We start from the raw sequence: 72,089 nt of genomic DNA, 5'->3' as shown, positions 1-72,089 counted from the left end.
TGAGCTTGGATCAATCTCACCTGGATCTGATTGGATCTAGGATTCCTCATCAATTGAGTAAATCTCCTTCCTCAGTTTCTTAGGTGGATGAAATTGCAGATGAAGATGAATCTGAGTCTGGATTGAATCATTCTGGATCTAGAGAAGATGAAACCCCAATTCCTGAAGATAATACTAATAAGCCCCCAATTCTGGTCAATGCTCCTTCTGTGGATAGTGATTCAAGCCTTGAAAATTTTCTTCATCCTGAGGATGATAAGAATGAAGCAGAAGCTGTAGCTCAAGATGATGTTGGAATTAAGAGCACTCAGGATTCCAAGAAAACATTTGCTAGCCTTTTTGCAGATAATAGGAAGTCTGGTAATGGTCTATCCTTAAACTTTGTTAAATCTGTTAATTCTAACTCTGTTACATTCTCGGCTGATGAATGGAAAGAGGGAGAGGATTATTGGAAGCATGCTTTAATTGGATATGTCATTGGCCTAAATGTGAAGTTTAAATCTATGGAATCTTATGTTAATAAGATTTGGGGAAAATTTTCCATTCCAAAAATTTCTTTAATCAAGCAGGGGATGTTCCTATTTGATTTCCAATCAGGAAAGCAGATGCAGGAAGTTTTAGATGCAGGTCCTTGGTTCTTTGGAGCTAGACCAATGGTCCTTAAACCTTGGACGATTGATATAGATATGGATAAATTTTAGACTTATAGTTACCCAATGTGGATTCAGTTCCCTAATCTACGTCTTAATCTGTGGACATCAACTGGTTTGAGTAAGATTGTCAGTGTGATTGGTAAGCCTATTGCTTCTGACAAACTCACAGCTGATAGACAAAGGTTGAGTTATGCAAGGGTTCTCTTGGAAATTGATTTGCTCCTTAAAGAAAGTTTACCTGATTTTATTGAAGTTCAGGGACCTGATGGTATTAAATACAATCAAAAGTTGTATATGAACTCAAGCCTCGATGGTGCTCTTTGTGTAATATTGTTGGCCATGAAACTGAGTTTTGTAGGAAAAGGACATCAAAAATGAAATGGATGGCTGTCAATAGGCCCCAAAATCCTGTGCAGGTTAATCAGAAATATGATGTGCATTGTCATACTTCTATACAGGATGGGAATATTGAAAATTTAGCAGCTAGTAAAACTCAGACTGGGAATCTTCAGCAAGGACAACTAAATAAAGATGCTAATATTGACCAACCTGGGCAAATACATGATATACAAAAGAGCAGGAACAACAAAACTGGATCTGATATTGGTCTTGGGAGTGTCTGTATAGGACAATCCAGTAAAAACATTGCAAGTTCCAGGAAATATTCTATCCTGAATTCTAAAGGGAAGCAAGTAATCAATAGTAGTTCTCCTACTATGAATGCATCTGGTTTCACTAATGTGAATAGCCCTATTCCAATGAGAAGTTTTGGGAAAAATATTGGGGTTTCCTGCATCCAAACATCTCAATTTTCTATTCTGGACCAACAAGCTGACTTGGATCCCTATTGTATTGATAGGGGAGGGTCTCAATAATGAATTTGGCTATTTGGAACATTAGAGGATTTAATAAATCCTCTAAGCATTTGATAGTTAAGAATTTTATTCAATTTGGCTATTTGGAACATTAGAGGATTTAATAAATCCTCTAAGCATTTGATAGTTAAGAATTTTATTCATGAATACAATCTTTCATTCTTAGCTCTCTTAGAAACTAAAGTTGATGGAAGGAAAATGCAGGCCATTGCAAAAAAAGTTACTAAATATTGGGAATGGATTTCAAATTCATCTGAAGCAAATAATGGTAGAATATGGTTATTTTGGAACAGTGACATTCTTACAGTCCAGGCTATTTCTTCTTCTAATCAGCAAATGACTTGCTCTCTTGAGTCTAAGGATGGTAAGCTGTCTTGTACCATCACAGTGGTATATGCATCAAATCAAATGGATGAGAGCAATCTTCTATGGAAAGATATGCTGGCTTTCAATCAAAATGGCCCTTAGTTGGTTGGGGGGGATTTTAATACTATACTAAATAGTGAAGAGAAGCTGGGAGGTGCTCAAGTAACTGAAGCAGATACAACTGATTTCCAGAATTTCATCAATCTTAGTCACTTGGCTCATCTTAAGGCAACAGGTTGTTTCTATACTTGGAGTAACAAATAGGAAGCTGAAACAAGAATATGGTCCAGAATGGACAGAATTTTGGTGAATGAAGACTGGATACAACAATACACTTCTAGCCAGGTTGATTTCCTAATGCCTAGCTGTTCTGATTACTCTCCTGCTTTAATAACAATATGTGAGGATAAATTTGAAGGTAAAAGGCCATTTAGATTTTTCAATATGTGGACTAAACACCCTGACTTCATTCCAGCTGTTAAATCTGTTTGGGAACAAAATATTAGAGGATACTGCATGTACAGATTTCATAAGAAGCTTAAAGATCTGAAGCCTATCTTGAAAGAACTAAATAAAAAGCACTTTATGAATATTAGTGAGCAGGTAAAGAGAGCTAAGGATGAACTAGCTGATATCCAGAAACAGATAAGTGATGATCTTCTCAATCAAAGGCTGATCCTGAAGGAGAAGGAGTGTATCTCAAAATATACCAGATTGCTTAACTGTGAGAACTCTTTTTACAAGCAAAAAGCAAATATAAATTGGAGTTTGCAGGGAGACAAATGTACTCAATTTTTCCATTCAATTATGAAAAACAAAAGGCACTACAACAGGGTGTTGTCAATATACACTGAGGGGGGTCTTAGAATCACTGACACTTCTGATATTTCTAAAGAATTTATTGCTTACTACAAGAAGCTACTGGGTACTTCTACAAATGTCTCAGAACCTGACATGAATGTAATTGCCAATGGTCCAGTTCTCACTCCAATTCAAAAGGCCAACCTGATCCTTCCTGTCAGTAGAGATGAAATCAAACAAGTTGTGTTCTCAATGTCTGAAACCAAAGCACCTGGTCCAGATGGATTTAATGCAGCCTTCTTTAAATCAGCATGGGATATTATTAAGGAAGATTTATATCTTGCTGTGGAGGAATTCTTCAACTCAGGGAAGCTTCTTGGCACTTTTAATTCAACTTCTATAACCTTGATTCCTAAAATTCTGAACCCAAAAATGCATCTGATTTCCGTCCCATCTCTTGTTGCAATCTAGTTTATAAAATCATTTCAAAAATTATAACTGGAAGATTACAGAATATCATGGGTTATCTGATAAGTGATGCTCAAAGCGCATTTGTTAAAGGAAGACTCATTACTAATAATATTCTTCTAGCCCATGAATTAGTTAAACACTATGGAAGGAAACATATCTCTCCCAGACCAATCCTAAATGTAGACCTGAGAAAGGCTTTTGATTCTATCAATTGGGGTTTCATCCGATCAATGCTGGAGGGGTTGGGGTTCCCTAGTACTATGTTAAATTGGATTATGGAATGTATCTCTTCCCCAAAATACTCACTGTCTCTAAATGGCTCATTGCATGGCTATTTCAAAGGGGAGAGGGGTCTAAGACAAGGAGATCCTCTTTCTCCTTACTTATTTGTTATAGGGATGGAATACCTCTCTAGGAAGCTGAGTACTCTCAAAAATGATAAATCATTCAAGTTTCATCCTAAATGTGGTCGATTGGGGATTACTCACTTGTCCTTTGCAGATGATCTTCTCCTCCTTGCTAGAGCTGATATTCATTCTATAAGGAAGCTGCACAACTGTCTTAAGGAGTTCAACATGGTATCTGGGATGGAAATCAACCCTACAAAATGTTCAGTCTATGTCAGTGGTGTTGAGGACAGCTTAAAAATCCAGATTTGCAATCTGCTCAATTTTCCTGAGGGAACTTTACCAGTTAGATATTTGGGGTTACCTCTTATGTCAAAAAGGCTATCATTCATTGATTGTTCCCCACTTATTAGCAGGATTTCAGATCAATTTATTCAGTGGAAAAAGAGGAGATTTCTCTCGTATGCAGGGAGATTGCAATTAATAAAATCTGTCATTTTGGGTGTTCAAACATTCTGGACAAGTAATTTTATCTTGCCTATGAAAGTACTTGAAAAAATAGATAGTCTATGTTCATCCTTCCTATGGAACAACAAAATTCATCAGGTTTCTTGGTCTGATGTTTGCAAAAACAAAAAACAGGGAGGCTTGGGGCTCTTCTCAGCAAGGGACTGGAACTATTCTGCTGCACTTAAGCTCATCTGGATGATTCATATGAAAAAAGATCTGCTTTGGATCAAGTGGATTCATGAAAACTATATACACCAATCAGATATATGGCATGTACAAAACGAAGCTTCGGACTCCTGGATGTGGAGACAGCTCCTAAGAGCTAGAGACAAGATGTTGATCAAATTTGGATCTGTCAGCAACCTCACAAACTTCATCAATGGCTGCTGTTTTAATGGTAGGCTTCAAATCTCCTCTATCTATAACATGTTCAATAGCTCTGCTCAAATTTCCTGGTACAACACAGTTTGGGAGGGGTTGAACTACCCAAAACACTCTTTTGTGCTATGGCTTTCTACTCTTTCCAGATTGTCAACAAAGGACAGGCTAATTAGGATGAGGATACTCAATACAAACCGCTGTGTTTTGTGTCCTCCTGATCAGCAAAAAGAGGAAACTTGTCATCATCTCTTATTTGAATGCCTATATTCAGCCCAAGTTTGGAACAGTGTGATGGATTGGTTGCAATTTAAATGGAGGTCTTGCAGTTGGACTTGTCTACTAAACTGGTATGCTTATAATCTAAAGGGCAAGGGGTTCATGAAGAAGATTAAGAGAATGGCTCTAGCTGCAACAATTTATTTTGTGTGGCAAGAAAGGAATTTGAGATTATTCCAAGGAAAAAATCGTAGCCCTGACATTCTCTTTCGAGTAATCAAGATTGCCATACTTTCAAAAGTTTTGAATGAGGAAATACTGATACATTTCAAAGAGGAAATTGGGAGGATGTAACTGTAAATACTTAGAGTGACAGTTTTGTTTCTCCAGGCTGTTTCAATGCCGGAGATTTTGATGTTCTACTGTTTTTTCAATTGGTGAATGAATATAAAGTATTTTTCATTGACCAAAAAAAAACTGTTTGCTCCCGATTGTTTGCTACTCTATATCAGGATGTATTGGTTGAAGTCCATGATTTGGCCCATTCTTATTTGCAACATCATTCCTTTAATATTTGTCTAGCTCGTGCTATGGAGTTAAAACCCATGATCACAATCACCGGAAAGACTTGCGTTCAGTCTATCACTAGTAGAAAAACGAGCAACCTAGACAAAATTTTCCGTCTAGGTTGCTTAAGATTCCATCTAGTTTGATCTATCTAGACGTCATTCCGTCTAGGAAAGTCTGTTTAGAATAATTCTGTCTAGTTTGACTCAAACTAAATGGAATTCCGTCTAGATAGATCAAACTAGACGGAAAGCAACCTAGACGGAATGTGAAAAACCGTCTAGGTTGCAACCTAGACGGAATTCCGTCTAGGTTGACAACCTAGACGGATTTCCGTCTAGGATGGCGCAACCTACACGAAAATTCCATCTAGGTTGATTTTTCCCACCAAAAAATTTGTTTTAAATATCATTTCCCTGTATATTTAATTACAATTACAATATACACATGAATATACAGATCCAACAATTCCAACCATCCAAATATACATCCAACAATTCCAAATATAATCAAATATCATCTTCAATATACAGATCTAACCATCCAATCCAAAATATACATCCAACAATTCTGTCCAATAAATACATCCAACAATCTGTGCCAATCTCCACTTCAGTAAAAACTTTAATTATCTGAATATTTACAATATATACACTAGCAATACCAAGTCCATCCATAACACAAGATGAATAAGATAGAGTACACGACATGAATAAAAGTAGAGTGCTATAACAAATAAAAATTGTTCATTGTAAAAACTTCACTTCTCGTCGTCGTCGGCAGCATCTCTATCCTTCGTACGAGGACGGATGCTGCTCCCTCTGATATCTCCAGTCTGAATGTCCAATTGAATAATAATTTAGAGTTATGTAAAGTTTGATAACATATTAAACATAGAGCATTTTTTAAATATACTAGTACGCTGCTCTGTTTTATTAAACATATTAAACAAAATATTTTAGAACTATGTGGTGTTTGATAATATATTAAACATAAATAATTTTATAAATATAAGGAAAAATAAGATACATGAGCGCTGCCTTGCCCAACGCTGGAATTATCGACACCCGAGCTTATGAGCCGTATGATACCACCAAACATACTAGAGGGAATCACACCGGCCAAATAATTTACAATGTAAGACATGACATCGTCAATCGAGTGGTCCCTCCTCGCAACTCTGCTCATCTCCCTAGTTACCTGAACGTGCAGCTTTGAGTCAATCTTGTCGGACAAATACGTAGAGACACGTAGGACAAATGACATAGCCTGAAAACTGCTTGGGACTGCTCTCATTGTTGTAGATGGCGTGGAGGATGCTGTGGATGATCTTATGTTTATGCGTGGTGAAGCTCCAACACCATGCAGAAGATATCTTTCTCTCCTATTATTAGGGAGAAATGAATATTAGAATTTTCTCTCGAATTCAATAATGTTAAAAAAATATAAATGGGAACATTGTATTCAAATTGATTCAATTTTTTATCATCCCTACCTATTATGTCCCAATAGGTTCTGAGTGAGAGTGATGTTATCCTCTTGAGAAAGTATGTGAGGGTCCGGCTCACCTTGTACTTCCTCCTACGACATGTACAGTGTTGCAACCTCCTTGGTTGTAATTTCAAAACCCTCCTAAAGCACAAATATAATTTTACAAATATCAAATTGGTTACAACTTCGTTTTAATAATTATTCAACGTAAATACCAAATTGACTTACTTGCAAATTTGTTTACTACTAGGTCAATGTGTTAGATTATTCACATGTCATATAGTCCTTTGTAAAGACCATATTATTCATGTTCTCATTTTTTCGTAAAATTAAGAAAAAAATAGAGTTAATAATACTAATTAAGTTATATATAAGTCTCACCACCAACTCGAGATTTGCCTTGATCTTATCCCAATTCTTGTCCTCATCCCTATATCGATAACGAAAAGTACCATATGCCAACTTTGCCTTCAAGTTTATCGGCATTTTTGATTTTCCCTGTCATATTATAAATTTATGAGATTTCACAGTCATACTAAGCATTAAGATCATTTAAAACTTTAAATGACATATACTGTATTCCGACAATAACCATCCTCCAGGTTGGCATAGGAGTGTGCGCCCAAGTGGTGGTCATGCATCTTCTTCCTTCTATTCAGTGATCCCTTCGTTGATTTATTCTTTAAAAAATATATTTCAGTAAATATGCAATGAAGAATATCTCAAGGTTTTAGTGTAGTTTTAGTGTAGTTCAGGCTGTCTCGCAAATGGCCGAGACGGTATAGACTGTCTTGCGTTAGCCCTAGCTCCCATGGGTGTTTCCAAGCTTTCGCCAGCCTCCTTTCCCGCTCCGTCTACTCCTATATCTCCTGTGAAGCCAAATGACAGCGTTGATCTGTCAAAGTTCAAGATTATGATGACGGATCGCCTTGGTCCTTTACGCAAAGATCGAGGCAAAGCTCTTGTTAAAGAACGATTGTGTTCGGTGAACAAATCCCAAGCGACTCTTCAGACTGGGGGTCGTACACGCCCTTTTAACAAATTGATTCCTGTAACCACCCACTTGGGGGTGCGTGTGGAAGACCAAGAGTCCGTTAAGGTCCCACCCTCACAAAGGTGTGGTTCCAAACGTGTGACTCCTGAGAACATCAATAAGGCTCTACATCCCCGAAAGAAGACCTGTTTGTCAAACGACGATGTTACACCTAGGAAGTCGTGCCAACACACGATAGGTTGCTCCGGTCATCATACCAATGAGTTGTACTATCGGGTTGGGGGTACGAATAAGTCTTGAAAGAGAAATTCCCGAGAAACAGACTCTCACTGTCCTTGTGAGAGGCTTATCAGGGCAGTATTATCAGAGTGTAGATGTCCCAAGACCACTCTACGGAGGGTCTCGGTATTTGAAATGATCTCCATTGAAGCTAATATCTATTTTCCCTTCAAGTAGCTAAGGATCTATTTTACCACTTGCCAATGCTCTTTTCTGGGATTTACCATACACTTGCTAACAACATCGACTGCTTGTGAAAGATTAGGTCGAGTACATACCATCACATACATGATGTTTCCAACCAAACTCTCACATCACGCACTTAAGATATATAGTCACGATCTGCATCCATGCTAGGTGATAATATTTCTGATAGCTTCAAATGAGTCGCAAGAGGAGTGGTAATCAGTTTTGATTTATGCATGTTGAAGAAAGCAAGTGCTTTCTCAATGTAGCTTTTCTGTGACAACCATAACTTCCTTTCTTTCCTATCTCTGAAAAGTTCCATACCAAAACTTTTCTTCTGCTCCTGAGTCTTTCATCTCAATTTATGCCCCAAGTAGAATCTTTAACCTATCAGGTTTATCATTAGCTGAGATCAATATATCATTAATATATAATAACAGATGAATGAAAGAATCATTATTCAATCTCCTCAGGTAAACACAAGTGTCATATTTGCTCCTACTGAACCTATGACTAATTATGAAAGAATCAAATTTTCTTTACCATTAACATGGAGACTATTTTAATCCGTATAGAAGTTCATTCAGCAAACAAACATGATCTTCTCTTCCTTCAATTACAAAACCCTGAGGTTGTTGTATGAAAATCTACTCTTCAAATTCCCCATGCAAGAATATTGTTTTGACATCTAACTACTCTGTCTCTAAATCATATACAACAAACTAGTGATAGTAAAATATGAATGGAAGTATGTTTAACAAAAAGCGAGAAAATATCATTATAATCAATACCTTCAACCTGATTATTATTTTCAGGAAAGCCAACTACTGGTTGTTGAATTGAATTATGAGAATCAGTCTCTAACCCCGCTTTCTCTCCAGTACTCTTATGTGTCGTAACTACGTTAGAGGAACAACAACGGTATCTTCTTTTAGAAGGTTTGTAGCGATCATAATTAATATGCATCAACTTGTTTATTAGCACTTGTCACTGACTCACTCTTGGCGTTAACATTTTGAGAAGGATAAATTTGCTAATAATAACGAATTGAGAGACAATAAGTTGTAACAAATAATAGTTTAGAGATGATAAGTATTATTGAAGGTATAGATGAGGGTGGTTGTTTGCAAATACAATTTAAAAATAACACCATTTCCCTTTTATTTTCTATTTCTAATTTATTAATTATCAAATGATAAAATGTTAATTTTGATTAGTAATCAAATAAATGCTTATATAACAATACATATAGTCACAATTGAGTTAATATCATTTTTGTAAGGGTTAATTACGTATAGACCCCCTTAACTATTGTCAAATTGAACTTACTACCCACATAGTTCTATTGTTGCAAATAGACCGCTGAGTGAATATTTTTTGACCCTTCTCACAAAGTCTAAGTACAAAAGCACGGAGCACAGGGTATCAGTGAACTCAGAGAAGCAGATGTTTTTGGTCTTGTTCTTCTTGTATCTTCTGCACTACACAATGATGAGGCCTGTAGAGGAGCTTGTCAGTGAGGGTAATCCTGCTAAATACAATGAGTTCAGCTGGGGCCATTTCTTTAGGTCACGAATGAGCAGCAACTTTCAAAGCTGGGACTAGAAAATCATCAAATATATCATTTTAGGAAGAAAACTTGAAGTTCTATTATGTCTGCTAGTTGTAGTTGCTTGTGTCAGGTTGTACGTTAAATAAAGATTTGGAATGAGGACATATTGTATTTTGCGTTTGTATTTTTCCTTTGGGGTACGAGGGAAGCCTTGGTAAGGTACGAGAATCCGTAGACCGAAGCCCGAGTTCAAACTTGACTCCTACCAAGTAAAACTTAGGTGTGTGGGTCCACCGGTCTATCATTCTCACACTTTAGGTTAGGCAGATGGGATTGAACTAGGGACCTAATGGTGTTGACAGTATTACCACTGCATTTTTGCTGAAAAAAATTATTTTGCTACATCAAGAGAAAAAAAAATTATTTTTTGACTATCCTTTCATATAGCTAATAGCAAAGAATCCTCATCAAACTAAAACTATTCTTTCATATTCATAATTAGAAAATTCTCATAATCAAATATTTGTTAATCCTAGTCAAATTATAACTATCCATAATTTAAAAATCTAATCATCATTTTTTGTTCTCTTTTTCTTTTGTTTCTTACGATCATTTTCTTTTCCTTTATAATTTATTGAATTTTCTGTTTTCTATTAATCTTACATCTTAATCTTAATAACTTGTTATGTAATCCTCCTTAGTTAATTTTTTTTCAAGGATAAATTTCATAAAACCTCCAATAAATTTGAGCACTTAGCACCAAACCCTCAAAATTTTGCCAACTGTCACTAGACGCCAAAAAATTAATGAATTTTAGAAAAAGTCCAAAATATTTTGATTTTTTTGGGCATTTAACCTCCATAATGGTGTTATCCTATAATTTTTCATTAACAAAAGTTAACCCTCAAAGCCTATATATGCCCCTCAAATATTTGCAAGTTATCCCAAAACATTATAAACAACCTTGAAAAATATAAAAATTATAAATACTAAAAATAAAAAATTACAACAACTCATAAAATTTTGAAAGTTACAAACAACCCCTTTTAAATTCTTAAACGTACAGGCAATCCCCTAAAATATTAGGAGATTGCAACCCAAAAAAGTAAGGGGTTAATCTCATAAACCCCCGAACTATAAAGGGTGTAGCACATAACAGGCCTAAACTTTGTTTATCTCACATAATGTCGCTGAACTTTAGATGTCTCACAAAACCCCTTAGATTTTAAACTTTTCTCACTGGACTGACCCCCCCCACCCCCCCACCCCCTAAAAAAAGGATAGATGGTACGTTAAGTCTTGTGAACACCTAAGGGAACATATGTAGACCGTAAAGGTTAGATTGGTATGATTTTCTTTGTTGCTGCCTCCACGTTGTACAACCTCCCTAGCCTCCATCAAGTCCAAGCACCACCCTCTTCATCCCCTCCAAGCTTCAGCAAGGTCTCTCCATCTGTAGTAAATAAATAAATAAATAAAATCTGCCTAGGCTCTACCTTTTTTTTTGAGAGAAAACAAGGGATATACCCTGTCATTTGTATTAATCAAAAGGATAGATACAAAAAAGGATACGAACTGTATCCAAGCATTGGAAGATAGAAAAGATAGTTTCTCAATACTAGTGATATATAACTTTCTTCTATCAAACATCCATGAAGGTGAAGATAGGGCCTTGCCGTCATTCACCGTTGACATAGATATAAGAGAGAACGAAAGCCAGCCATATATATAGTAACAAGAAACTAAACTTTCTATAGCCCAATAGAAAACAAAAAACTAAGACTACAAAAGTATTTTATATACTGTTAAAACCAAAAGAGACATTCACAATCCCATCACTTGTAGATAATTATGTGCTCCTTCGAATCGGCTCTTCTTCTAACTTTGTTTTAACCTTATATGCTGCCGCTTCACTTCCATAGCCTACCCAATCACTTAGACCCGATATTGCCAAGTTAATAATAGATTTGATAGAAAAATGAACTTGATCAAAAATACATTTATTTCTCAAGGACCATAAGCTCCAACAGACAGAGGAAAAAATGCTTCTCCAAAGAAATCCTTCTGTCCCTCTCAGATCTTCTAGTATATACATAAGCTTATACAAAGTATTTGGCCATGAGAAAGGTAAGAAGTAGCACATGAAGTGTTGCCAAACTCTCTTTGATATAGGACATGAAAAGAACAAATGTTCTCTGGATTCCGATTCTATCCCACAAAAAGAACAGATAACATCACCATTCCAGCCTTTTAATAGAAGAATCTTGTATGTTGGAAAAATTGCAATGAAAATAACAAAAGAAAATTGACTTGTATTTCTTTGATTCTGATTACAATTCGATTACAAAAGAGAAGAGAACGAATTTGGTTCTCTCCTTTGTTTAAAACAGGATTCTTCAAGGTAGCGATGGAGTGCCTCCTTCGATTGTTCGCGTCGAATTTGCTCTCCGTTGACGATCCGACCGTCTTTTATCTCGTGGGAACGATGAACTTCTGTGGAAAGTTTGATGGGTAACTCTGAATGAGTTTAAGAACTCTGAACGAGTTAGAACTCTGTGAATAGAGTTGTTAGAACCAAAAATTTGGTTAATGACCAAGCAGATATTCTGTTGTTGAAGAATCCCTTCGGTTTTGATCTTCTGGACTTGATTCAAAAATCCTATCTCCAAGGATTTTTGCCTCTCTCACGCCTCTCTGTGCAGTTGAGATCCTCAAGATCTAACTTGCTGCTTCTCCGTACCCAAAAAGCCAGCCCTTAACTCACTTGAGTTTGTTGAGTTTTTATAGGTGGATAAGAGGTTGTAACTGCCCTCTAAATCCGCTCCTAAGTGGGCGTGATTTCCTCAGATTGTGGGAAAACAGTTCTGAAACCGTTCGGCTCGTATTCGAACGAGTCAAACGCCCAATCTAGCGTTCAGAAGCCAACGTCGCCTCTTAGAATTGAGACGCGAGGTTGGGTGTTGGCTGAACACCAATGAACGCGAGGGTCGCTCACGTTTGGCTTGTTATAGCTTGGAAACGCGGGGGTCGGTGTTGGCTGAACACCAATGAATGCGAGGGTCGCTCACGTTTGGCTTGTTATAGCTTGAAAACGCGGGGGTCGGTGTTGGCTGAACACCAATGAACGTGAGGGTCGCTCACGTTTGGCTTGTTATAGCTTGGAAACGCGAGGGTCGCCTGCTTTTCCAAAATTATGACGCGAGGATGACTTTCGCGCTTTAGAAGAGATTAGTTGATCTGTAACCTCTTCTAAGAGCGTTGCAAGGACCGTTGTTCAGTAATCCTAGCTTTAGCTGTTGTGGAATGTGAAAGTCGTCAGATTGTAACCTTCACTGTAGATTATGAAGACTGCTGAATAGAGTTTTCATCAGTTATCGGAAGTGTCGTTGAATTGTAACTCTTCTCGATCTATGTGAAAAGTCCTCTATTTGCAGCTTTCGATCGATGGCGTGAAACTATTTGATTGTAGTTTCCATTGTTGGAACTTGACGGGAATCAAACATCCATAGTGACTTTTAGACGAATATTTGCTCACAGCTCTCTACCAAGCAACTCATCAACTTAGTCCAACCTTTTATTTCTAAAATCATTACACTGCTCATCAGCATCTCTAATAGTTGCTAATATTAGTCATGCTGTTGTCGCAGCCATCAAGATCAATCATCTCAGAAATGAGGCCGTGTTTGTAGCGGTTGCAGAGTTGCAGATACAGCGATTAGGAAGTCGTTTGATTGTAACTTCCATCTTCGGGGCTTGATAAGGATCAACTATCTATTGTGACTTTTAGACAGCCTACAGAACCCCCTCCAAAGTTTTCGAAAGTTCGCGGTTGACTGAGATGAATTTTCGGAATACTTTGGATCCCAAAATTGAGTGAATTGATTGCTCACTCCGTCTGATCGAGCTAGATGATTCTGATGTTGTTGACTGTAACCTATCTGTGTTTCTCCAATAGACTCCCCAACGGAGTCGCCTGTTTCTCCTCGGCTTTGGTCGCCTTGATGATTGTGATAGCCTTGGTAGTCAAGAAGTTGCTATTATAGCTGTCCAATATAACTTCTGCATTTAAGAATTGGAACGTGTGGGTGAGCTCAGCGTTTTGGAATTTCAACCAACCCAAAACGCGAGGGTCAAGTTTTAGGTGGGATTCTGGCCTCGAATCCCGTCCGTTATGATTTGACAGCTCACAGCTGTCTATAAATAGACCGCTGGAGGTCAAATCAAGAGTCACCCGACTCTTCTTGAAATTCCAACAAAAAATTTTCGTTCTCTCCGGCGAAAACTGTTCATCTCTTCCGACCAGGTTTCATGGCGCCCAAGAAATCAATTGACTTTCGTCCTTCCAAGCCCGACGTCGCACACCGCTGCTCAGGCGAACGTGCCGCCTCAACTCCCTCTGATCGGTGGTGAGTACGGCCTTCGTGGTCATTAAACTTGCTTCGGCAAGTTTTGATCTTTAGATCAACGAGGAGACTCGTTTCAATAACGCGGGGCTGGACTCCGTCGTTTAATCTTTTTGACGAGGGGTTCGACCTCCGTGTCCCAGATTCTTAACGCGAGGGTCAACCTACGCGTCTGAACTCTCTGACGTGAAGCTCGACCTTCGCGTCTAAGATTTTTGACGCTAGGTTTGACATTCGCGTCCTAGCTTATCTGACGCGGGAGTCGACCTTCGTGTCTGGGCTTTTTGACGCTAGGTTTGACATTCGCGTCCTAGCTTATCTGACGCGGGAGTCGACCTTCGTGTCTGGGCTTTGTATTTGCCTTGTCTAAATTTTTCTAAATTTTTCTTTATTTTGCAGTGCGTCATACCAGTCAACCTATTCCTTTTCGCCACCATTTTGGACATGAAGGCGGTGTGGATATGAACATGACATTCAACCTATGCCAAGAACTCCCTGTTTTCCAAATTAAGGAAAAGAGTCGCGTGGAACTAATCACCCAAGCTTCTCCCGAGACCCTTAGATTATTGGTCACGGACGCTCGACTTGAAAACTCGAGCCGTAAGCCAATAGTCAAATCTGGATTCCTCTTTGGGGATTTTGTTGATTTCGAGGCGGATAATGCTTACGATGGGGACTACAAGTGGTTACGAAAAGTTAGGGACCGCAACCTTTTCCTGCCTAATATGGAGAGGATGTACCCACTTTCTTATTTCCAGTGTGCTTCCATTCCATGGCGTATGGATTGGCCCCTAGTTAAGGATCAGGATGGGGTTATTCTCGAAACCCTGACTTTTCACGGGGTCCGCACACTCGGTTACAACAGGCAGGTGACAGCTTTGCGGCCAGGTTTATTTGCTAAGGAGTATCCCCTTGGCGAAGTGGCCAGCCTGGCAAATACCTTTGTTAAGAGGTTTGTGGCGAAGAAAGGAGAGTTTCCCGCGCAAGGATTTAGAACTCCTGGCTAGGTTCATTCTCCAGTGACAGGGTGGTGGACCCGGATGACCAAGTTCGTTTTAGATGAATTGGAAACCCCTCTTGCCCGAGCTGGATTGTAGATTCCCGTGCGGGCTACTAAGTTCGGGATTGTTCAGAGCCACTTTTATTTCTTCTCCATATTGGAGAAGTATAATCCCGAGACTTGTACTTTCTTCACCCCCGTGGGGGAGTTAGGTTTCGTTCTTCACGAGATGCATGAAGTCTCGGGTCTTATTCTTGGAGATTTGCCGTACGAAGAGTTTGTTCCGGGATCAGCGGAACTTAAAATTTTGAAGAAGACCAACCCCGAAATATACTCCACCCTTTGGGAAGTCATGTGTCACTTCCACATTTGCATGCAACTGACGGGGGCTCGAGGAAGCGGCATTAAACAAGTATCTTGGGTGGAATATTTATTCCAGAATTTGACCAATAAAGGAGCCTCAGTGACCAGACTATCTGCAAGCACTTTGGAGGAAGTTCAAGCCCGAATCGACAATGCTACCTCCCACTACACAAATGAGGCCAAGGAAGATGTTTTCCCGACTCATACAGAGTTTGAAAGCTTCCACTATCAAGCTCTGATTCCAATTTCCGACACAGTGCTGTTGGCTGGGTTCTTGATGCTGTGGCTCAAGCGTTGCGTCGTTCCTACTAGGCCGGTCGACGCCCTCGCTGTTGAGGTGATATACCCGGCTGTCCTTTTGGCCCATGGGAAACCTGTGAGCCTCCTTCATGCTATGGTGTGTTGTTTACAGCATGGACTACGGGAGTTGGCCTCGGACTTCGTGGATGTTACAGAGGTGGAGTCTGGGGGTCAGAAGACTTTCAAAACTCCCAATCCCAGGGTGCCACTGCCATACACCTACCTGATGGCTTGGTACGTGCTCTACTGTCCTCCTTTAATGAGTGCAGCCTCTCCCCCAGAAGATTCATTCATCCCATTCATGCAACGACTAGAATCTGCGAAATGGGAAGGGGGGTATATGGTTAAAATTCGCCAAATTTTGGCGCGAGACACCCACTTCCATATCTTCCGCTGTTTCCCTGATTTTGAGGGCGGCGTCTATGGAGCCGAATATCAGGACGTAGCGGGTTCTAACGGATTCACTCAGATGAGTGGGGGTGTTTTCCACTGGCTTCTCTCCATCAGGCCCGGCTACTTGATTTTCTGACAAGGCGTCAATTGTTTCATCGACCCCTACCAACCCAATAGGTTTGCTCGTCAATTTGGGTATGATCAGTTATACGTCGGGAACCCTCATCCTCAACTCTCAATTATAGGCAATTTATATGAAGGAGCCAGGGCTTGGTACTATTCTGTGGCAGGTTGTACAAAAGCCATCTTCAGGCTTCCCCATAAAACACCCAACTCCTACACTTCTATAAGCTTCTGTAATTGGTATTTCGCCGCTTCTCAGACTCCCAATTACAACCTGAATACATCTTGCCTAAAAGACATTAGGCATATGTATGCTTTAAGAAAGGGGTCCAAGACATCCCGCTTGAGAGGGATTGACGAGTTTCTATCCATCGAGAATCAGCCGGCTGGACAGAAAGAGGAACAAAGAGCTGAACCTGTTCCGGTGGAAGAGCAACAAGTGGTTGATCCCCCCATGACCAGAGCAGCTGGGAAGAGAAAACTCTTAGCGGATGAAGCCGGCAAATACGATAAACAGATTCGTCGGAAGTTGCTGGTTGATTCCCCTCCCCCCAAAGGCCGACAAAAATCTAAGTTGATGGCTGATGCCATCAAAGCTGCTGAAGATGAAGAGCAACAGGAATCTTCTGTTGCGGGCCTGCCATGTAAAACTGGGCTTCGTTCTCATGGCCCAACCCTATCGAGCGAAGCTTCTTCTTACCATCTGGCTGCAGATGCAGAATCTGCTCCGGTGATGGACCTTCCTAAGTCTCCTGCATTAGAACCAGGGGGTCTCGAAGAGAATCCATCCCCTTCTCATTCAGCCTTAATGTCACAAGCCCATGATTCAATTCCTAGTCCTACAACGGGACTTATGAGTAAACCAGCTGCGGGCACAGATCTTCCGGAACCTTCAGCTACTCAGGATGATGAGGAGAGAGTTGATTATGATGGCTCCTCAACTGGTGATGCAGCTGACGAAGATAGAGATGATGAGGATGCTGACGCAGCATTGATGAAGATTTCACTTACACCAACAGAGGCGAGGCCCAGCACGTCTCAGGCAAGGGCAATGATGGCTTTGACTTCGAACCCATCACAATTGAATGTTTCTACCGCCTCTGCAGCTTCAGCGTCTGGCTCCCCTATACCAATTTCAATGGCTCTGGGAGCATCTTCAAGTCTCGCGGGTGCACCTGAGTTCCTTCAAATCTCTTTGGTGTACTTGAATAGCCTCGCCAAGAAGGTGATTGAATATGTGGTGGGTGGTCAGGGCACTTTTAATTCTTTTCGACATCTTCTAGAAGCAGGCTTAAACGGAGTCAGAAGTGTAGGAAACACTCCGTGGTTCGAGCGCTGTTCTGAGATTATTCTTCATTTGGAAGAACAATTGCAGCATTTTGAGGCCCTGGGACGCAGAGAGCTTCAGTCCGAGATCGTTTCCACTTTGGCCAGTCTTCAGGTTGCAGAAGTGGCTCGTCGGGAGGCGATAGAACGTGACTTGGCTGAAAGAGAGCGTCAAATCACGGAGCTTCGCGAGCGTAATATTCAGAAACGAGAAGAGTTAGAACGCTCGACTACTTCCATGAATTTGCTTCGTGATAGACTTGTTGAAGCTGAGGCTGAAGTTCTGCGATTAAAGGCTGAACTTGCCCGTGAAGAAAATGTTGTCGATATCCTTAGCACCCAAAATGCTACTGGCACTTTGGAATATCATACGCAGGCTCGAGCTTTGGAACAAGCCAGGAATGAAGCAACGACTATCATCACACCCAGCGAGGAAGAATTCCGGGCAAAGGCTGAGGCTATGGTGCGCACCACTCACGAAGAGGAGCTAAACAAAGTTAGGGCCCAACTCACGTCTTTTGATTTGATGCGTGAATGAAATTTACTCTTGTAATGTTCTTTTGATAAGAACAAGTTTGTTTTGTATCACTTTCTTTTGGTTATTGAATAAAAAGTGATATTGACTTCTCATTGTTTCTTGCGTTTATCATGTTTTGATTTTAAGTAACAAATCACGAAAAATGCCTGAGACGTATTCCTGACTTAGAATAGATCTCCACAATGATTCTGATGCAGAAAACTCTCTTTTATTATCGTTTAAGATAACTCCAGAAAATTTTAAACTGCTAAGGATTAATATTTTCCCGTAATGGGGCTGACTGGTAGAATTCTTCCTGTGTCATTTCTGCTTTGAACACTGAAAAGAAGTCTATAGGTGCTAGAGGTATAGCTTTTTAACTTGGCAGGGGGAATATTGTGATCAGGGCAATTTTGAGGACTTATCGTTCCGTTGATGAGAATCGATAAGTTGATTTTTTCAGAGGTGTGATATTAACGTGACAGAAGAAATATTACGATCGGAGCAATTTTGAGGACTTATCGTTCTATTGATGAGAATCGATAAGTTGATTTTGTCAGAGGTGTGATTTTAACGTGACATCTGAAATATTATGATCGGAGCAATTTTAAGGATTTATCGCTCTATTGATGAGAATCAATAAGTTGATTTTGTCAGAGGTGTGATTTTAACATGACAGCTGAAATATTGCGATCAGGGCAATTTTGAGGATTTATCGCTCTATTGATGAGAATCGATAAATGGACCTTCGCAGAGGAATTGTAGTCATATTGGTAGTGATAATAACTAAATTCAATCTCTGTTAGGGTGATGACCATCTGAGGAGATACAGGGTTTTTTTTTTTTTAAAACACTCTGTTGAAAGAATCCCTGAGCTTAGAGGATAAGTATCAAGGGTTCTTCATTTGGAAAAGTTGCAACGCTAAGGTGACTCTTGCGTTTGAGGTACGAAACGCGAGGCTAAGAACCTCCATAACGCTGGTCTGAGCCGAGCGTTTGAACGCGGGTGTGAACTTCGCGTTGAGATTAAAGTCTTAACTGACTTTATCTAAAAACGTAAGAGATTTACGTTTTAAAATATAAAACGGTTGGGATTCTCTTAGAATCCCTAACCATCTTAACAGCTTGACGGCTGTTATAAATAGACCTGAGTGGTCACGTCAAGAGTCATTCGACTCTTTCCACTTTTGGCTATTTCCAAGAACGAGAACTCTCGTTTGGTTTCGACGAAATCTCCGACGAACTTCATCTCCTTCGTTCAAAAGAGTTTCTCCTGATCGACTGCATTAATGGCGCCTCGGAGAACGGATTCCGATTCCAAGAAAGTCGCTGGAGCGGCTTCTGAAACGCCGTCGACTGAGGATGCTGGTGGTGTTCCTGTTCGTGTGGGAACATCATCGTCGTCATTGCCGTCACTAGGGCTTCCCTGTCGTGGTAAGTGTTGGCCCAAATAACTTGCCTTGGCAAGTTTCTTTGAAAACCCTAGATGGGTTCTTGATAACGAGGAAGATGACTCGTTCTTGTTTGATGAAAACGCGGGGTTAGGACTTCTTGTGGGTCTCGACTCTTACGTTTGAGTATTTTCAACACGAGGTCCGACCCTTGCGTTTGAGATTTCTAACGCGAGGCTCGACCATCGCGTTTGAGATCCTGATACGGAGACTTTAACCTTCTGTGTTTCAGACTTGTCTTTATGTCAATAGCTTGCTTCTAGCTGCTAAACTCTGCTTTTGATTGTGCAGTGTTTCTTCCAAACGTGCCGCTTTCACAAGAGCATCATTTTGGATATATCGGCGGTCCTGGCGCGAATGAAGTCTTCAGTCTTCAGGGTAGAATTCCACTGTGCACTTTCCCTGATTCGGAGAGAACGGAGATAATTAAATTCCCCCGATGCTCTACTCTCAGAATTTTAATCACTGACTTGGACATGGAGACCCCTATTGGTCGTGCTCAGTTTCCCTAACCAGCATTCATATTCAGAGATCGTATAGCGATCGATGACCATCTTATACATGTGGAGGACTCAAAGTTGCTGCGGAGAGTTAATAATCGCTTCTTATTCCTCCCCAACATGAAGAGGATGTACCTACTCTCTTACTTCTTGAATGTGAGCTGTCGTCGGGGTTTGACCTTCGACATAGTTAAAGAGAAAGAGAATGTGTCGCTTGGATTTGGTCAGCGGGCTCGTACACAAATCGGGGGACAACTCAAGGGGTTAAGACCCGGCTTATTCGAGAAGAAGGATCTCATTTCGGAGATGTCGCGTCCAGCGAATGTCTTCATTCATCAGTTCATTGCGGTTCAGGGTGAATTCTCCACCCAAATGTTCAGGTCCCCAGGATGGGTTTGTTCCGGAGAAGAAGGTTGGTGGACCCGTATGGTTGACTTCGTTCTTGAGGAGCTTAAGGAGTCACTCGCTCAATCGGGTCTCACAATTCCTGTGCTAGCTACTCGACGTGGGGTTGTGCAAAGCCATCATAATTTCTTCGCTATATTGGAGAAATATAACCCGGACAGCTGCACTTTTTTCACACCCATAGGGGAATTGGGTTTTGCTCTACACGAGATGCAAGCGGTATCAGGGTTGCTGTTGGGTAAAATGTCATACGAAGAATTCATCCCTACTACCGAGGAGATTTCCCTGTTGAGGGCGGCACATCCAGAAGTCTATTCTACTTTCTGGGAGTTGATGTGCCACTTCCATATATGTGCTCAAGTCGTCGGAATGCGCGGAGGGGGAATTATGCACACCACGTGGGTAGAATACCTCTTTCAGAACTTGAACCGGAAAGACATAGCTGTGTCTCGTGTTACCGCCACTTCTCTTAAGGATGCTAAAACCCGAGTTAAAGCTTCCAGTGCTACTTACAAGACAGAGTTTGCAGAGGATAACTTTGAGGCTGGTGTTGACTTTAAGAGTTTCCACCACCAAGCCACAGTTCCTATTTCTGACACGGCTCTTCTTGCAGTCTTCTTCATGATTTGGTTGAAACGGTGCGTAGTACCGTCAAAACCAGTAGAGGTAATATTAGCTGAGGTTGTATACCCAGCTGTTTTGCTAGCGCATGGGAGACTTGTGAGTCTTCTCACTGCTATGGTAAGCTGCATGCAGAGCGGCTTACGGATGTTGACCACTGCTATGGTAAGCTGCATGCAGAGCGGCTTACGGATGTTGACCTCCGAACTTCTCGGAGCCCCGGACGTTAAGGCTGCCGGGAAGAAGGTTAAGAAGGCTTCTCCACCACGTGTACCAGTGTCGTATACGTATTTGGTGGCCTGGTTCGTATTGCATTGCCCTTCATTGATGACGGGAGTATCTGAGGACGATGATGCTTATGTTCCCTTTGTACAGAGGTTGGAGTCGGCCACGTGGACTAATTCTTATATAGTCAGGGCTCGACAACTTTTGTCTCGGGGAGACAATTATAAAATTTTCTGTTGTGCCCCTAATTTTGACGGAGCTAAAGAGAATGCCAACTTTTCAGATATCCTTTTTGAGGGTTCGTCTTCATTAGAGGAGGGCACTTTCAGATGGCTTCTCATGATCCGATTAGGCTATCTGGTGTACCTCTTGAGGGAGAAGTGTATCATTGAGCCTTACACACCTTCTAGATTCGCCAGACAATTCGGATATGATCAACTTTATGTCGGTAATCCCAATCCGGCATTGGCCCAAATCGGGAATCTGTACGAAGGGGCTCATGCGTGGTTCTTCTTCTCTGCCGGAGGGACTCATGCACACTTTACCTTACCCAACTCACCGCCTGGCTGTTCTACCGTTGCGGACTTTCGCAACTGGTTTGATGAAGTTTCTCGAATCCCAGAATACGATATTCATACTTCATGCATAAGCGAGATTCGGGAATTGTATAAATCGAGAAGTCGTTTTGCCAAGAGTCGTTTACCAGGAATAGAGGAGTATCTTTCCTGTGAACAAGAGGCAGCCGGAACAGTTGAAGCCTCACAGGAATTGCCTACCATTGAGCCTTATGGGGAAGAGGTTCATGCAGGGACTGAAGAAGGGTTGCCAACTGCGGATTCTCCTAAAGATAAGGTGGCTGAGGGAACTCCTGCTCCTGAAGATAAGGTGGCTGGGGGAACTCCTGCTCCTGAAGATAAGGTGGCTGAGGGAACTCCTATAGAGACCCCTACTCCTGAACTTCGTTCTTTGGGATCGAGGAAGAGAGCCCTTACTGCGGTAGAGGAAGGTGAATATGATAGGAGAACTCGCAAGAGAAAGGCCGTCCCCGCCAAGAACTCCAAGAGGGCTAAATTGATGGGGGACGCGATGAAGTCTGCCCCTGTTGGACTTCCCGGGAACAGAGAGGTTGTCGCACCTCAAGCTGCTCCTCCCGACCTTGAAACTACAACAGATGAGCAAGAACTGACTACCTCAGGCTCAGTGCCAAATACGACCGAAAAGTCATCATCTGAAGCTGCGCACACCTCTACTCGCACTGACTATGAGAATTGCTTTATTTATCCGTCGACTGCTCCACCCCCAAGCTCGGAAACTTTAAGGAAGCTCATCGAACAATTAGAGTACTGGATGCAAATGACTATCGATGTCGTTAGTCTCGGGGACGTGAGTTTCAAAGTCTTTGAACCCCATCTGCTGGGGTGTCTCGCTAAGATTAGGGACTAGGGGAATGCATTGTGGACTAAACATTGTCGCGAGAGCATTATTATTCTAGAATATGAATTGGAATTCCTTTCAATGCTTCAGCGTGACGACATAGGGCCAGAAGTGGATCAGGCTCTCTCTCAGGCCAAAGCTTTAAAAACACAACACCAAGAGGCCCTCCAGAAAAGTCTGTCTGAGACAGAATCTCGTATCGCCAAACTGCGTGATGAGCATCTCCAAGTCCAAGGGGACATGGGCAATTTTGCCGTGGGTCTCCGGGATACTGCAGCAGAACTCACTCGTGCTGGTGTTGGGATACCTCAGATAAATGCTCAGCTAGCTGGTGATATGGAAGTTTTCAAAGGGTTAATTACTTACTGCGATGGGCTTTTCAAAGGGTATGGTGATGAACTTGTTGCTGCCAATAAGATCAGGCGCGAGATTGCAGAAGCAGTACCAAATGAAGAAGAGCTCAAAAACAAGATAACAGAGGAAATCAAGAAGGCTCGTGAAGAGAAAATATTGGCTTTGAAGTCTAAGCTCAAGTCTTGTAGGCTGATGGGCCCCAACGCTTAGGATTTGAATTGCTTTTAGTGGAGGGAATAAGTTTGTATCGTTTTCATTTCGATTATCCTCGTTTTGTATCCAGATTGACAATATTGAATGAAAATGATATCATTTTGGCTTTCATCCTCTCTTTTTGTTGAAATCTGATTCAGGACAATGAAAAATAATGCAAATGCTATCGAAATTCTCTTTATTGATTATTTAGAATAATTCCAGAAAATTTTAATCGTCAGAGGTGTAGTGTTAACATGACGAAATACAAGATAGAATTACACTATGAATAGGCAACCCCCAGCCTGATTTAGCTGGATTTAGGGGACCACATGATTTATGGGAAATATCTCTTAAGGAATTTCCCATTGATTGGCATCATGAGCCTGTCTCCTTTTTGATTGATAAGGTGGTACGCTCCGTTTGAATAGACCGATTCTATTACGAAGGGCCCTTCCCATTTAGGATTGAACTTCCCTTTGGTTTTGTGTGTCATTACCATGGGTCGTCTGTTGGCCAAAACTAAGCCGTCTTTCTTGAAAATTTGTTCCTTAACTTTTTTGTTATAGGCTTTGGAAATACGGGCTTGATATAACTCGATCTGTTGCTGAGCTTGAAGTCGTTTGTCTTCTAAGGCTTCAAGTTCTTGCAGACGTCGTTGATGTTTTTCTTTTTCTGTTAGTCCAGTTGTAATAGCAACTCTCAGAGAAGGGATCTGGATTTCCAATAGCAATACAGCCTCGCAACAGTATACCAAAGAGAATGGTGTAGCTCTTGTAGGGGTCCTCACTGTCATGCGGTAAGCCCACAGACATTCACCGAGTCTTTCATCCCAATCGCGCCGGCTCTTGGAAACAAACTTTTTGAGAAGCTTCACTATGGTTTTGTTGAAAGCTTCTGCAAGACCATTCGCTGGCGGATAATATGTCGTAGATGCGACACTTTGTATTCTGAATCTGTCACAAAATCTCTGAAACCCAAAGCTGACGAATTGTGTCCCGTTGTCGTGAACTATTCGCCTCGGGACTCCAAAATGGTAGATGACGTGATGCTTGATGAACTTGATTACATTTGAAGTCTTGACTTCTTTCAACGGGATTGTCTCCGCCCATTTGGAGAAATAGTCGGTCACAGCTAGAATGAACCGGTGTCCCTTGGACGTCGGAGGGGAAATCGGTCCCATGATATCCATACCCCACATTTCGAAGGGCCAGGACGCCGATGTGGGGTGTAAGTTCCCAGGTGCTTGGTGGATGAAGTCCCCATGAATTTGGCATGTGTGACAACATTTAGCGTAGTCAACTGCATCTGAGAACATCTTTGGCCAATAATAGCCGATTCGTCGGAGGCGATCTCCTAATTTAGCTCCGGGCTGATGAGCTCCACACATTCCGTCGTGAGCTTCTTTGAGGGCCTCCCTTGCTTCCTTCCGAGAAAGGTATCGAAGCAAAACTCCATCATGTGACTTACGATACAGGACTTGAGAGACTGCATCATAATAGAATCGGAGGGCCTTTCGTTTGATAGAGGCCGCTTCCTTAGGGTCATCAGGCAGAATTCCGTACAGGACGTAATCGATATATGGGAATCTCCAATCCCTAGATTCAAACTCCATAGAGGTTGTACAGACTTCTCCTGTCGTTGTCTTGTCTGAGTTTTCCTCCATAGGAATTTTGGAAAAGTATAGTTTACGTCCCGCGACTGGAATCATTATTTCAGCCTCCGGTGGCAATGCTAATGAAGTTGCCAAGGAGGCTAAAGCATCTGCATACGCATTCTGAGCTCGTGGTACATATTCGATAAAGAAACCTTCGAACTTTTGAGCTTGCTTTAGCACTGCGAAGTAATACGGGATCAGATCCTCGTGACGTACTTCGTATTCCCCTCGGACTTGATTAACGATGAGCTGAGAGTCACCGTAAGCCTCGAGGTGCTGAATATTAAGTTCTTCGGCAAATTGCATTCCTAATAGCAAAGCATTATACTCGGCTACATTGTTAGTGCAAGGTTCGATTAGGGAAAATCCCCTTGGGATTACATGACCGTTCGGAGAGATTAATACTACTCCTACTCCTGCGGTAGTTGCTCCATGAGAGTTTGCTCTAGACGCACCGTCGAAGAATAACTTCCACACTTGCGTAGCTTCTTGAGTAGCGCAAGCTTCAGCGACTTTGTTAGGTAATTCTTTATACAACTTAGACGTTCCTGACACATGGTGATCGGCTAAGAAGTCTGCCAGTGCTTGACCCTTGACCGCCTTTTGAGGCATGAACTGCATGTCATATTGTGACAAGAGAATGGCCCACTTTGCGAGCCGGCAATTTAGAGATGATGGTTTACTCATCAGAACTCTCAAGGGATTCACCTTGGAGATGACTTGAATTGTTTGTCTAACTAGGTAATGTCACATCTTTTGAATCACGAATACCAAGGCGAGACATTCTTTTTCGACCGGATTATACCGATGTTCGGCTCCCATCATGGTCCTGCTCAGGTAATAGATGACTTGCTCTTGACCTTAATCGTTGTTCTGGGCTAACAAAGCCCCAAGAGAATGGTCCATGGTTCTCACATACAACAGGAATGGTTTTCCTGTTATTGGGGCCACGAGAACTGGCGGTTGAGTGAGATATCTCTTAATCTCCTCGAATGCTTTTTGACACTCTCCATCCCAAACAAAGGATATTCCTTTCTTCATGAGCTTAGAGAAAGGTTAGCAACGCCCTGAAAGATTCGATATAAATCTTCGGATGTAGGCCAGTCTACCTTGCAACCCTCTGACCTCTTTGAGATTCTTTGGAGGCGGTATGTCTTGGATGGCACGCACTTTCTTTGGATCAAGAGAAATTCCCTTGGAGGTAACAATAAATCCCAGGAATTTTCCGCTTGATACTCCGAGAAACGATTTTGTCGGGTTCATCTTCAGCTGATGTGCTCGTATAATCTCGAACATTGTCTTCAGATCTGTAAGATGATCACCTTTACACTGGCTCTTCACTGCTATATCATCAACGTAGCACTCGATCTTCTTTCGTAGGTGTTCGTGAAAGATCGTGTTCATTGCACATTGATAAGTCGCACCTGTGTTTTTCAGGCCGAAGGGCATCACTGTATAGCAATACACCCCCAGGGGTGTTCTAAAAGCCGTATGTTTCTCGTCTTCCGGGTGCATCTTGATTTGATTATATCCGGAGAATCCGTCCATGAAAGACATCCTTTCATATCCGCAGGTGTTGTCGATCATAACATCTGTGATAGGAAGCGGGAACTCGTCCTTTGGACAGACTGCGTTAAGGTCACGAAAGTCGATGCATATACGGACCTTACCGTTTTTCTTGGGTACTGGGACAATGTTGGCCACCCAGTCCGGATGCTGCTCTTCCCTAACAAAACCTGAGTCTATAAGCTTTTTAACTTCTGACTCAATTGATTCCATTATCTCTGGACGAAACCTGCGTTGTTGTTGTTTAACGGGTTTTGCATCCGGATCGATGTTAAGACGGTACATGGCAACCTTCGGGTCAAGGCCAGGCATATCTTCATAATTCCAAGCGAAGACATCTATATATTCTCTGATGAGAGATATAAGGTCCTCTTTTTTGGATGATGATAAATCTTCGGCTATAAAGATGGGCTTGGGGTTAGACTCATCTCCCATGTTGACCTGGATCACTTTATCTTCGGTGGGTGGTTCGCGATGTTCGAAGAACATATCCCACAAGATGTTGAGGCGTTTGATCCAAGGGTCATTGATTGATTCGATTAATCCTTCATCACCCCCTACGTCTTCATCTAGATGACTAGTTGAAACCATGTTCACCGTCAGATTTTTAAAGAAGGGTCCGACACTGATGTCAGATTCCCAAGAAGATGTTTCGGATGAATGGTTCTGACGCAGATAGTTACTGATTTTATTTTCTGAGGCAGGGGGAGTTGTGACATAACCTAAGCCTCTTCCGGTTTTTTGATAATAATCCGGAGGTTTTCCTTCAGGGGTGAGAGACATTCGGATCGGTGTTCGTCTTCCTTTCCCGAAGTTCAAACCCTGTTTCTCATTAAAATTATACCCCATTCGTTTCATTAAATGTATTGAATTGGGTTCGTGATAATGGAATTGGGGAACTCCGTCATCTTCCTCTGAACTTCCTCGTTTGAGTGGTTCAGGTTTGACTTTACCAAAACAGATAGGCTTCTGCCCTTTTCTTTTGGATGGGACTTTGAAGAAAGCCTTCCGTACATCTTCTACTTCTTCATCCGAAGCGAAGGATGACTGAATTGGCAAGGTGAACGATGCCTCTGTGCACAATACGTGCCAAGGGTTGGTACCTGCATTAAGACCATTCTCTATTTGTTTATTTTTAGAGGAGACATCAGACAAGTACGCCAAAATAAAATCTTCATTAATGCACCACTCGCCCTCGCTCGGTACATTATTATTACTCTCATCCTGACCCATTACATCGAAATTTAACTCCCATGGACAATCTTCATCAGGATCTGGTTCAGTATCAGCTTCGTTACCACTGTCCACATCTTCTTTCTCCTGGGACTCCAGATAGAAGACAGAGTCAGTGTGGAAGTTTTCCGCTCCTCGGAAGGGGTATTTTTCCGCAATTAAGGTTCGGACTTCTCCCTCATCGTTGGCGTACTTCATGACCTGATGCAGTGTAGATAGGACAATACGGTTTGCATGTATCCATGGTCGTCCTAGCAAAAGATTGTAGGACGTGTCCGCATCTATGATGTAACAATTCACTTCAGACTTAAGATCTCCGATCTGGCATCTGAGCTTGATCTTTCCCAGGGGCCGAGTGCTATTAGCGTTGAACCCGAAGATGGTAGTCTGAGTAGTGTTCAATCGATGCATAGGAATTCCTAAGACCTGCATGACCCTATAAGGCATGATGCTGAGTGCTGAGCCTGGGTCTACTTGGACACGACTGATTTCGGAGGATCCGATATACCCCGTGTAGTACAACGGTCTGTCGTGCTTGTGTTTGACCTGCATGTCTTCCTGTGTGAATGATATGCAGGGTAAACTCCTCGCCGCTTGCAGACATTGCCGGCAAGTTTGATCTTCAGAAGCTTCGGGAATTGGAGTGACTTGGGTGATGAAGCTCTCCGTATTCCTTAAGGCTTCGATCAGAGCTTCCTTGGTAGTTTTGGACAGCCTCAAAAGTTCATATAGAGTAATTCTGGCCGGTATGTTGGCCAACTGTGCCATAACATTGAACTGGAAGGGAGCGCTTGATCAACTGGCTTTTTCGGGTGGAGGTTTTTGTTGAATCGAAGCTCCTTTTGTTTTTCTTTATCAACTGGCTTTTTTGGGACAGAACCCCCAGCGTCCTGGGGTTGTTCCTCAATCTCTTGAGCGTTTTGACTGTAATCCCTCAAGTAAGCTTTTCCTGACCGAGTGCCATGGTTGTCTCCTGGGTATGCTGCCAGGGCAATCCTCTCCTCTTCTGAATCAGTAAGAGGTTTGAGGTGATCATCATTTTCAATAATGGAGGGGCTAATCATATTGGAAGACTTAGCCTTGCCTCCCTTATTTTTAGACGAGGTGTCCGTCCATTGTTGATCTCCTAGTAGATCAGGGTGGACCCACATGATTTCTCCTTTTGGGGTGGTGAGGGGTACCAACCCCCTGTCTTTCTGACTATGCAAGTCAGCATTCTTCAAGTGCATTTCTCCCTTACGAATGGGAATAACGCCATTCGCAGTTACTACTGGAGGAAAATCACTGAATTGGACCGCTACCATATTAGTGGATACAGTCTTCTGCTCGGGTTTCAAAGTGAGCACATTAGCATTTACCAAATTCTGCAAAATGTCTTTGAAGACATAGCATTTTCTGGTAGGATGTCCAAGGAACCTGTGATAACGGCAATAGTTGGGGTCATCCACCTTCCCTGCTTCATCCGACTTCCTGACTTCAGGCAACTGCAGCTTGTTGTTCTTTCGGAGCAATTGGAATAAGGTATCCACGTGCTCCTCTTTAAACGAATACTGCTTGGGCGCTCTTTGTTGATTTGGCGCCTTGCCTTGCTTAGTAGGCGGTGGCACTCGCGTGTAGTCAGCTGCTAAAGTCTCCTTTCCCTTAGACCGCTGGACGTTGTTCTGGTTGCGTTGCTGCTGCGGCTTAGGTTGCGGCTCTTCTTCAGCTTTAACTCGCGCCACTATCTCTTCAGCTTGTTCTCCTTGTGAAACTAATTGTCTCCAGGAGCGACACTCCGCTACCCCCATCTGACCAAGGAGCTGGGTCTGCAAATTGTGCCTGCAAGTTTCAACCAAAGTTGATTGGGTCATACCTGAAGGGCACCGCAGTGCCATGCTGCGGAATCTCTCAACATAGGTCTTGATGGACTCTCCTTTCTTTTTCTTAGTGGCGAGAAGAGTCGGGACTAAGACCTCTATGTTGTCCTCAAAGAACTTGGCCAAGAATAACCTTTCCAGGTCTACCCATTTCTGGATAGATCCGGCAGGCAATTTCATGAACCATTCGAAAGCGACACCCTTGAGGGTACCGATGAACAGCCTGGTCAGGATGGCGTCGTTCGCTACTACATCTCCAGTTTGTGATTTGAAGTAGTAAATATGCTGGTTCGGCGATCCTGTGCCATCAAACGGTTGCAAGGTAGGGGCCTTAAACTTCGGTGGGTAGGGAGCTGTATCCCACTCAGCAGGGTAAGGCCGCACCACTCCTTCTTCACGGAGCTCGCTTCTATTGGCAATTGCGTTAAGGCGATCCTCCAGTTCATCCACTTTAGCGGACTGGGGATGCAGCTCTTTTTCCACCTCTTTCTTATTTTCAGAAGATGAATCCAAGTTGTGAGTCTCACGATCTGAATATTCGTGCACTTTCTGCTTTCCCTTTGACATAGTTCTCCGGGAAGACTCGGGCTTTTGACCTTTTTCAGCGAGAAGCTGAGCCAACATCTCCTTTAATTGGAGAAGTGTCTCCTGTTGCGTCTGGAGCATGACATGATGTTCGTCCACTCTTTTGGCTATGTCTTCGGGGTTTCCCGCCATGTAAGCAGAAACCTCTTGTGCTCCGACAGAGCTTGAAGATTGAGATTCGGCTATTGCCGAATGTTCATCACTTGTTGTAATGCCTTTGGCTAACTTTTGATAGTTAACCGGGCGAATAGCTCCTGTCCGAGTCCGAGTATTCCTATATACTCCTTCGAATTGTTCACAAATTTCCCTAACAGTTGGGGAATGACTTCTTTGCGACCCGTCGGAATCGGAATGCGAGGCTTTTCCTCTGCCGATCATGTTGATGGTGACCTCGGGGTATTCCGCTTCAGCTGTCTTCTTTTTGTATTGGCGTTGTCGTTTGGCAGGCCTAACGACATTCATCAACCTGTCGAACACAGACTGTCGAGGGGTGGATGCACAACAATAGCATTCTGACAAGACTGCCGATATAAGCCTCTCACATTGGCATGAGTGAGCTGCTTGTACTGTTGGTTTTCCTCTCGACAATAATTCCCGCAAATCAGGAACTTGGGAGGAAACTTTCCCCGGGTATGGAGGCGGAGATGGAACCCCCTGCCCTTGGGTGGATGAAATTGGTTCTTGTCGGACGTAGATTTTGAAACCACGCTGGCTTTTCTGAACCTGGCGGACCTCTTGAAGATCGCGTTCTTGAAGAACAACGCTAGGGTCGCGTTCTTGAAGAACAACGCGAGGGTCGCGTTTAGTTTGGTAAACATTAGGCCGAGGCCTACGTTTAAATGATGAAACAGACCCCTGAGGGTCATGTTTTGGTTGAACGCGCCCCTGAGGGTCGCGTTTGGTTGGTGGAACAGACTTTTGAAAGTCATGTTCTTTTTGAACGTGTACGTGAGGGCCGCGTTTGTCTTTGACAGCTTCCTTCTGAGGGCTGCTTCTTGAAGGAACAACGCGTCATTCAGGGTCGCGTTTCAGCTGTATTAGCTGAGGCTCGTAATCGGGCTCATTGCCACGAAGCGAACGTTCTGTTTTTGGAACGCTAGGCTCGGGCAAAATTTCAGAAACGCGATCTTCGCGTTGGGCCAACATTCGGCTTTCACGCAAGTGTGCTCGTCGTATGGATCTTCTCCGTCTGTGAGCGGCGTTCTTCTTGGCTTGTTTCAAAGCCTTAGCAGCAGCGTCGTTGACGTTTACAGAGCTCGTCTCCTCTATAGGCCGTTTGTGGCCTGAAGCACGTCGTGCTGACGCGGATGTGGGCTTTTCAGCCATCAAAGCTAGTTTAAGCTCCTGGCCGAAGGAGAGGGCTTTCTTCGGCGTTTCAACAACAGAGTTGATCTCCTTGGAGATCTTTTGGACATCGCGTTTAGCCTTGGGGCTAAGAGATCCCGAGGATAATGCCTCCTCGTACTTTGCTTGATCAAACTCTACGACGAGAGTTTCTACAGTCGATCCCATGAGGTGGACGTCGGACTGCGCCACCACTTCTTCATCGGAAAAGCTAGTCCCCAGCGGAGTCGCCATCTTTTGTATGTTGGAAAAATTGCAATGAAAAGAACAAAAGAAAATTGACTTGTATTTCTTTGATTCTGATTACAATTCGATTACAAAAGAGAAGAGAACGAATTTGGTTCTCTCCTTTGTTTAAAACTGGGTTCTTCAAGGTAGCGATGAAGTGCCTCCTTCGATTGTTCGCGTCGAATTTGCTCTCCGTTGACGATCCGACCGTCTTTTATCTCGTGGGAACGATGAACTTCTGTGGAAAGTTTGATGAGTAACTCTGAATGAGTTTAAGAACTCTGAACGAGTTAGAACTCTGTGAATAGAGTTGTTAGAACTGAAAATTCGGTTAATGACCAAGCAGATATTCTGTTGTTGAAGAATCCCTTCGGTTTTGATCTTCTGGACTTGATTCAAAAATCCTATCTCCAAGGATTTTTGCCTCTCTCATGCCTCTCTGTGCAGTTGAGATCCTCAAGATCTAACTTGCTGCTTCTCCGTACCCAAAAAGCCAGCCCTTAACTCAGTTGAGTTTGTTGAGTTTTTATAGGTGGATAAGAGGTTGTAACTGCCCTCTAAATCCGCTCCTAAGTGGGCGTGATTTCCTCAGATCGTGGGGAAACAGTTCTGAAACCGTTCGGCTCATATTCGAACGAGTCAAACGCCCAATCTAGCGTTCAGAACCCAACGTCGCCTCTTAGAATTGAGACGCGAGGTTGGGTGTTGGCTGAACACTAATGAACGCGAGGGTCGCTCACGTTTGGCTTGTTATAGCTTGGAAACGCGGGGGTCGGTGTTGGCTGAACACCAATGAACGCGAGGGTCGCTCACGTTTGGCTTGTTATAGCTTGGAAACGCGGGGGTCGGTGTTGGCTGAACACCAATGAACGCGAGGGTCGCTCACGTTTGGCTTGTTATAGCTTGGAAACGCGGGGGTCGCCTGCTTTTCCAAAATTATGACGCGGGGATGACTTCCGCGTTTTAGAAGAGATTAGTTGATCGGTAACCTCTTCTAAGAGCGTTGCAAGGACCGTTGTTCAGTAATCCTAGCTTTAGCTGTTGTAGAATGTGAAAGTCGTCAGATTGTAATCCTAGCTTTAGCTGTTGTAGAATGTGAAAGTCGTCAGATTGTAACCTTCACTGTAGATTATGAAGACTGCTGAATAGAGTTTTCATCAGTTGTCGGAAGTGTCGTTGAATTGTAACTCTTCTCGATCTATGTGAAAAGTCCTCTATTTGCAGCTTTCGCTCGACGGCACGAAAACTATTTGATTGTAGTTTCCATTGTTGGAACTTGACGGGAATCAAATATCCATAGTGACTTTTAGACGAATATTTGCCCACAGCTCTCTACCAAGCAACTCATCAACTAAGTCCAACCTTTTATTTCTAAAATCATTACACTGCTCATCAGCATCTCTAATAGTTGCTAATATTAGTCATGCTGCTGTCGCAGCCATCAAGATCAATCATCTCAGAAATGAGACCGTGTTTGTAGCGGTTGCAGAGTTGCAGATACAGCGATTAGGAAGTCGTTTGATTGTAACTTTCATCTTCGGGGCTTGATGAGGATCAGCTATCTATTGTGACTTTTAGACAGCCTACAAATCTCCTTTGTATTCTGTTTGTTATGTGAAAGAAGCCAAAGAAAGATACAAACTTTAGAGGGAATAACTGTATTCCAAATAACTTTGTATAAGGGATATATAACACCTCTCCGAATAAGAAAATTATAAAGAGATCTAACTGAGAACTGACTGTTAGGAGTGAGAGACCATTGAGGTTGATCACAATTTGTTGAAACAATATGAAAGTTACTGATAAAATTCAAAAGAGCAATTTTCAGCTTGAGCACTAGGATGAATACTTCTTCTCATCAACAAATGCCAATACCATTCATGTGCATTGTAAAGACCCTGGCTCCTGACAGTGGCATTAGAGGAGAGAGCTAACTTATATGATTCAGGGAAAACACTTGCTAAACTGTTAAAACCAGTCCATTTGTCTTCCCAGAATCTAGTATTATCTCCTGAACCTATCATCCATTTTATGTTATGGGAAAAAGCGTCTTTCTAAGATAAGACAGCATTCCAAAATGATGAATAAGATGACTTGAAAAAACTGGTCTGTAGAGTTGTATTACCATGAACATAAAGCATTCCAAAATGATGAATAAGATGACTTGAAAAAACTGGTCTGTAGAGTTGTATTACCATGAACATAAAGATTGTGAAGAAACTTGCCTGTAGATGATGAAAAAACTGGTCTGTAGAGTTGTATTACCATGAACATAAAGATTGTGAAGAAACTTGCCTGTAGATGAATCCATGTCTAAGCACTTCTATAGCCATTTAGTCAGAAGTGAAGAATTGAACACAACAATATCTTTAATCCTCAGGCCTCCCTCATTTTTGTTTAAGCAAACTTTTTTCTAGTTTACCAAACATTTGAAAGTATTTGTGTCAGCCTTTCCTGTCCATAGGAAGTTCCTCCTAACTTTATCAATTTCTTTGACAAGTCATTTAGGTAGCTTATAAAAAGACATGAAATATAAAGGCACTGATGTAAGAACTGAATTCAAAAGAACCAATCTCCCTCCATAAGATAGCGTAGTCTTTTTCCAGATAGCCAGTTTCCTATAGAGATTATCTAACAGAGGCTGCCAGTCTGATTTGGATAATTTGCCATATTTGAGAGGTAAGCCAAGATACTTAATTGGAAGTTGACCAACTTTGCAATCCAGGGAAGATGCTAAGGTCTGAGCTTTGTTTTGAATATTGCCAAAATATATGAGAGATGATTTTGAGTAATTGATGCTTAATCCAGATATGTCTTCAAAAATATAAAGAATAGCTTTGAGAATGGAAATATCATTGGAGGAGCTTTTGACAAAGAGCAAAGTATCGTCAACAAATTGAAGTATCCTCAATTGATTGAGAGGTTCCTAAATATTTAGTAACCTATGTGGCCTCATACGCGTCTAGGCTCTAAGTACCGATCGGCGCTTAGCAATATGCCTAGCACTTCTTATCTCAAATAATAGATAAACAAGAGATAATGTAAGAAAATAAAATAATAAGAACAGTTAGGAGGTTCCAATTTAGCTCACACCATCCTAGTTTCAATTCCAGGCGGGGTTATCATGGGGGGAAAAAATAGAAGCTGAAAATGATTTAAGTTGCTTAGGCGCGCGTCACGCCAGAAACAAGAACACGACGACAAAAGCCCGAAAACACATCCAGATACATTCCACTCTAACCCGCTCTCTGTCCCCGTGATACTTGAAACAGCTATTTAGACAGAATTAGAGCGAGAGATCAAGGGGAACTAAAAAAAAAACATGGGTTCAGAATTTGGTCCAGCCTTCATTCAGAAACCCGACCATCGACCCAAACCCAACATCTCCGATGTAGAATCAATCCCTATCATCGACCTCTCTCCACTTTTCACAGCTCCAATCACCGCCGGTGACAATACGCTACCTATCAGAACGCTTGTTGCAGAAATCGAAGCAGCATGCAGAGAAGTTGGCTTCTTCCAAGTCATCAACCACGGCGTCCCGATCGAACTCCTCGAACGAGTTCAGTCGGCAGCGAGAGAGTTCTTCGCTCTGCCGACTGAGGAGAAGAGGAGAGTGAGGAGGAACGAGGAGAATTTTCTTGGGTATTATGATATGGAGAATACGAAGAACGTTAGGGATTGGAAGGAGGTGTTTGATTTTTGTGTTAATGACGTGATGACTGTTCCAGCGTCGGGTGAAATTGGCGAGACAAGGATCCAGGAGATTTGGAATCGGTGGCCAGAGTATCCGGAGAACATGAGGTAATTACCTAGAGATAATAGTTTATTTTCAATGTTGATTTTTTTTTGTTCCCTTTCTAGTATCTGCACTTGGTATCTTCACCAAACACGAGAGAACATAGTCATCCCATTCTTTAATTGTTGCTAGTAGGGGGGCAAAAAAATATCTGTATCCAAGAAGATATGGTTACTAAATATCATAACTGATAGGATATGATTATAGATGCGAATATGTGGTGAAATATTCGGATCCGGATCTGAAATGTCCAAATATATGTTGGTGATACGGTTGCTATAGTTTTGATTCTTAGTTTGAGGTTAATTTTGATGATCAAGAGATCAAATCTTAGCGTTTTAGATATAACAAACATATTAACGAACTCTTCTCTTGTATCATATAAATTTTTTTTCATTATTAACTGGTTTTCACATATCTATTTCGTGTTCACATATATATTTGCATGTATATCCATATGCATATCCGACTTTAGCGGATTGGATATGTATTTTTCCTTATCAAGACATATCTGTATCCATGATTGATAAATAGATATATAAATGATAAGTATCATACATGAGCCGTATCCGAACCATCTACCAATCAAGCAATAATTTTCATTAAATAACAGAATATTGAAGAAACCATGCATGTTGCTAGGGATTGGACTGCCACTCCATGTTCTTGACTATGGCACATACTCAAATTGTCAGTTATGATCTGACCATACCGATGCTCTGTATATATGTCAGCGACATAACAAGTAACGCACAGCGTAAAACATTAGCCTGAATGAACTCTTTCTATTACATGTGTGTCACTAAAAGGGAATTAAGTTTGATCTGAAGGTTACCCCTTCTCTAAGCTGATGAAAGAGCAATTTGATTCGTAAGGATTGAGCAGCTTACAAGAGTATTTGACACTAGAACTCCGGTCTAATGACGTTTTTGACTACAATCCTGTAACCCTAATTCAAACTGAGTTTTCTGTGGACTGAACTGTATCAAACGACTCAGATTGGACTTGACCTCAGTTCAAGCCTCGCCTTTACTGAGCCAATTGACATGTTTATGACTTGTATGTTATTATGTTAGCCTCTGTCATACCCATGACCTGTATGGATATAACCTACATGATATCATCTGTATGGATATTACCTAGATGATCGAGAATCGGGCTTCAATAGAAGGAGGAAGTCCCATATTTCAGGTATTGGATAGATATTTGACGAGATATAAACATTTTTGCTAACGAAATAAAAATACAACAAAAACAATAGTGTTGTTCACAATATATATGTCAAGCTACACATCATCAGTTACAGAGCAACATAATTATTTGGAGGCATGGATTCCTGCCAAATCTAAAGCCAGGATATATTTGTGTTTACTATAAATTTACCCTCTGTAATTCTGAAAATGTATAATACCCTCTGATTGGGTTACTGTGTATATTTAAAACCCTTCACTGTCTCTCATGATTGAACTGTAGAAACATATTTCTAGAGTTTCTTTATCTTGAATCTTTCAAATTTGCATTCTATTCTGCAATGTCCCTTTCAACAGAGATGCCTGCATGAATTACTCAAAAGCCATCGAAGACCTGTCATTCAAACTGCTCGAGCTCGTTGCGATGACTTTAAACTTACCGGCCAAACGACTGAACGGCTACTTCAAGGACTCCATCAGCAGAATCCGCCTCAACCATTACCCTCCATGCCCTTCCCCTGACCTTGCCCTCGGCGTGGGACCGCACAAGGACCAAGGAGCGTTCACAGTCCTCGCACAGGACAATGTCAGTGGCCTCGATGTCAAGAGGAAGTCCGATGGACAGTGGGTCCGTGTCAAGCCCGTTCCCGACTCATACATCATCAATATAGGTGATCTCATCCAGGTAAAAGTGGCAAAGTACTAAGATTTTTAAATGTGGCATTATTTCCCTTTATTTTCAGTATTTAGTCATGTAATTCTCAATTGTTTGGATATAATCATCAACTTTTTAGTATAGGATCAATTGGATATACACCTCATGTGCTGGAGTAGGTTAGTCATTTATTACCCGTACTACTTTATATCTTGCAGAGAGACTACTTCAGCATGCTGTAGAGCAACACTTATTCTATTACGGTTGTGGAACATTTTTCGTGTAGTACACATACGAATTAATAACGGAGAAAAAAGAGAGATAAATTTTGTTTAGACATCAAGGGTACTAAGAAAAATGTTTTGTGAAAGGAAATTTTGCTCATACTTAGTTTTGTGAAAAGAAATTGCTCATACTTCATATAGTACAGAGGGATTAATTTCTTTGGAGATCAAGGGTACTAATAAAAAAGTTTTGAGAAATAATTGTTTAGACATCAAGGTTAATTTCATAGAAATTAAGATGGAAAAATCAAAAAATAATAATAATTTGGTAAAACCTCAGAGGGATTATTTGTGAATCTTATAATCTCCTCAGACAAAAAAAAATTCAAATTTCATTCTAAAACTGTTGATATTTCCTTACAAACACATTCATGCAGGTTTGGAGTAACGACAAGTATGAGAGCACGGAGCACAGGGTGTCGTTGAACTCGGACAAGGAGAGGTTTTCAATCCCATTCTTCTTCTATCCTGCACATTATACAATTATGAAGCCTATAGGGGAACTTGTGACTGAAGATAATCCAGCTAAATACAATGAATTCAGTTGGGGACGTTTCTTCAGGTCTCGGAGGAGCAGTAATTTTCAGAAGATGAGAGTGGAAAATCTGCAGATATATCATTTTCGGAAGAACAATTGAAGTCCTGTCTGCAGATATATCCTTTATGAAATACAATTGAAGTCGTGTAAATAGTTTCTTTGCAATTTATAGCTGCTTGTGTGAGCTTGTATTCTAAATAAAGATGTGGAAGACGAACAATTTTTTTTTCCTTTTGTTGTGTTTGAATCTAAATCAGTATTCGCCGTCTGTCTTTTTCTTTTGTCTTGCTGATATTTTATTTTGATGCGTGAATAAAAAGAAGGATTTGAATATCCTTCAGTATGAAGTGTTGGGGATTCGAAACAATCAATCGAACCCGTGCCCTTCCGGATCTTGTACTAAGAGTTTAACAAGTAGGAAAATCACCGCAAATAAAAGAAAAATTGCAAGAAAGATAAACAAGAAGGAACACACCAGATTTAACGAGGTTCGGCAAACGTGCATACGTCATTGGGAGCCACACCACACAATTTTTTGATTAATTGAAGAAGATTACAATGCTCACAAATAGAACACACCAGATTTAATGAGGTTCGGCAAACGTGCATACGTCATTGGGAGCCACAACACACAATTCTTTGATTAATTGAAGAAGATTACAATGCCCACAAATAGATTTTTATCTCTCTGATATCTCTCTAAAAGAATCCATCAAAACCCTCTTTTTCATGTTAACATAACCCTAAAAATGTATTAGGAAATATATATAAACCCAGCCCAAAACTGAATCTCAAATCAATTAGGAAACTGAAAATCCTGACTTCGGTCGACCGAACCAAGGGCTTTGGTCGACCGGCCAGAGTATCAATTTTACAGGGTCTGCTTGTGCACGTTTTCGGTCGACCGGAGTCCTCAGTCAGTCGACCGACCAGATCTCGATTCTGGGCATGGATTCCTACAGGTTTTTCGATCAACTGGACCATCCCTGTCAATCGACCGGCCAGAGCGAGCTTCTCATGCTCGTTTCCTGTAGGCTACGCGGTCGACCGGGGTCACTCCTTGTCAATCAACCGACCTAAGATTTTTTAGGCTCTCAGATTTGTTTCAAGTTTCGGTGTTCACACTCCCAAAACCAATAATCTCCCACTTAGAGACAAAACCACCATCAATTAGCTCTCCCAAACTCCCGCCTTCTTCGCAAGCATCTTCTCCTACCCAGAAAAATCCATTCTTTAATCATCATCATCTTGGCGATCCCATCGATCCTCCTAGTGTGGCTCTGCCCTCATCTCCTATGCGTGAAGGCCAACTAAAGTTACACACAACTCCAGTTTGCCGATAGTCACTGCTTTTGACAACATATTCGTAGGATTTTGGCTCCCCAAAATCTTCTCCAATCATAACTTGTCATCCTCAATCTGAGAGCGTATGAAGTGGTAACGTACATCGATGTGCTTTATTCTGGCATGATATATTGGATTCTTGGCAAGGTGTATAGCACTCTGGTTATCACGATAAAGAACGTCATTCCCCTGCTTCAAACCCAACACTTCCAGGCACCCGGGGATCCGAAGGAGAGTAACTCCTCATACTTGGTTTGATCAAACTCAATGATCAGAGTTTCAACAGTCGTTCCAGCGAGCTTAGTATCAGATTGCACTACCACTTCTTCATTGGTGAAAAAACTAGTCCCCAGCGGAGTCACCATCTTTTATTTGTTGGAAATTTTATAAAAAAACAATTGAAAGAATTAAACTTGATTTATTCTCTCTAACTGCTTAGAAAAAGAATGTTTACAACTCTCTCGATCTCTAACTTATTATAATTTGAATTTCTGATTACAAAAGAGAAGATGATCAATATAAATACTCTCCTTTGTTTAATTTTGGGTTCTTCACGGTGGCGATGGAGTATCTCCCTCGAATGCTCGCGTTGAGTTTTCTCTCCGTTGACGACCCGACCACCTCGCTTTGTGGAACGTGGTTGATTCCTCTTGATTGACGTTGAGGAGAACTTGTGTGGCAAGTTTGAAACTCTTGATACGTTGATAACTCGGAGCAAGTTTAAACTCTTGAAAAAGAGTTAATTTGAACCGAAAATCGGTTAATAAGACAAGGATGAAAGCTCCAAGAACTCTCTATTGCTGAGGATGCTCTTGGTCCAAGAATGTCAACTTCTCCTTTGTGCCGTTTTGATCTCCTAAATTTCAGATCGAAGATCCCCCAACTCAACTGAGTTTTTCGCTATTTATAGGGTTTTTTAAGGGTGTAATCATCCCCTAAAATCTCTCCTTAATGGGGTGTAACCGACCCCATTTCATGAAAAATGGTTTTGAAACCATTCAAGTGGTTTAAGGGGTGTAATCCCCCCCCCCCCCCCCCCAAGATCCCCCAACTCAACTGAGTTTTTCGCTATTTATAGGGTTTTTTAAGGGTGTAATCATCCCCTAAAATCTCTCCTTAATGGGGTGTAACCGACCCCATTTCATGAAAAATGGTTTTGAAACCATTCAAGTGGTTTAAGGGGTGTAACCCCCCCCCCCCCCCCCCCCCTAAAATCATGGGAGAACGGTTTTAGAACCGTTTAACTCGTATTTGAACAAGTCAAACGCAAAATCAGCATTTTGGGCACGAACACTGCATTCTGGGACTGAAACGTAGAGTTGGGATATGCGTTGATGGCTGAGAATGCACAGGTCGCGCTGCATTTTGAATCTAGACTGCAAGCCTGGCCCTTGCATTTTGAAGTTGGAACACAGCTCTTGAGCTTTGCGTCTCGTTCTGGAATACAGCTACGGGTTCTGCATTTTGCTTCTGGGAGTTTGGAGTGCGGCCACGAGCTCTACGTTTTGAATCTTGGACACAGAGGTGAGTTCTGCGTCTATATTTGAAGAGACCATCAATTTGTAGTCTTTTTTGCTAGAGCGTTACAAAGACCGTCATCTTGTAATCTTCATCTTGGCTCTTTAAAAATATAAGAGTTGCCAGATTGTAACTCCCGATATTGATTATGAAGACCGTTAATTAGAGCTTTCATCAGTTATTATGAAGGTTATCAGATTGTAACTTTTATCGATCTACGTGAAAGTCTTCAAATTATAGTCTTCTGGAAGTTATCAAATTATAACTTCCATCATTAGTGTTTGATGAGGATTAGCTATCTGTAGTGATTTTTAGACAACCTACAGAACCAACCTTACTGGCTTTAGTCACTACAATATACTCTGCCTCAGTCGTGGACAATACTATCTTCTGCAAACATGAGACCCAGCTCACTGCTGTCGACACTAAGGTATAAACATACCCGTGGTACTTTGTCCTGTATCATGATCACCGGTAAAATCTGCATCCATGTATCCCCGTAGTACCAACTCCTTCCTCCTGAAATATAATAACATATCAGTAGTTCCTCTCAAGTAACGCAATATCCACTTTACGACATCTCAATTCTACTTTCCCAGATTGCTTGCAAACTTGCTCACAACTCCAACTGCATGGGCGATATCCGGCCTTGTGCAAACCATCGCGTACATAAGACTACCAATGGCTAATGAATACGACACTCTGCTCATGTTCTCCTTCTCTGCATCTGTCTTGGGTGATTTCTCCTCAGATAGTTTGAATTGACATCCAAGGGGCATGCCGATGGGCTTAGCATTCTCCACGTTGAATCTCTGAAGTACCTTCTTAATGTATTCAGCTTGACTCAACTTCAACGTCCCTTCAACTTCATCTCTACTGATTCGCATCCAAAGAATTTACTTCGCTGCACCCAGATCCTTCATAGTAAACTCCTTCGCCAATTGCTTCTTTAATTTGTTTATCTCCTCTAAACACGATCCTGCAACTAACATGTCATCAACATTTAATAATAACACGATATAGCTAGACTCAAACCTCTTGAAATAGCAACAATGATCTGAATTACATCTTTCATATCCATTGCTCTGCATGAAGTTGTCGAACTTCTTGTACCGTTGTATCGGAGCTTGTTTCAAACCGTACAAGCTCTTTTTGAGCCTACACACCATCTCTTTCTTTCCTTCCTCAATGAAGCCAACAGGTTGCTTCATGTAGATTTCTTCATCCAAGTCATCATAAAGAAAGGCAGTCTTCATGTCCAACTACTCAATGTAGAGATCTTCTACAGCTACTAAGCTTAACACCACTCTGATAGTTGTAAGCTTCACAACGGAGAAAAATATCTTGTTAGGACCCCTTCACGACTAATATGTCCTTGTACCTCTTGCTTCCATCACTCTCCTGTTTGACCCGGTAGACCTATTTATTATGTAAGACTTTTTTTGTGCAGGTAGCTGAGTTAACACCCATGTCTTATTAGTGTGTAGAGAATCCATCTCTTCTTGCATTGCATGCTCCCACTGTTGAGATTCTACTTGGAGCCCTTCATCTGAATCTACACATCACCTCTTCCAACAATATTACAAGGCTCGTTATCCCCCAAGTACACTTTCCCAAAGTCCCCTACTACATAGTTCTGAAGAAGCTTCCTATTAGCAGTGGCGTGGAAAGAGGCTCTGATGCGGCATAAACATGTACCAAAAAGGTTGCAAGTGCACAACCGTGTCAAGTTATAGTATTTAAGATATCGATCCCACGAGGAAGGTGTTTTGTAGGAGAAAATATAAAATCGGTTCTTATGTTGTGTGCGTGACAAATAAGATTGATGAGTGAATGTGATTGTGAAGAGATTGAGATAGTGAAAATGGTGTGTAAATAGGTGCAAGTGTAAGTGAGAGTGGATTTGAAAAAGAATGAGTATGATCAATAAGGTGAGAAGGAAAAAATAAATAAAATCAAGAAACAAAATAAAAAATCAAGAATGAAGAACAAAATTCTAGAATAAAATAAAATACAAGAAATTAAAGATGGTGGATTCAATTATAGATATGGGTAATCTACAATTAAATCCACTTCTTAGAAAAAGGTGATTCCCTAGAGGGTTCTAGCCTAAAGGCGAATCAAACAAAATAAAAATAAACAAAAGAAAAACTAAACCCAAGAGGGTTCTAGCCTCAAGGTGAATAGTATAAGAAATTAAAATCTAACTACAAAATAAATTGCAAAATCTAAACTACAAAATAAAATTGCAAGAATTAAATGCAAGAAAATAAATCTACTCTATAAGCATGAAATAAATCTAAGGCAAGAGGGTTCTAGCCTCTTGGCTATTTAACAAGAAAATAAAATCTAACTACAAGCATAGAAATAAATCTAAACTAATAAGCAATAAAAGAGAAAAAGAAAAGAAATGCAAACCTTCAAATAATTCTCCATCTTCATCTTCATCTTCATCATCCAACAAAGAGAAGAAGAGAAAAATTTAAAGTGGTGAAAAAATTATTATTATTAATTGCAACAAAAAGTTACAATTTTGGAAGGCCTTCTCAATTAAGAGTAGCCCTCCTCTCCAAAAGGAGTTACAAAAATTTTCACACCTCTAACCCCTCACTCTCTACCCCTATTTATAGTAATCTTCAATGAATATGAGCCATTGGATTTGTCTTGAGCCCCAAGACAAGCAAAATCAGCCCATTGACGCTGCGCTACAGGTAATATGGTATCGATGCAAGCATCGACTGCAGGTATCGATGCCAGCACGATGCACCCACATCGATGCGACATCGATGCCTCACTATTTTTCAAATTCTGATTTCACGGATAGCTTCGTCTTCGTCTGAGATAGCGATTTTCATATATTATATGTTAAATTTTCGCGCCCTTCCGGATTAGGCAGATATCGTCGTTTCTTTTGTGCCACAACATTTTGCAATATGATTTCTTTTCAATATTGGATTTTTGATTGTCTCCGGCTTCTACAGGCTAGCACGAGCTTCATTCTGGGCTTTTGATAATTTGGAAATTGATTTTTCCAATTGTGCTTCTTTTGCTTCATTTCTTTACATTTAGTGCAATGGGTTTTTGTTGAGAGATGAGAGTTTGAGATTATTCTTCATTAACCTGGCATTAAAAGATAAAAATATTATTAGTGAATCCATATTTATTCATATAATATAGATAATTTAGGGTAATACAAATTGTACATAAAAGATATGATTATGCAGATACCCCACACTAATACTTTTGCTAAGTCCTTGCTAGCAAATAAAATAAAAAGAAAAATCCTACTCACTTCGCAGAACGCGGTTGTATTTTTAGCATATACATACAAGCCTTTAAACCATAGGTTACCCTAGTGGATGAGTTGTAGTCTCGTGAGGTTTGCAAGTGGAATATACCCAAATTTCGTCAAGTCTTGCCAGAATTTAAAGAAGTCAGTAAATAAACTAAATTCACTTGGGATAACTTTTTTAGATAATTAATTGGAGCCAGTTCTCAACTCAGAACACATTTTTATATATAACTCTAAGGATATATTTTTTAAGAAAATCTTCTCATTGTAGCAAATAACAAAACCAGGTCCAAACTTAGAAATTTAATTTAACAGAGTTTGAAAGAACAATGCTAATCTTTTGTTTTAATATTTTTCAAGTTGGCTTGATTTCAAATAATTTCCAAGACATATATACAACTATAAAACATTTATTAAAATTTTCTTTTATTTTTATTTTTTTATTTTTTTAACTCTTTCATCCTGGTATTTTTCTAACTTTAACGGGCTTTCTAAGTGACCATTAACTGAAGTTTTGGGCGCAATGAATGCGCAAGCCAATTGGGGCTTAGGTCATTAAGTATGGAATACTCCTTGGCTTTAATTACTCCGTCAGCGTTAGGCTTAATAAGATAGGATCACTGCATTAAAGAGTTTTTTTTTTTTTTTTGGTGCCCATTTTTCGCACTCTTCTTTTGCATTTTTTTTTTGTATATGTATTTGAAAAATATGTAAATCAAGACATTTTGAAAAATTATTTTCAACTCTAAGTTAGGCATGCAAAAATTTCATTATTTTAAATAAAAGTCCAAGTTAAGGCTTAAGTAAAGTATACTACTTTGAAAATCATTTCTTAAGAAATTTATTTAGAGTTATCATAAAAAGTGAACTTAAGTAAATAACCAACTAGGGATTAGAAAATTTCAAATTTATCAAATAAATCAATTATTACATAACTCTATCAATTTGGCAAGTGGCGATATTTTTATAAATTTTTTTAAGAAAAAGGGAAAAAATGTAACTAAAAAAATGTAACTAAAAATATAAAATAAAGAGAAAAAATAACTAATTCTCACCCCCACACCTAAATTTTGCATTGTCCTCAATGCAAACTCTATGATGCATAAAGTAAAGCAGATAAGAAGTGAAGCACTTACATTTGGTCGGCTGATAAAAATCTGTAATTACCTTTGGTCTGAGGAGGATAGAAAAAAAAATTCTTTTTTTTCTTTTTTTAACTGAACAAGAAACTCTCAAATGAGAGAAGAATAAATTCTTTTTATTATTCTGAAATAAACAAAATAAACAATGTAGAATGAAATATTCAACATGAAGAGTTCATGTTCTACATTGAATCCTACCTTATTGCTGAAAATTCTCCCACGGATTTTAAATAAATTCAACATGATATAATCAACAATGTGCTGAAATTCTAAGCATTCCGGGGTGTTCAATGATTTTTGTGGCAATGGAAGGTAGGTATTATTGGTGTCATGCATATTGGACTTAGATTCTTGATTTGTGAATGTTTGTTCTCTAACAACCAATTTTTCTTTAACAATTTTCTCAACCCCAAGATTCATGGTTGATGTGTAAAAATTTGGTTGTTGTTTATTTTCCAAAAATCTTAGTTCATCAAGAAAGAGTTTTTCAAAATTCAGTTCAAAGCAGCAATTGTCCAACACAGTTTCTTTATTTTGACAAACCCGATCTGCTTCTCCTAATATTTTTAGCTCCTCACCGAAAATTTCCTCAAAACTTAGATCTGACTCTTCTTCTTCTTCCCTCGGTCTTTCCTGAATTGAATTATCAGGGGAAGAATGAATTGGGACAAGAATTTGGCTTAAAGGTGTTCTTTCCTGATTATCGACCTGTTTTCCTGACTGTAGTGCATTCATTTTAGTGTCCTTAGGATTGACCACGGGTTGACTCAAAATTTCTCCTTCCTCTTCTTCACTTATGGCACTAGCTAGTTGATCAATATGGGTTTCTAATCTAGCTAGGGCTTGAGTGTTAGAGTTAAGTATGAGTTCGGTTGATTGCATAAAGGAGTTCATCGTATAGGATGTTTGAGTTAACATATTTGTGGCTAGTGTGGAGGCCTTAATTATGATTTCAAAACCTTTTTCCAAAATATTGAGACGTTCATCATGATTTGTATCAAGAGGAGTGTGAGTTACAACTTGATGATGTGGAGACTGATTTTGATGTGACAGACTGGGTTGTTGAAATTGTGGATGAGAATTGAAAGGAACTGTATTACCCCTAGGACAATGTTGGTTCAAAGAGGGAGTGAGTGAAGTTTTGAGTTTCGGAGTGGTTTCCCTGATTCCATGCAATGTTTGTGTAACTTGCCCAACCTGGGTTGTAGGTTGAAAAAAATGGATCATTTACCGAATACTGATATGGACTCTCTACAAACTCCCGGACTTCATTGGAAATTTCAATTTTATTGGGATAACATAAATTTTGAAAAACTTGTGGATTATCCATTTGTTCAAAATGAATTTGTTGATGTGTATTGTCCCTAATCCACGTTTTGCATGCACCAAAAACAATTTCTTTTTATAAAATTTTTTTTTGGAAAAATAAAAGTTATTTTTTAAGAAGAAAATGGAAAATCCTAACTAAAACAAATCAAAATCAATCACTTTTCAATCACTCTAACTCTAGGGTTAAGCCTAACTCAACTAGACTAGCTCCTAACCAAAAAGTCCTTAAGTGAAAAGATAAAAGTTTTACCCGGGTAGTTAGCCAGGTAAGGATAGTACTAGAGGGTGATCAGAGATCAATTAAGTACCTCGTTCCTTGCGGAGCTTCCTTACGGAGCGCTTTACGCAACCCCTAAACCTTGCCTTAGACACCAACTAATCCAAGAAAACTTAAACTGGTTCACTTAAAGATTTTTTGTTCCTTATTGAGCTCGAATCCTTAGGGCCAACGTCTAATGATTTTTATTAGGCTTGGGTGGTGTAGTGAGGAATTAGTGATTTTTGGGCTAAGGAAATGGTGATGAAATCCCTCACCTTATCTTGATTACGGGGTTTTGCCCTTAAAAATATTTTAAGTGTGTGCCAAATCAAGATGCTCAAATCACTTGGTGAATTCCTACTAACAATATGAAATGCAACCCTATGAATTTAAAGCAACTAAAAATGATGGAAAAGAGAAAATGTTTTTTTTAATTAGGGTTAATAATCAAACAAATGAGAAGGGGGAATTTGTTTGAATTTATTATCTTGTTAATAAATGTCAAAGTGGAGGGTGAATTTTATTATGGTCAACGGAAATAAAATCGTTTTTTAGATCCTAATTGTCACTAATTATGAGAAACTAACTAAAGGTGTGGAATTAAAAATATAAAGAAGAAGACTTACCACAAGTGAATCTCCAATTCCTCAATCTCCAATTCTTGATCTTTAATCTTCAAGTAGTTATTTCACAAGAAACACACAAGTTAAAGAACCAAAATAATTAAAACCTACTTAGCACCTTCCCCGGCAACGGCGCCAAAAAACTTGATGCAGCATAAATATGTACCAAAAAAGTTGCAAGTGCACAACCGTATCAAGTTATAGTATTTAAGATATCGATCCCACGAGGAAGGTGTTTTGTAGGAGAAAATATAAAATTGGTTCTTATATTGTGTGCGTGACAAATAAGATTGATGAGTGAATGTGATTGTGAAGAGATTGAGATAGTGAAAATGGTGTGTAAATAGGTGCAAGTGTAAGTGAGAGTGGATTTGAAAAAGAATGAGTATGATCAATAAGGTGAGAAGGAAAAAATGAATAAAATCAAGAAACAAAATAAAAAATATGAAGAACAAAATTCTAGAATAAAAGAAAATGCAAGAAATTAAAGATGGTGGATTCAATTATAGATATGGATAATCTAAAATTGAACCCACTTCTTAGAAAAGGGTGATTCCCTAGAGGGTTCTAGCCTAAAGGCGAATCAAACAAAATAAAAATAAACAAAAAGAAAAACTAAACCCAAGAGGGTTCTAGCCTCAAGGTGAATAGTATAAGAAATTAAAATCTAACTACAAAATAAATTGCAAAATCTAAACTACAAAATAAAATTACAAGAATTAAATGCAAGAAAATAAATCTACTCTATAAGCATGAAATAAATCTAATCTATAAGCATGAAATAAATCTAAGGCAAGAGGGTTCTAGCCTCTTGGCTATTTAACAAGAAAATAAAATCTAACTACAAGCATAGAAATAAATCTAAACTAATAAGCAATAAAAAAAAATAAAAGAGAAAAAACCTTCAAATTAATCTCCATCTTCATCTTCATCTTCATCATCCAACAAAGAGAAGAAGAGAAAAATTTAAAGTCTGGCATCGATGCAGGCATCGATGCCCACATCGATGCCGACATTGATACTCATTATTTCTAAATTCTGATTTCACGGATAGCTTCGTCTCGTCGAGATAGGCGATTTTTATATATTATATGTTAAATTCCGCCTTCCGGATTAGGAGATATCGTCGTTTCTTTGTGGCCAACCATTTTGAATATGATTTCTTTTCATATTGGATTTTTGATTTTCTCCGGCTTCTACAGGCTACACGACTTCATTCTGGGCTTTTGGATAATTTGGAAATTGATTTTCCAATGTGCTTCTTTGCTTCATTTCTTCATTTAATCAATGGGTTTTTGTTGAGAGATGAGAGTTTGAGATTTATTCTTCATTAACCTGCAATTAAAAGATAAAAATAATTATTAGTGATATATTTATTCATATAAAATAGATAATGAGGGTATAAAATTGTAATAAAATATGATTATCAGGCTCTTGAATCAATTACCCATGAATCAGAATCGCTGTCCATAGCAAGGATTAAGGCATCTTGCATGATATGAGCCTCCTGCTCATTCATATTCTTTTTTGTACTTTACAGACTAAAGACATATGGCCCTCATGACCGCAGTTTCAACACTTCCCTTTGATAGGCTAACTTTCGAGTTTGACCTCTTCTTCTTCGACTTCGACTGATTGCTATTCTTGTTACCCTTCTTTTGGCTATGACCTCTCTGCTCAATATATAGGGTTGAACTTAATGTTTGGGTAGAAAATTATTTTCATTGCTGAATTCATTACAACTTCGGGCGTTACAATAAATTCAAAACAAAGCTAGCCTTTTTATAAGACTTTCAATACAATGAAAATAGATTACAACTCTTTTTCAAACAACACGCAACAGGTGTTTATCGCCTATTGCTTTGCGTGGGATCTTTGCCTGTGCCGGAGACGTCGATATCCGTGGACCACCTACGGATCAGATCCGGTTGACAGAAAATTAACAGAGCTCCTACTTCACCAAAGAAGTATTCATTTGAAGCTCTAAAATCAACCAAACGAAATTAGTAGCTTTTCTCGAGATTAAGACCAAGCCTAATCTCGAGAAACGGACAAACGGGGCTTCAGATCTCTCGAACTCTCCCTCTTTATGCTGAAAAACTTCGCCGAGATCAGTTAGCCTCCTCTGAAATTCGTGCTCCTTTGACTCCTCAATCCGACAGCACCTCGTCCTCTTGATAATAATCCCCCCCCCCACCCCCGTGAAATGAACCCCTAGGCCTGTATTTATAGGCTTCGGTTAGGGGGTTTTCAGATAAGAATGATGGATATGACCATATCTTCAGTTAATAACGGCCTAACCATATTTGTGGATGATATTAAGTCAGTTCGGAACCCTTGGAACAGATAAATCCCAAGAAAACCGCTCAAAACCATCGAAAACACGTCCGAGGGTCGAAACAGCGTGAAACACCCTGCTGGTCGGACGGGCACGGGAAGTTTGGCTTTTTTGCTGAACTGTTTGGTATTTTTTAACTTTTCCAGGACTTGTATTTTCCACCGCTTTGCATATTTGATCATCTTGTTGACTTGCATGCATCGTTTATGCGTACTTTGTCATTTCGTTAACTTGTATGCTTCCTCGTACGGATCGCTTAACTGACGTGCGAGTGTTGACGGACGCGCGCAAGCTGATTGACGTGCACGAGCTGAGTGACGTACGCGTGTTGACCGACGCGCACAAGCTTATTGACGCGCGCGTGTTGACCAATGCGCGCGAGCTGATTAACGCGCGCAAGCAGACCGTTAGGCGCGTTTGGACGTTTTGAGTTGATTGACACGCGCGAGCTGACTGACGTACGCTTCCGGTCACTTTGAGTTGATTGACGCGCACGAGCTGATCGTCGTGTGCGCGTCGACCGACGCACATGAGTTGACTGACGTGTGCGCGTTAACTGACGAGTGCACGGGCCACATGGAGGTGGTTGGTGAGCGCACGGGACGCTTGGTTTACTATTCTGGTGGCTGACAAGCATGTGGGCTACTTGGCGTTGGCCGTTCTGGTGGTTCGTCGCCACGTCATCAACGTTTTTCCGATTCGCTTCATGCGCTTGTCAGTGTCAGATAATGCTCTTTGACTCGGATAATCCTCTTCGACTTGGATAATGACGTTCATCGCCTTCTCTTTGTCCTGAGTTGTATTCGAGGACCTATAGGCAATTTTTGACGCCTACACTTAAACCTTCTGATTCGGACGATTTTCTTCTAACCTCCTCGGATAGAATCATGCTAACAACCTCGCTCAGCTTCAACTTCTCCTTTCCTACCGAGTTGCTAATTGCCGTCACGTAACCTGCCTAACTATCTGACAACTGCGATAGAATCAATAGGGCCTACACTTCGTCATTAAACGTGATGTCCACGGAGATAAGTTGATCAACAATCATGTTGAACTTGCTGAGGTGCATCGTGAAGGAGCATACTTCTGTCATCTTGAGGTTGAAGCGTCTTGACGAGATGCACCTTATTTGCGACTGACGGTTGCTTATACATCTTCATGAGCGCTTCCAAAGCCCCACTGTTGTCTTCTCCTTCAATATTTTGTGCATAACTGATTTGGCGAGTGACAATCGGATCTTCCCTAGAGCCTTTTGATCTAATATTTCTCAGTCCTTGTCTGATTCCTCCTTCTTTTTTCCCATAGCCTTGTCCATCAATGGACGGTAAAGATCTTTCTGGTACAGATAGTCCTTCATCTGTGACTTCCAGTAGGCAAAGTTTGACCTGTCAAACTTTTCAATCTTCGATTTGCTTTCCTCTTCCATAGCTCTCACACAAATCTTCTGAACGAAGCTCTGATACCAGTTGTTAGGGATTTGAAATAATCAATCAAACACGTACTCTTCCGGATCTTGTGCTAAGAGTTTAACAAGTAGGAAAATCACTGTAAATAAAAGAAAAATTATAGGAAAGATAAACAAGAAGGAACACACTGGATTTAACAAGGTTCGACAAACGTACCTACGTCCTCGGGAGCCATACCACACAATTCTTTGATTAGTTGAAGAAGATTACAATGCCCACAAATAGGTTTTATCTCTCTGAGATCTCTCTGAAAGAATCCATCAAAACCCTCTTTTTTCGTGTTAACCCTGAAAACGTATTAGGGAATATATATAAACCCAGCCCAAAACAGAATCTCAAATCAATTAGGAAACTGAAAATCCCGACTTCGATCGACCGGACCAAGGGCTTCAGTCAACCAACCAGAGTGTCAATTTTACAAGGTCTGCTCGTGCACGTTTTTGGTCGACCGGAGTCCTCGTGTCGGTCGACCGGCTAGAGCGAGCTTCTCACCCTCGTTTCCTGTAGGCGTCGTGGTCAATCGGGGTTACTGCTTCGCTCGACCGACCCAAGATTTTTCAGGCTCTCAGATTTGTTTCAGGTTTCGGTCTTCACACTCCCAAAACCAACATGAAGATGACAGCACTTGTTACGATCAAACTTATCGGCTGTTGCTAGGATGGTCAGTCTAAGTATTCTCCTTATTGGTGGGCACATGTTCAAATCATAACTCGTGAGATATGTGAGCAAATTAACCAATCGTCAAAGTTAATAATTTGTTCACACGGAGGTTTTTTCTCCCAAAAAAAATTGATGATTTGTGATAGTTTTACATATATTGAGATTTGGTGCATAGTTTTTCAAATATATGGTTTAAGGTGTATAAATGCAACAGACTTAAAAAAATTCAATCACGAGGGTAATTAGTTAATAATGATCTTATAAAGCACGGGGAATAAAATGTAACATTACCCAAACTTTCTCAAAACTCCCTCGTTCCTCTCGCGTGACTTGAACACGTATCGTGAGTCGAGGTGTCTCCTGAGTATTCTCTCCGCCCTCATTTGTAAAGAATGACAAATTCCAGAACCAGCAAGATCTCTTCTGTAGAAACGACGAAAACATTATAGAAGAACAGAATTTTTAGAGCAGGCAGAGTTTTGGGTGCTTGCCGATCGACCGCGAGCTTTTGGGCGGTCGACCGGAAACGTACACGCTATAGGGTGGTTTTCTGAAGCTCTGATCGGTCGATCACGGCGTCAAGTGTGGTTAACCGCGAACCCTGTAATGTATTTTTTTTATTTCTGTTTTTCTGATCGGTTGACCGCGATAATTTCGATGGTCGACCGTTAATCGGGTTTGGGCCTGATTACGGTTTCCTGTTCTGTTTAGGATTGTTGTTTGATATAAATAGCAATCACATTTTAGGATTTCTTTAGAGCAGTCAAGGATTTGTTTCGAGCACAGAAAAGAGAGTTTTTTCTGAGCTATTGGTTAGGGTTTTGTTTGAGAGATTGAGAGCTTTGTTTGTGAGATTAATTAGTGAGTTTGAGTTATTTTGCAATCTCAGATTGTACTCTTCTTCTCTATTAGTGAAAACACATCCCCTTCTTGCTCTGTGGACATAGGTAACTTGTCGAACCACGTATAATTCATTTGTTTGTGTTTGTGCTATTATTTTGGCCTTTTGTGTCTTTCTCTCTCGGCATTTGTGTTTGTTCTCGGCAACCCTACATTTGGCCGCCGTGCACAACAAGTGGTATCAGAGTTTCAGACTACGCTTGGAATTAGCTGGAGGAGTAGATCACTTTGGAAGCTCGTCTAGGATTTCAATTGGTGACAAAATGTGGGATTTTTACTATTGTAGATCTTGTCTTCCGTCGTGTGGGGGTGAGATCTTTCGGAGGCTCTTGTTAGGGTTTCAGTTGAAGGTAAAAATCTCTCTTTTTCAGTTTGGATCTATTCTTTAGTTGTTTCACATTGGTTTGTTGGTGCTTTGAGAAAGATGGCCGAGAAAAAAGGAGTTATGGAGGATACTTCTGGCGTGAAGACCGTCCAAAGTTTGAGTATTCACTCTATGAAGATAGATGTGGAGAAATTTAACGGCACTAACAAGTTTGGTCTTTGGAGATGTGAAGTCTTGGATGCACTCAACGTGCAAAATTTGGAAGACACGTTGGAGTTGGACAGTAAGCCGAACGACTTTGAGGAAAGGGTTTGGAAGAAGATGAATCAAATAGCATGAGGTGTGATTAGGTCTTGTCTAACACAAGATTTAAAATATGAAATGATCAATGAGACTTCGGCATAGAAGATTTGGAAGATTCTAAAGAGCAAGTATTTGACAAAGAGTGTGGAAAACCGTTTGTATTTGAAGAGGAGGTTTTACCGCTTCCAATTGAAGAAATGGACCTCCATTGGTGATCACATGAACCACTACATGAAGCTTCTTGCGGATTTGGCAAATGTGGATGATATGATTGAAGATGATGACAAGGTGTTATTGTTGTTGAGTTCATTGCCTAACGAGGAATATGAGACATTTGTTTTTACTCTTATTAATAGGAAAGTATCTCTTTCATATAGTGAGGTCATCGCTACATTTGTGAATTATCAGCTTCGGAAGAAGGATAAGGAGACTTTGATTGATACTGTAGAGGGGGCATTGGTCGCAAGAGGAAAGAGTCCAAACCAAAGTAGGAAGTCACAGCCTAGAGGAGCACATCCTTCAGTTGGTAGGAATCAATGTGCCTTTTGTAAAGAATATGGATATTGGAAGTCTGAATGTCCAAAGTTAAAAGATCGAGTCGGGAAGAATAAGGGGAAAGCTATACAAGCTTCGGATGTGAATGTTGTTAAGGCTAGTGGCGACGATTCAAATTTAGATTCTTCAGACTATTCGTACCATATACTACCATCAGTTTGTGTTGCTGATTCTACGGAGTGGATGTTGGATTCGGGTGCTTCATACCACATTTGCCCTAGGAGGGATTGGTTCTCTAGCTTTGAGGTATTGGAAAGAGGGGATGTCGTGCTCATAGGTAATAATCATGAATGCCCTATTGGTGGTATTGGTACTGTTCGGATTAGGATATGTAACAGAGTGATTTGGGAGTTGAAGGAAGTGAGGTTCATTCCGCAGTTGAAGAAGAATATCATTTTATTTGGAGTTTTGAAGGCAGCAGACTATCGGGTGACTTTTAGATGATGCATCTTTGAAGGTTACATTGGGTCCATGATTGTGATGAAGGGCATCAGGAAGAATAATTTGTATTATTTGATTGGAAGCACAGTGACAGGTGGAGAGCTGACGACTTCTATTGATTTGGCTAGACTGTGGCGTTTGAGGCTAGGATATTCGAGTGTTGATTCCATGAATGGATTGGTGAGAGGTATCGTGACCTGTAGATTGAAGTCATGTGAACATGTTGGTGTGAGCAAGAAGACCGAGATGGAGTTTGACACTTCTATTCATCAAGCAAAGGCTCTTCTAGGTGGTGTTCACGTAGGCATTTGGGGGCCTTCCAAAGAGGCATCATTGGGAGGTAATAAGTATATGATTTCTTGTGTTGGAAACTGTTCTAGGTATTTGTGGGTTGCAACCAAGTCTCATTGGAGTGAAGTCCTAGTAGTCAACAACAGGTAGAAGAAGTGTATTAGCATAAGGGTAATACGTCGTTCTGATTTTGGTAGGGGTTTTTTCTATATTTGTGTCGAGCTCACGGCAGTTTAAGACACTTCATTGGAGAGGAAACATTGGGGCGATGAGATGAGGTACCAGATTTGATGAGTCGTTCCTTGCTGGAGGAGAATCGGTGTTTGATGTCGAACATTGGTTTGCAGAGTAGTTCTGGTGTTGAGGCTTCGACATATTAGAGCCATCTTATTCATAGGTTGTTGACTATTGCGATTAGTGTACTTGAATCTGGTGGAGCTATTTCAGATTTTGGGTTGCTTCGGATATTTGGATGCTCAGCATATTATCACACCCAGGATGTAAGATTTGATCCAAGTGCATATTTGGGATTCAGAGTCATGTTTAGTTATCAGGTATTTGACTCTGATATTGTTCTAAACAGGTATGTTACTTTTGACTCTCAGCAGGTGGAGAGTGTTGGACAAATCATTGGGATATCACAGCGGGTGGAGAGTGATGCTACTCTACGTTGGGTGGAGATTACTCCACGTACTCCAGATCATTTTGTATCATTTAGAATTCTAGCTGAGGTGACACAGATTAGGAATCATGTTGGTGTTGATACAGATGATGAGTTTGTTGATTCGAGTGCAGCTGATGGACACAGTTCGGATTTGGCTATGGCCGTTGGTTCACCTCAGGTGGATGTGTTTAGTTCGTTTCACTTTGAGGCCAGTGGGAGAGTTATCAGTTGCAGATTTGTTGGTGATGTTGGAGAATGGTTAAAAACTCTTCTCGTTGATTGAGGGCCTTTGTAGGCTATTTGGTGAACTACATGAAGGCTTGATTCTTTGGACAATATGATACGTAGGCAGTTATTTTATGATGCAGCCAGTTTGGTGAGTTGATATCGATATTTGGAGTTTGTTTGCATTCTCGTTTGGGTTCTCGACTTGTTGTGGATTGAGTCTGTTGTCGTGGATTGATTCCACTTCGTACTGGACGCAACAAGTGAGACGTTTGGTTGATATTTGTGTCGGCTCAGTTTTGGAAAAACTTCGCCGAGGTGGAAAATTGTAGAAACGACGAAAACATTGGAGAAGAACAGGATTTTTGGAACAGGCAGAGCTTTGGGTGCTTGTCGGTCGACCGCGAGCTTTGGGGCGGTCGACCGGAAACATGCTTGCTACAAGGTGGTTTTCTGGAGCTCTAGTCGGTCGACCGCGGCGTCAAGTACGATCAACCGCGGACCCTGTAATGCATTTTTTTGTTTCTGTCTTTCTGATCGGTCGACCGCGACGATTTCGACGGTCGACCGCCAGTCTGGTTTGGGCCTGATTGCGGTGTCCTGTTCTGTTTTGGGATTGCTGTTTGATATAAATAGCAACCATGTTTTAGGGTTTCTTTGGAGCAGTCAATGGTATGTTTTGAGCACAGAAAAGAGAGTTTTTTCTAAGCTATTGGTTAGGATTTTGTTTGAGAGATTGAGAGCTTTGTTTGTGAGATTAATTGGTGAGTTTGAATGATTTTATAATCTCAGTTTGTACTCTTCTTCTCTATTAGTAAAAACACATCCTCTTCTTGCCCCGTGGACGTAGCCAACTTGCCAAACCACGTAAAATTCGTTTGTTTACGTTCGTGCTGTTATTTTGGTCATGTGTGTCTTTCTCTCTCGGCATTTGTGTTTGTTCTCGGCACCCCTACGTTTGGCCGTCACGCACAACAAGTGGTATCAGAGCCCAACATCATCTGCCTATGTTCCTTCAACCTCCAGCCATCGTTCTCAACCGCATCTCATCCTGTTTGTTAGTTTGTTTGTTATTTTATTTATATTTTCCCCTCTTTTTGTTTGAAATCCTTAGCTTCGACTCTGGATACAATAAGCTGACTCACAAACCACAACCCCGTCCAAATAGTTTAATCGAGGGAGTGATTAGATAAAATACGAATAATTAACAAAGTGGTGAAGTGATAAAGTCTCTTCGTTTTGAACGTCAGCATCAGCTTCCCGCGCGATTCCGCAAAGTCGGCACCCTAGGATTCTTTTTTTTTATTATTATTCTTAATTGTCCTTCTCCCTGCATTTGTCGCCGGCAAAATCGAAACTACGATAAAAAAAATTAAAAAAAAACACGCCCACATACACTGTGCTGTAATTCCCCACTTATTACGAACAAAACAATATCCGGCGAGAAACAGATCAGAGTGAGGAAAAGAGGGGAAATGAATCCAGAATTTGATACATCTTTCATCCAGAACCCCGACAGTCGACCGAACCCAAACATTTCCGAGGCCGAATCAATCCCTCTCATCGACCTCTCTCCATTATTCACAACCCCCGTTAACTTAACACCCCTGATTTCAGAAATCGAGGCAGCTTGCAGTAATGTTGGGTTCTTCCAGGCCATCAACCATGGCGTACCGGCAGAACTCCTCCAGAGAGTTCAGTCGGCAGCAAAGGAGTTCTTCGCTCTGTCGACGGAGGAGAAGAGCAGAGTGAGGAGGAATGAGGAGAGATTTCTTGGGTATTACGATACGGAGAATACGAAGAACGTTAGGGATTGGAAGGAGGTGTTCGATTTTTGTGTGAATGATCCTATGACTGTTCCGACGTCGAGTGAAAGTGGGGAGACGGCGGTGCAGCAGATTAGGAACCAGTGGCCGGAGAATCCAGAGGGTATGAGGTAATTGCTTGCGGTCAACGAATGTTCGCAAATTAACTCTTCGAATCTACATATTTTGTTAATTTATCCTTCAATTCTACTCCATTGAGTTAAACTTGTTAAAATATAAAAAAATATATAAACATTAATCATCGTCATAACTTTAGAGTTTTGATGTAATGGTTAAGAGAATTCAATTTAAGATAGTTATCAAAACAACCTAAGTTCAAATATTAACGGCCATTTGGGTCCAAGTAGATTAGTTCATCTTGTTGATGGCTCTTTCAAACCCAACGCTAATTCTCTGCTGACTTTAATTTTTAGCTCTTGATAGTACGAAAGAATATGTAAATTCTTTTATCTAATCACCATTTTAGTTTCTCATGGTAGAAAATACTTTTCAAACTTTAGATGATCGGTTATCGGTTACATGAGGGACAGATTTATTCTTATTTCGGTTTGGCTCACTTTATATAGACTGATAAAACCCTCCGCAAGTTTGTGCCAAGAAACATGTTTTCCAACTTTTGAACTCTTTTTCGCATCCAAAATGCATGTTTCACCAATTCGTCTGAAAATTTAACAGCTCTTGTGAATTGAAATTCTTATTTCAACCATCTCTCATTTTAGCTCAATTGTTGGTCGATACTATCACTTCTGCAGAGATGCATGCATGGACTATGCAAAAGCCGTCGAAGGCCTATCATTCAGACTGCTCGAGCTCATCGCGATGACCTTGAACGCACCCGCCAAGCGACTGAACGGCTACTTCGAGGACTCCATCAGCAGAATCCGCCTCAACCATTACCCTCCGTGCCCGTCCCCTGACCTTGCCCTCGGCGTGGGACCGCACAAGGACCAAGGAGCTCTCACGGTCTTGGCGCAGGACGACGTTGGTGGCCTCGATGTCAAGAGGAAGTACGATGGCCAGTGGGTCCGCGTCAAGCCCGTTCCTAACTCGTACATCATCAACATAGGGGATCTCATCCAGGTAAAGTAGGATAACAATTTACAGAAGATTTCCCATGGGTCCGTAGCAATCATAATTATTAATAGGCATCAACTTATTTAATTAATTATTAGCACTTGTCGCTCAGGGTGTTGACATTTTGAGAAGGACAAATTGAGGGGTAGTAAGTCCTGATGGAGGAGTGTAAACAAGACGAGCGTCGTTGAAGGTGTTGGGAATTTAACGCTGAAACCCCTAATGCAACAGAAACGCAGTATAGAAAAAGTGCACCAAGTTTTAACGAGGTTCGGCAACTGCCTACGTCCTCAGGAGCCACACAGTAAATTTCTTATTAATCAAACAAGAAATTACAAATGAAGAGCAAATCTCAAAACTGAGATTTCTCAAATAAACACTGTAGCTACAGTGTTAATAATAACAGGGTATGAACCCTTTCAATTCCCACTTGAGAATAAATACCCCACAATTAAAACCCTCTTTAATTCTCTATTTCTCTCTCTTCTTTAATCCCCTCAAACACTGTTGAAGCTGGGATAAATCACAAAATCACACCAGCGATTTAGGGCAGCCGCCAGAGAGAAAAGTCGGAGGAGGGGGGGAGACTTCGGCAGCAACGAAACCCTAGGCGAGAGGGTTTATATAGGGAGAGAGGATGGGCTGGCAACAGCCTGTCGCCAGCGACCGCTTCGACGCCAACTTCGAGCCGAACGCAGAGTTGAGAGGGGGGTTCGAATGCAGAGGTTGAACGAACGCAGAGGCCGGCATCGCCCAAAAAACGCCGAGGTCAAGTTCGCACGCAGAGTTCGGGGTGGTTGCGTTCGTCGACTTCGCTTGCGTCATCTCCGCCATTCTCGAGCTCGTCGGAGCTCATCGGAGCTCCTCCGCCGTCGGAGGTTTGTTTCCACCCCCAATTCTAACAATCTCCCACTTGGAGACCAAACCGACGTCAACAGGCTATCTCATCAAGCTCCTCTCATGTGTGGCTCCGCCCTCATCATCTATGCATGAAGGCCAACTGAAGTTGCGCACAACTCCATTTTCTGAACTGTCACCGTCTTTGTTAACATGTCTGCTGGATTCTTACTTCCTGGAATCTTTTCCAGTTTCAACACGTCATCTTCCAACAGGGATCTGATGAAGTGGTACCGAAGCGCAATATGCTTCGTTCTAGAATGAAATGCTGAATTCTTCGCCAAGTGTATCGCACTCTGACTATCACTGTGCAAAACATTCTTCTCCTGTTTGAATCCCAGCTCTGTCAACAAACCCTGAAGCCATATCATCTCTTTACTGGCTTCAGTTACTGCAACATACTCAGCTTCTGTAGTGGATAGGGTAACGATCTTCTGTACCTGTGACATCCAACTAACAGCTGTACTTCCGACGGTGAATACATAGCCGGTGGTGCTTCTTCGGTGATCAACTTCACCTCCAAAGTCTGCATCTACGTACCCTTGCACTTCTACCTCTCCCTTACCAAAGTGCAAACACTTCTGTGTGGTGCCTCGTAGATATCTCAGAATCCACTTGACCGCTTCCCAATGAGCTTTTCCTGGATTCGACATAAACCGGCTGACCACTCCCACTGCATGGCCAATATCTGGTCTCGTACAGACCATTGCGTACATCAAACTTCCGATAGCTGAGGCGTAAGGTACCTGAGCCATACTCTCTTTCTCTTCTTCTGACTGAGGAGACTGATCCTTCGATAAACGAAAATGGCTGGCCAAGGGTGTGCTCACAGGCTTGGCATCGCCCATGTTGAATCTCTGCAAAACACGGTTGATGTACTCCGTCTGAGATAACTGCAAGAGACCTCTCTTCTTATCTCTCGTGATTTGCATTCCAAGGATCTTCTTCGCTGGACCCAAGTCCTTCATGTCAAACTCCTTTGACAGCTGCTGCTTCAAACTCTTGATATCTTTCATATCTGCTCCTGCAACCAACATATCATCAACATACAGCAGTAGGATGATATAGCTGGACTGATATCTTTTGAAGTAGCAACAGTGGTCGGCGTTGCACTTCTGGAAACCTTCCTTGTGCATAAAGCCGTCAAACTTTCTGTACCACTGCCTTGGGGCTTGTTTCAGGCCATACAAGCTCTTCTTGAGTCTGCACACCAGGTTCTTCTTCTTTTCTTCTGAGAAACCTTCTGGCTGGTGCATGTATATCTCCTCTTCTAGATCTCCGTGAAGAAACGCCGTCTTCACGTCTAACTGCTCGAGATGAAGATCTTCAATTGCTACAATACTCATCACGGTCCTGATAGTATTTAGCTTCACCACGGGAGCGAAAATATCGGTGTAGTCAATTCCTTCCTTCTGCTGGAAACCTTTGACAACCAATCGGGCTTTATATCTCCTGGAACCATCCTGCTCCTCTTTCACCCGGTACACCCATTTGTTGTGGAGTGCCTTCTTACCCGTGGGCAACTCAGCTAGTTCCCACGTCTGGTTTGATATGAGAGACTTCATCTCATCTTTCATTGCAAGCTCCCACTTGCTCGCATCTCCACACTGACAAGCTTCATCAAAGCTTTCAGGCTCCCCACCATCTGTCAACAACAGATAGTTCATGTATCTCCTGTTGGGTACAGGAGGACGAGAAGATCTTCTTAATATCGGAGCTGGTGCGTCGGGCTCCTGCGCACCATCTTGTCCAACAGGCTCTTCTTGCTGAGGACCCTCTGCATTGGGTTCTTCCGAGAGGTTACTCGGGACATCATCTGCATCTATAAATGTGGACTCGCTCTCTGAGTCGTCAGTCTTGTGCATGTCCTTGTACATCACCTTCTCGTTGAATATCACATCTCTGCTCCGGATCACCTTCTTGTTTTCGTTGTCCCAAATGCGGTAGCCGAACTCATCTTCACCATAGCCGATGAAAGTGCATTTCTTTGACTTGGGATCAAGCTTATTCCTGCCTTGATCACTAATATGCACGTAAGCTACACAACCGAAAACTTTAAGATGTGAGAGTTTTACCTCCTTTCCGCACCATACCTCCTCTGGTATTCTGTGCTCCAATGGAACCGATGGACCTCGGTTGATCAAGTAAGCTGCTGTGTTGACCGCTTCTGCCCAGAACTGCTTCGGTAGGCCTGATTGTACTCGAATGCTTCTGGCTCTCTCTGTCAACGTTCGGTTCATCCGCTCAGCTACACCATTTTGCTGAGGCGTGCCGGGCACGGTTCTCTCCATTCTGATCCCGTGCTCATAGCAGAACTTCTTGAATCCGGTGTCTTCATACTCACCGCCATTGTCGGTCCTGAGCTTCTTTATTCTCAGACCGGTCTCATTCTCGACCATAGCTTTCCATCTCCTGAAAGCCTCAAATACTTCTGACTTATGCTTCAGAAAGTAGACCCACACTTTCCGAGAGTGATCATCGATAAAAGTCACGAAGTAGTGTTTTCCACCAATGGACGCGGTGGTTGTTGGTCCCCACACATCTGAGTGAACGAGCTCTAGCTTCTGCTTCCTGGGGGTTCTGCCACTTGTCTGAAAGCTGACTCTCTTCTGCTTTCCAAGTATACATTCTTCACACATATCCATCTCCACTGACTGCAGTCCTGGGAGTTTTCCCTTTGTGTGCATAATCTTCATCCCCTTTTCACTCATATGACCGAGTCTCTGGTGCCACAGCTTTGAAGTCTCATTGCCTGCTGCAACTGAGATCAAACAACGTGCACCTGCTGTCATATACAGGGTACCAGTCTTCTTGCCTCGGGCAATCGTCATTGCGCCCTTTGAGATCTTCCAATCATCTCCATGGAAGGTCGTGGTATAACCTTCGCCAGCCAACTGGCCTACGGATATTAAATTCTTTCTCAGGTCGGGAATATGCCTGACATCCTTCAGCTCCCATACTGACCCGTTCAACTTAATTTTCACCACGCCTTTGCCCACAATAGCACACGGTTGATCATCACCAAGATATACGTATCCAAGTTTTCCGGGGGTATACTTCTCGAAGAATTCTTTCTGAGAAGTAGCGTGGAACGACGCTCCTGAATCTAACACCCAAGATTCCTCCTTGCTCTCCAAAGAGCATATCAATGCGTCGTCTCCTCCTGAAGTGGAGGTGACATTCACCTCTGCCTTCGCCTCCTTCTCCTTCTGTGCACTCTTGCACTGATTCTTGTAATGCCCGGTCTTTCCACAATTCCAACACTCGATAGCCTTCGAGCTGTTGCTTGGATTCCTTGATTTGGACCTCCTGTCCTTTGATCTACCTCTGTAGTTTGATTTTCCTCGTCCGTTTCCTCTGGTTGAATTTCTACCTCTTGACTCTGTATCGGTTGAACTTCTACCTCTTGACTCTGTATGCAATACTGAAGAGGTTGTAGCTTCACCCGTTTCTCTCCGTCGGATCTCCTCACTGAGAACCAAATCACGAACGTCGTCGAACTTCAACTTTTTCTTTCCCGATGAGCTACTCACTGCCGTGACTGTAGCGTTCCAACTCTCTGGTAGGGAAGACAAAAGTATTAACGTCCGGACTTCATCATCAAACTCAATCTCAACAGAACTCAATTGGGTTGTAACCGTATTAAGTTCATTGAGGTGTTGTGCTACTGACGCGCCTTCCGCCATTTTCAGATTGAATAACCGTCGCATCAAATGAACTTTGTTCGCGGCTGATGGCTTCTCATACATATTTGAGAGTGCTGCCATAAGACCCGCCGTGGTCTTCCCCTTCGCTATGTTGAACGCAACATTGCGAGTCAACGTCAATCTGATAACTCCGAGGGCTTGTCTATCTAGAAGGTTCCACTCTTCTTCCTTCATAGAATCTGGCTTCTTCCCCGATAGTGGTTGATACAGATTTTTCTGATACAGATAATCCTCTATCTGCATTTTCCAGAATCCAAAATCTGATCCATCAAATTTCTCAAGTCTTATTTTCCCTTCATCTGCGGCCATGGCTCCCACTTGAATCTGACTTCCTCTAGATCGTTTCACGCTCTGATACCAGTTGTTGGGAATTTAACGCTGAAACCCCTAATGCAACAGAAACGCAGTATAGAAAAAGTGCACCAAGTTTTAACGAGGTTCGGCAACTGCCTACGTCCTCGGGAGCCACACAGTAAATTTCTTATTAATCAAACAAGAAATTACAAATGAAGAGCAAATCTCAAAACTGGGATTTCTCAAATAAACACTGTAGCTACAGTGTTAATAATAACAGGGTATGAACCCTTTCAATTCCCACTTGAGAATAAATACCCCACAATTAAAACCCTCTTTAATTCTCTATTTCTCTCTCTTCTTTAATCCCCTCAAACACTGTTGAAGCTGGGATAAATCACAAAATCGCAGCAGAGGGGGAAGGCTCAGCATCTTCAAAACCCTAGCCTGGGGAGGGGGTTTTATAGGGAGAGGGGATGGGCTGGCGACAGCCTGTCGCCAGCGACCGCTTCGACGCCAACTTCGAGCCGAACGCAGAGTTGAGAGGGGGGGTTCGAACGCAGAGGTTGAACGAACGCAGAGGTCGGCATCGCCCAAAAAACGCCGAGGTCGAGTTCGCACGCAGAGTTCGGGGTGGTTACGTTCGTCGACTTCGCTTGCGTCATCTCCGCCATTCTCGAGCTCGTCGGAGCTCATCGGAGCTCCTCCGTCGTCGGAGGTTTGTTTCCACCCCCAATTCTAACAGAAGGAAGGTACAGATGAGGGGGTTATTTGCAAACAGTGTTCCAAAAACAACACCAGTTCCGGTCCCTTTATTTTCAGTTTCTAATTTAATAATTATCACATGATAAAATGTCAATTTTGATTAGTAATCAAATAAAGATTTATATAAGAACGCATATGGTCACAGGTAATTACGGGTTACTATCACCAAATTGAGCTTACTAACCATATAGTTCTATTGTTGCCAGATAGACCCCTATAGATGAGTGAACAATTTTTTTTCCCCTTCTCAGGAGGTCTATCTGTGACAATAGAACTACTGGGGTAGAAGTTAAATTTGGCAACAGTATATGGGGTCCATCCGAAATTAAGCCTTGTTGAGACTTTCAAAGGATTTTCTTGAAATCTGTAAATCTTAGAGAGGTTTTCCGTAATCACCCCAAAAAAAAACCAATTTAACCTTAAACACTTGGTATTTCTGATCGAACTCAATTCATGCAGGTTTGGAGCAACGACAAGTACGAGAGCACGGAGCACAGGGTATCAGTGAACTCAGAGAAGGAGAGGTTTTCGATCCCGTTCTTCTTATATCCTGCGCACTACACAGTGATCAGGCCTGTAGAGGAGCTTGTGAGTGAGGATAATCCTGCTAAATACAATGAGTTCAACTGGGGCCATTTCTTCCGGTCACGAATGAGCAGCAATTTTCAAAAGCTGGGAGTAGAAAATCAGCAGATATATCATTTTAGGAAGAAAACCTAAAAGTCCTATTAACAGTTACTGTTTGTAGGTGCTTGTGTGAGTCGTACGCCGAATAAAGATGTGTGTGGAACGAGAACATATTCTCTTTTCCTTCTTTTTTTTTTTGGACAAAAAGGAAAAACTTTGGCAAGGCAACAGAACCCTAAAGCCAAAGTCCGAGTTCGTTTGGTATGCAGGAACGGGGTCAAATGAGAATGGAATGAAGCTACGAATAGAATGGAATTAATGTGAGAATTGAATGCTCATTCATATTCTCGAGTTTGGGTGCGATTACATAATTAAGTGGGAATGTCTTTAAGAATGGTATATCCAAATTTTATTTAATTATTTTCATTCTCACTTAAATGGGAATAATCAGTTAAATGGGAATATCAATTCCTTGTTAGCTCATTGGAAATACCAACTCTCGCATTAAGTGGAAATTAATGAGAAGTGAAAATAACATTTCAAGGATTCAAAAACATATCATGTTTGATAAGCATGAATGAGAACTTAGAAATGCATCACTCATTCCCACGTACCAAACAATGCATGAGTGTATGTGTCCTTCCTTCCATTCCTACACTCCAGTTTAGATAGATGGGATCGGACCAAGTAACTGGTGGTGTTGGCAGTATTACCACTGCATTCTCAGACTACCCTGTGCTTTATGTGGGTTTTTGTGTTGTTAGTGTTTGGTGTTTTTGATTTTAGTCAAGTATTCCTTGTACCAATTTCTTTTTTGCCTTGCTAAAGCAATTTTACTTTGCTGCATCAAGCGGCATCAAGTGGTGGGGGAGGGGGGTGGCATTTGGATATTCTCTACTATGAAGATGATGTTGAAAACTAAACTTAACTAGTTATTATCATAGCTAAAAGATGACCTGATCCTCACAGTATCTTTCTCCCGGTAAAATATGGCATCCTAATTTATAGCATTAGTGTTGGAAAATTTCTATCTCCCCGCCTACTACGATTTGCGCAACTCGGAAGCTAACACACAATCAACAAGATAGAAAATAACCACAATCAAGAAGAAAGAATACCGAGGTTTACGTGGTTCGGTCAACCAACTTCAACCTACTTTCATGGGAAACAATACGAGAAATCCACTATGTATCAGGGAGAACAACAAGAGGAACCACTCAACTCTTGTCTCTCAATCTCTCAACCTCGTATACATAATCAACTCTCATATTATCTCAAAAGCTCTCTCCTTACAATCTTTTGAATGGACAAACACTGTGAAACCCTCTCCCAATAATGTAATCTTTTTGCACAGATAAAGACTACGAAACACTCGCCTCTCGCACAATATTCCTAAATCAGACTACGCCCTCTAATAACCATAGATTACAAGAATATTGGCTCTCTCTCCTCTGTTTGATTTTTCCTCCAACAATAGAAGAATATATATAGGGAAATCAAAACCTTATCTCCAGCCTAACTTCCTAATTAAAATAGGATTCAAACTCCTAATCATGATGAAACTCAACCTCCTAATCATGATAGATCTCTAACCATATCTAATTCTCATGAAGCTATACAAAGAATCAAAGACACAATCCTAACAATTAGGACCTGTTTGTTTCATTTCCAAGTTTTAGAAGAATAGAATTTCAATGAATAAAGTATGAATCCACAACTTCCAGCAATGTACACCACTTCTAATATATTGTATGAATCCAACTTCTTTCATGAAAACAACCACATAGACAACTGAAAAACTAGAAAATAAAAGTTATCACTTAAAACTAAAAATATCACCATCAGTGTGTATAAAGAATAGCCAGTTTACAGTGTAAATCTAAAAAATCATATCCAGTCTCAAAAAAGAACTGAAAATCTTAAGCGTTTTTCACAATTCACTGTAATTTAAGAAATAAGTAATCAGTAAGTGATTTACTCACAATATACAAGTATCTTTAAACTATAAAAAATGATAATAGTTACAAATATGAAAGTTTAAAACTTTAATTTGAAAATTTGCACAGATATAGGTCTCTTAAACCATAAAAAGCCTCGTCTAAACATTAGTAAAACCAATAAGCTGCTAATCTCAGCACTTCATACAAAATGATATTTCATTGGAAGGTCTACGCCATCATAGATAGCCTCGCCAATATAGTAGTACTAATGTAGGCTGCTTATCTCAATATATCGACCAATCATCATTGCTTAAAATGTTAAAAAGAAAAGAAACCATACCATTAGACTATAGAATTAATGTATAGGGTATTGTCTGATCCATCAAAAAAAGCATCAATATTGTTCCCACTAAGTATCCTGAAGAACAATATTAGAATCAATTAACATTGTCAAGCAAACTATTTTCACTAAACATTACGGCATCCAAGCATAAGAAAATTTTAAATAGTGACAGACTTAACAATACTATCCCATATAAAAATAGGAGCAATGTATGTGACTATCTTTACGCCATGAAGTAAAAGCACACACCAACACAATACATCATCATGTTTTGGCAACCAACGCATGTCAGGCACCCCTCTTGAATTGACATGAGACTTAGCAGATTGAGACATTGGTCTTTTACCCACTACCTTATTTGACCTCTTTCTTGGTCTTGGCTCGTCAAGATCCTCAAAGTCAGAAACACCTTTGTCTACATTAGGAGATATAGGATTACCACCTAAAGGTGAGCTCTGGTTGGGTGCAAGTAAGGGAGGGATATTGTTAAGCATAGACATGTAAGATGGAAGAGGCGGTGGTATGAAATTAAAGCTGGGATCAAGCCCATGAACACCATTATATATTCTTGACCAGATGAGATATATGGTGTGAAGCCCACATCAAAAGCATTTGTTGGCTTTGATGCATATGGAGATTCATATACAGTCTTTTCCCATTGTTCTTACTACTTTCAACCATACCTACATAATCAAATTCGTTTGAAACCAATATCAATAAGTGTGCATAATTTTACATAAATCATAAATTTAGAAATAATTGCATAAGTTTACACAACATTTAAAAAAAACCTACAACTATTACACGATGAGTCACAAGTGTGAAAGCTTGAACATCACTACATAAATTTAGTCGTCAAACATAAACTATTAATTAGAAAAGTTTGCATTCAAAGGATAAATACTCAAGCATATATCAAGATCAATTCTCTGTTGCGTCACCCTCACGATGTCGTGCACAATAATCCACCCACATAACCCAAGCTATTTGGTCCCTATGATTCTTCCACTCATTTCTCGTTTCAGTTTGTTCTCTTTGTGTCATTGTTCGTGAGTAGTCAACAATGCCATCAACATCCTCATCTACTATTTCACCATCATCATCTTCTTCATCAACATTAGCATGTAGAAAGTCATTAGTGGGATCAACTATTGCTATAAAGTTATGGAGAATAGCACAAGCTAATACAATGTCAACCTGTATAGGAAAAGGGTAATGTGATTTTGCAGAAAGTATCTTGAACCTATTCTTCAATAATCCAAAGGTAGCTTCAATTTTTGACTTAAGTTTGGAATGACGCAAAATAAATAATTCTTTCCTATTAATCGGTGTTTCCCCCACATGTTCTTTGAGATGATATCGTACACCAAGATATGGAGAGATGAACCATAGCATTATTGTATATCCCGCATCACAAAGATAGTATTTTCCTACACATGTATTACATATAAGCGTGTCAGTGTAATGTTCCATATTCTATAAAATTTCTTAATTAAGTTATAATTGTATTATCATCGTATACCCTCAAACCACAGGGTTGTGGTCTCGATAAAGCATCTTGAAGGATTCTAAAATCATTAGCGGACCCCTCCCATCCAACTAAAACGTATGTGAATAACTTGTTAGGAGTGCAAGCTGCAAGAACATTTTTCTTAAGTCCTTTTTGACCTCTAAAATGTGCTACGAGATTAGCTGGAAGCATTGAATCTACATGTGTACCATCTATCATATCAAAACAATCTTATACAAATTAAAAGAGAATCACAATACATTATCACCTAACCATTAAAAACTACTTCATTATGATTAAGGATATGAAGAATTACCTTGAAATAGAGGGGAAATGAAGGATTGTTCGTAATTTCAATAGGCATTTCATTTGGTGCTTGCATCAAATAACTGTCACGTAAATAAATCATGGCTTCCAACACATTGTTGAAGTATTTACTAATAGTTTCCCATGATCTAATGAAGTTATATCGTATATTTTTGTTTAGGTCAGAAATTGTTGTATTCATTGTCATCGAATCTATTACAACTTTAGTCGTTACAATAAACTCAAATAAATAAAAGTTGATCTTTTTATAAGATCTTCTTATACAATGAAAATAAAAAGATTACAATTCATTCAAACAACACACAACAGTTTATCTCCTGTTGTTTGCGTGAGAACTTTGCCTGTGCCGGGGACGCGTTTGTCCATGGACCGTCGCGGATCAGATCCGGTTGACAGAAAAGCTATTCAAAGCTCTTACTTCACAAAGGAAGTAATCGTAGAAGTGATAATCTCGACCAAGCGAGATTACGACTCTTCTCAAGATCAAAACCAAGTTTGATCCGAAGGAAAGGGGTGGTACGGGTCTCAGATCTCTCGAAATCCACTCTTTATGCACAGAAAATCACCAAGATCTGAGACCCGTACCCCCTTTCCTTCGGATCAAACTTGGTTTTGATCTCGAGAAGAGTCGTAATCTCGCTTGGTCGAGATTATCACTTCTACGATTACTTCCTTTGTGAAGTAAGAGCTTTGAATAGCTTTTCTGTCAACCGAATCTGATCCGCGACGGTCCACGGACTAACGCATCCCCGACACAGGCAAAGTTTCCACGCAAGCAACAGGAGATAAACTAATGTTGTGTGTTGTTTGCAGGAATTGTAATCTTTATATTTTCATTGTGTAAGAAGATCTTATAAAAAGATTAACTTTTTATTTATTTGAGTTTATTATAACGACTAAAGTTATAATAGATTCGATGATAATAAAAATAATAATTTCTGACCCAAACAAACTGGCGACCACGGTGGGAACCAACAGTCTCGCTACAGAGACTGTCGTGTCGCTACCTCAGATTCACATCCCGGTTGAAGAAGAGGTCGAATATGAGTTCGACCAGCAGAAGTACGAGGAGTACTTGTCCTTCTCCTCCAGATCCGCCTCTCCTCGCAAGTCTAGGAAGGTCCGCTAGTCTTTGGATTTGAAGACCCAAGAAGATGATCTCCACGCCACCGTCGCTACAGTTGCACGTCACAACGCTTCTCCGGTGTCCAATGAGGTCGGATCTGCAGATCTAGACTCCTCCTCGGTCAAGGAGTTAAATTCTGAAGGCGCGCAACTCTATCAAATAGAGCACACCAAAGACGACGCCAACGCCTCGCGCGCAAGCCGGCCAAAAGCTTTGGAACCAGTTGATAGGATCCGCTATGAGGCGGATCTGAAGTCCAGAATGCATCAAGCACCGCAACAGCAAGTGAGCAGCCCCTCCTTGAAACCAACGACGAATGAATGGGTCCACGTCAAAGGGACACGTTCAACCCTTGAAGAGCGCATTCAGAAGCACCACGTACTACTCGTGCACGTACGGATTCTCATACAAGAAGCGCAGAAGTTGAAGCAGGAAGAAGTGGTCAAGAGGCTAAAGACCAAAACAGCACCCGAAATCGTCGAAAAGCACGAACTGCCACTCACTGGCTCGTCCAAGCCCGAGTTACCAAGGCCCGCTTTGCCCTCAGTTCATCTCTCGCGGTCCTTTTTAAGTCTCCGACAGCCTCTGTTCCTATCCCGACGAATCACGCACCTCTGATGGAGCCCCGCTTCGGCGTGAACTTGTCCCGATTCAAGATGAGGATGACGAATCGTCTGGGTCCTTTACACGAGGATCAAGACAATGTTCTGATCAAAGAACGCTTAGGCCTAATGAATAAACCCCGAGTAACTCATCAAGTTGGGGGGTCACCCACGCCCTAGCAACAATTCGAAGCCTTCTCATAAAGAGAAAAGTCCTATAACAGACTGTCTTAGACTACATGTCAAAATCCAGGAGCCCGTTGAGACCCCGTGCTCATGAAAGCGTGGTTCCAAACGAGTGACTCTTGAGAACGCCAATAAGACAGCAAATCCTCAGAAGAAAACGTGTTTGTCAGACAAAGACGTTATACCTAAGAAGTCATGTCAACACGCGATAGATTGTTCCGATCATCATGCCGATGAGTTGTACTATCAGGCTGGCGTATGAACAAATCTCGAAAGAGAGATACCCGGGAGACAGACTTTCATTGTTCGTGCGCCAAACTAATTAGGGCAGTATTATCAGCGTTTAGCTGTCCCAAGACCGCTCCACAGAGGGTCTCGGTATTCTAAAGGCTTTCCTCTGAAGCGTCAAAGTCCAAGCCAAAGCGTTTACGCAAGAAACGATCGGTCGTTCAAGGTGACAAATTTTTAGAAGTCACAATTAATATGGCTGATAAGGGAAAGTCGACTCGACCTTCTAGTTCTGACCCCTCATATCGCATCATCTAAGCCGGTTACGATCGGGAACCATTAGACAAAAAAGACTATCAGAGGATGAATAGAGGACTATCCTCGGAGGATGAAGCATCATATGTCAACTCTGCAGTCACTTCTGATAATACGGTATCTAGCCCAGGACAATCCCGCGAGACATTTATGATCAACAATGAGCAAATGGCTAAAATCCTTGAAGACGCTCTGGCCAAGCAGAGAGGATTTTAAATTTGAAATAGAAATAGCTATGCAGCAGATGAGGGAAACGCATGACCAACTGATTCGGGTTTTGTCTAATCAGATTGACGAATCTAATCATCACAATAACGCCTACCGGGTAGGTGACGATTCAGACATTGACGAACACCTCAATACTGATAACCCTCCCATTGACCAAAACACTAGGGGTGGTCTTACTGAAGACAACA

General features: G+C 41.0%; 2 protein-coding genes across 2 annotated transcripts; both read left to right on the top strand.

Annotated features, from left to right (window-relative positions):
* Nucleotides 35,013–38,499, top strand: LOC109850853 (protein DMR6-LIKE OXYGENASE 2-like). The gene is made up of 3 exons (XM_020420925.1): nucleotides 35,013–35,569; nucleotides 37,112–37,439; nucleotides 38,071–38,499. Exons 1-3 carry the CDS (start codon nucleotides 35,088–35,090, stop codon nucleotides 38,329–38,331), a joined length of 1,071 nt encoding a protein of 356 aa, XP_020276514.1. The 5' UTR covers nucleotides 35,013–35,087; the 3' UTR covers nucleotides 38,332–38,499.
* On the top strand, nucleotides 57,325–65,261 carry LOC109849642 (protein DMR6-LIKE OXYGENASE 2-like). Its single transcript, XM_020419498.1, has 3 exons — nucleotides 57,325–57,842; nucleotides 58,485–58,812; nucleotides 64,929–65,261. The coding sequence occupies exons 1-3, from the start codon at nucleotides 57,382–57,384 to the stop codon at nucleotides 65,187–65,189; spliced, it is 1,050 nt and encodes a 349-aa protein (XP_020275087.1). The 5' UTR covers nucleotides 57,325–57,381; the 3' UTR covers nucleotides 65,190–65,261.

The sequence above is a fragment of the Asparagus officinalis genome, chromosome 7 (genome assembly GCF_001876935.1).
Source record: "Asparagus officinalis chromosome 7, Aspof.V1, whole genome shotgun sequence".
Classification (NCBI taxonomy): Eukaryota; Viridiplantae; Streptophyta; class Magnoliopsida; order Asparagales; family Asparagaceae; genus Asparagus; species Asparagus officinalis.
This window is presented reverse-complemented; position numbering and strand designations above follow the sequence as displayed.

What these genes read in the sequence shown, in the direction of transcription:
- LOC109850853 (XM_020420925.1), top strand. Translation starts at nt 35,088, where the DNA reads ATGGGTTCAGAATTTGGTCCAGCCTTCATTCAGAAACCCGACCATCGA. An exon ending in GAGTATCCGGAGAACATGAG is followed by an intron (nt 35,570 to 37,111) that starts GTAATTACCTAG and finishes CCCTTTCAACAG; the next exon opens with AGATGCCTGCATGAATTACT. An exon ending in ATATAGGTGATCTCATCCAG is followed by an intron (nt 37,440 to 38,070) that starts GTAAAAGTGGCA and finishes ACATTCATGCAG; the next exon opens with GTTTGGAGTAACGACAAGTA.
- LOC109849642 (XM_020419498.1), top strand. Translation starts at nt 57,382, where the DNA reads ATGAATCCAGAATTTGATACATCTTTCATCCAGAACCCCGACAGTCGA. An exon ending in GAGAATCCAGAGGGTATGAG is followed by an intron (nt 57,843 to 58,484) that starts GTAATTGCTTGC and finishes TCACTTCTGCAG; the next exon opens with AGATGCATGCATGGACTATG. An exon ending in ACATAGGGGATCTCATCCAG is followed by an intron (nt 58,813 to 64,928) that starts GTAAAGTAGGAT and finishes CAATTCATGCAG; the next exon opens with GTTTGGAGCAACGACAAGTA.